The 62,564-nt window shown below is 36.0% G+C and overlaps 5 protein-coding genes across 14 annotated transcripts; 3 read left to right on the top strand and 2 right to left on the bottom strand.

The window, feature by feature from the left end:
• Positions 1-4,058: 4,058 nt before the first annotated feature.
• Positions 4,059-4,993, top strand: fshb (follicle stimulating hormone subunit beta). The gene is made up of 2 exons (XM_046840883.1): positions 4,059-4,226; positions 4,425-4,993. Exons 1-2 carry the CDS (start codon positions 4,059-4,061, stop codon positions 4,650-4,652), a joined length of 396 nt encoding a protein of 131 aa, XP_046696839.1. The 3' UTR covers positions 4,653-4,993.
• A 1,987-nt stretch (positions 4,994-6,980) lies between these two features.
• LOC124379725 (ADP-ribosylation factor-like 14 effector protein) lies at positions 6,981-9,907 on the bottom strand. Its single transcript, XM_046840255.1, has 5 exons — positions 9,684-9,907; positions 8,875-9,070; positions 8,171-8,299; positions 7,679-7,740; positions 6,981-7,538 (listed from the first exon to the last, which is right to left on the bottom strand). Exons 1-5 carry the CDS (start codon positions 9,752-9,754, stop codon positions 7,310-7,312), a joined length of 687 nt encoding a protein of 228 aa, XP_046696211.1. The 5' UTR covers positions 9,755-9,907; the 3' UTR covers positions 6,981-7,309.
• A 56-nt stretch (positions 9,908-9,963) lies between these two features.
• Positions 9,964-25,933, top strand: si:ch73-314g15.3 (uncharacterized protein LOC368688 homolog). Of its 7 annotated transcripts, XM_046840247.1 has the most exons (13): positions 9,964-10,355; positions 10,458-10,546; positions 12,792-12,910; positions 12,985-13,087; positions 14,094-14,191; positions 14,829-14,978; positions 15,211-15,378; positions 15,467-15,536; positions 15,622-15,700; positions 15,956-16,109; positions 16,645-16,749; positions 16,835-16,893; positions 16,956-17,547. In XM_046840247.1, the coding sequence occupies exons 1-12, from the start codon at positions 10,249-10,251 to the stop codon at positions 16,865-16,867; spliced, it is 1,275 nt and encodes a 424-aa protein (XP_046696203.1). In that variant the 5' UTR covers positions 9,964-10,248; the 3' UTR covers positions 16,868-16,893; positions 16,956-17,547. The 7 variants fall into 7 exon arrangements, 5 of the variants coding, with proteins under 5 accessions (XP_046696203.1, XP_046696205.1, XP_046696202.1 ...); XR_006924488.1 differs by lacking the exons at positions 16,645-16,749; positions 16,835-16,893; positions 16,956-17,547 and adding exons at positions 25,276-25,469; positions 25,721-25,933; XR_006924487.1 differs by lacking the exons at positions 16,645-16,749; positions 16,835-16,893; positions 16,956-17,547 and adding exons at positions 25,276-25,469; positions 25,717-25,933.
• On the bottom strand, positions 17,883-24,819 carry spi1b (Spi-1 proto-oncogene b). 4 transcript variants are annotated; one of them, XM_046840252.1, is made up of 6 exons: positions 24,508-24,819; positions 23,719-23,793; positions 23,525-23,609; positions 22,384-22,574; positions 20,028-20,196; positions 17,883-18,979 (listed from the first exon to the last, which is right to left on the bottom strand). In XM_046840252.1, the coding sequence occupies exons 1-6, from the start codon at positions 24,547-24,549 to the stop codon at positions 18,666-18,668; spliced, it is 876 nt and encodes a 291-aa protein (XP_046696208.1). In that variant the 5' UTR covers positions 24,550-24,819; the 3' UTR covers positions 17,883-18,665. The 4 variants fall into 4 exon arrangements, with proteins under 4 accessions (XP_046696208.1, XP_046696206.1, XP_046696210.1 ...); XM_046840250.1 differs by having other exon boundaries at positions 22,384-22,577; positions 24,508-24,818; XM_046840254.1 differs by lacking the exon at positions 23,719-23,793 and having other exon boundaries at positions 24,508-24,817.
• Positions 25,934-45,386: 19,453 nt separating the features above from the next.
• Positions 45,387-58,724, top strand: slc39a13 (solute carrier family 39 member 13). Its single transcript, XM_046840954.1, is given in 9 exon segments — positions 45,387-45,544; positions 46,873-47,366; positions 49,326-49,464; positions 53,642-53,767; positions 53,991-54,080; positions 56,015-56,065; positions 56,320-56,452; positions 57,101-57,200; positions 57,379-58,724. Coding segments are annotated over 9 exon segments (1,254 nt in total). The 5' UTR covers positions 45,387-45,499; the 3' UTR covers positions 57,455-58,724.
• The last annotated feature ends 3,840 nt before the right edge of the window (positions 58,725-62,564 follow it).

Here is a 62,564-nt window from a genome sequence, read left to right as displayed (position 1 = left end):
GTACTTTTTGGATCTTAAATCTTTTACTTGAAAACGTGGCTATTAAAAAAAAAATCAGTTTAAAATCACTGTCCTACTTGAAAACTGGAAAACTTTTAAGTCTTGAAAATTTGCACTCAGAAAGCAATCGATCTAAATAAGAGAGGAGAAATGTGAGAGAAGCAACAACGAGCTTCAGACCTCCTATCTTTCTAATTCTAACTGGAAGTTGAGGAGACTACTGGGATTTGATATAAGAACAGTACTTTTTGTGAAGGAAGCTACAGTAGCTGGAGTCAAATCACAAATCACAGTTATAGCACAATGCATGATTTCATGTGATTTATATATTGCTGGATTTGCCTTTCTAACTACGGTCCATTACAGGAAAACTGCTTTTCTGTTTTGCAAACTTTGTAGGGCCCAAAAAACCTGCACACAACATTTTATGGTTAAAAACATAAAATTAAGGTTATGTTTCATTGATTAACAAAGAATAGCACTTTTATGCAAGTGTTCAAATTTCATTTAAATTGTATTGTATTGCTTTTTTATGAACTTTTAAGAGCTTGCACACCATACCCTCTGTATGAAGCTGATGAAACAAACACCAACACCCCTACACCATTTTAGCTACAAATCAAGGTGTAATTTTGTGAGCATTTTATGCCCCTTTTACGGCTCAGGGGGGATTCAGTCATTTTAACAACCATTCATCTCGTATAAAATACTGCTTTGCTTTTGGCACTTTGTGCTTTGCCGCCAGTGTGCATTGAGACCTAGAGACTTTACAAGTCTAGAATATTACTCCTTCCAAAGTATCATTATAGAAAGTCAGAACCTTGTTTTTTGGTCTGGGTTAGAGGGTTTTCATCTAAGATGTTTGGCCCTAGTATGCCTGCAGTGGGCTGTAAGCAGTGTGCTTGTACACAGAGGGCAGTATTTCACTAGCTAAAATTACAGCTTAATGAAGGAGTCATTGGCAAGTGACAGATGGTCACATTACTATTCAGACAGAGGTTTAGGGAGTTCACTGCGTGGTTCTCAAACTCTAACAACGAGTGTTTGTCCACTTTTGAAATATTTACCTTTTGCCTTTTGGGTGTATTAACAGTCATGGATAAAATAAAAAATGCTACTCAGCTCAGGTACAATATTTTTGAAAACAGTAATATGGGAAATCATGATGCTTCAGTCTTATGCTGAAATAGTGTTCAGTCATAACCAATTATTCTAGCTCATATATAACTTATTATATCACAATATTCGTTCTAATTCGTTAGTTTACATTAAATATCTGATACTGTATTGCTGTCCAGTATTTTTCTCATCAGTCAGAAAAATCTGCCAGTTAAAACAATACTCCTCAATCATAGTTTCATCTCCTACCAAATTGACATGAGCTAATTGGAACATTCAGTTGAAGGACAGACGTCACTGGCACAGGTCATGGCCTTGCATTGTAGAGGCAAGTAACAAAGATTGATTTCTCCACTGCCAATGTCTTGCATGACTTTTAGAAGTCATGCAATGTAATTTGTGCAGGGCATCAAATTTTGGTCATCAAATCTTTTAATCAGTATAAATGAACTCTGTCAGTTAATAAAAAAAAATATGTACACATATTCTTCCAAACTTTTGTATTTACGAAATAACCCAAGGCATCAGTGAACCACTAACACATTTTAACAGCGGTTTAACTTGTATTCAGTCAACAATTTTCAGGAGGCAGGATTGTAACCACACATCTCCAGGTTCTTTATTTTAATCCTGAGCTCAGGTACTGTTTCACATGTTCTTTCCATGTTGGTTTCCTGTGGGTTTTCTGTTTTTTTCTCCTTTAAAAAAAAAGCCACAGACTCTACTTTGCTCTTCAGTGCGCTTGAAGGTGTAAATGAAACGGACTGGGCCTCATACTGCCTACACAGGTTTATACTTGTTTCACAATGGGATCAAACTGGGTAACGTGAACCATGCCAGAATAAAAGTATTAATGTAGATGGATAAATACAGTATGGAAATGGAAATTAAAATCTAGGAGTTGGCAACCATGGGATGTCTGCAATTGTTTGGAACCTCGTTTAGAACCCATTGCCATGAGTTATAATGGAGGAGTGGAGTGGTGCGCAACGTTTTTACGGCACAGCGTTCGCCGTAAAAACCCTTCTATAAGAATGGTGATAGTGTGAGTGCTGCGCAAAGGGAATTACGGCATTATTATCAGTGAGGATGTCAAGATAGAGTCCTGTCTACTAATTCTGAAGAAACCAGTTCAGCCTTAAAAAAAAAGAAGTCCCAGGTGGTGTTCGAACAGCCCACACACCATAGAATATTGAGGCTGTTCGAGCTGCCATCCATTTAACAACTCGCATTATCACTGTGTTGAGCTGTTTCTTTGAAATTACGCACCCATGTTGTAATCGCATGAGCAGACGGGTTACAATCATGACGTCCTAATTGGCAACAATGCCGTAATTTACCATCCTTGTAAATGGTTTTACAGCTAAGGCTCATTTCGCACCACTCCGCTGCATCTTACAAGTAATTGCAAGGAGTTGTAAACAAGGTCGCACTGGTTTCAAACAATAGCTGACGCCACAGGGACACCAAATCCTAGTTCAAAAATGTCCTTTTAAACAGGTTGTTAGTATAAATATAGGATTTAAGAGTTTATCATAAAATCAGTGCCTTTCAATGAACCAGTGGCCCACCTCGAGTGACTTCTCCCACCTTGCACCCAGACATCCATGAATTGTCTCTGTAACAACCATGATTTTGACAAGGACAAAGCAGTTACTAAAAATGAATGCATAAATAAATGAAAAATCAATGTGCAATTCTAAGTGTCAAACATCTTTGTCCCTGTCATCATCCTTCTTACTGTCCCTGTCAAATATTCAATCTTGGAAATCTGTTTTTCCATTGGGTGAATGATAGGGATTTTAAATGTGCTCCCCCTTATATGTAGTCCCAGTCAATTTATATATACTAGACACTAGTTAATGTTTGCCTAGCATTGTTGCTGTTACATCATTTTATACAGACATTTCTTTTCATATACAGACATACAAGTTGTCTCTCCAGATTCTCTTGAAGGGTAACGATAATTCCTGAGCTGACAGTAAATTGATCGTAGTGTTTACTATTCATTTTTTTTTTAAATTACTCCAATTTTTAATGCACTAGATAATGTTATTTGTATACTGTGTTTGTATCCCAGGCGTCTTTTGTGTTGGCTGAAGGTTGCAGGCAAATTGAGTTTTGAAATGCTGCATGAACCCTGTGCTATTAAATTGTGGAGCTGGAGTAAAGAATGATTAATGACCTTCACCATGGGAACTGGTTAAAAGGCTTGATTGACCGAAGGTCAATATTGATTCACACATTCATTGGTCTAGCAAATCTTGGGGTGGGGGAATCGCCCTGGAAATCTGTGGTAGGTCGAGCTAATTAAAATCTGTTATAAAAAACTATTCAACACATTTATACAAGACGTGGTCAGATATCATGCTATCTAACAGATATCATGCTATCTGACAGCTCCAACCAAGCAGGGAACATCCTACATTGAGCTGCTTATCTTGTTGTCTATATTCTCCAAATTGCAGAAAATGTTGGTGGATTCAGTAATGTTTTCCATTGTAAGGTTTGTGGGAGGTTTGACCTTGAAGCCCCAGACCCTTCAGCAGGATCCAATTCAGACTAAAACTCTGTCAGACTAAACATTAAATGTCAAGGCCATGGAGCTTTGGGGATTAGAGTCCACCTCTTCAAATGGCATCAGAAATAAAAATGGAAAAATGACCTGGAGAAGTCTGGGGCCTCTTTAGCCCCGAGGTGGGCGTTTTGGCTGACACTAGGGTATAAGTAAGATGGCTAATGGTGACGAATGACAGAAGATAGAAGAAATCTCTAACAGGTAAGGAGGCTCTCAGGTCATTAAAGTTTTTCCTGATATTTATCTTGCTTGTATTTTATTTGATCTTCCTAGATGTATACAGGTTAACATTCAAGGAAGAAGCTTATTGATTTAGATTTAGCTATCATTTACATATTTTGTGTCTGACTTGAAGCTGAGGATGCGCGGAGCCACCATGGTGTTGCTGTTGCCGATGCTAGTGTGGGCAGGGTCCGAATGTAAGGCTCGCTGTCAGCTTACCAACATCTCCATCACCGTGGAGAGCGATGAGTGCGGCAGCTGCATCACCATCAACACCACGGCCTGCTCTGGCCTCTGCCAAACCGAGGTACAGCACAGAAATCGTTACACATCACTGCGGAGTTACACCCAAAAATATTTGCAAATTATCTTCAAATAATAAGTAACTAAATTATTTTTATTTTATAGATGATATAATGTAGTGGCTTCATTTAAATAAAAAAAAAGCTCAAATGTAAAATGTTCTGTAACATGACACGTATGAAACAATCTACTACATTTTCAGGAGAGAGCGTACCGCAGCCCAATGGCACCATATTTCCAGAACACCTGCAACTTCAGGGATTGGACGTACGAGACTGTCCAGCTGCCAGGCTGTGCTCCGGGCTTAGAATCGTCCTTCACTTACCCTGTTGCTTTAAGCTGTGAGTGCAGTCAGTGTAACACCGAGATTTCAGACTGCGGTGCATTTAGCATGCAGCCAAGTAGCTGCCACACACAGGCCTACTATTGAACCAAGTCTTATTACCTCAGCCAACAGCTTGTAGCCCTTGTAGCGATCTGAACCAATTTCAGCATCTTAATATTATTTAGAAAATCTTGTGTAACAATAGTAATATAATGAATAATATAAATAACAATTGTCCTTTAATGATTTTTTTTCTTACCATTATTGTGCAGACACAAATCTACAAAACTTGCATGTATAATGGAGGGAAAAACCCCTGACACACAATGAAAATGTTATACTACAAATTAGATACAGGCCTTCTGTGTTTGTCTTTGTGACCCTGATTATTATGGACACAATATGCTATTGCTCAGCAACACCTGAGCATGTAAAGACTGCTTCATTAAAACAGCTCACATGCAGCATTAGCATTTTCTGTTTGTTTCTGTAACACAGCAGCTGCTTCCAGACTTCCAGACACACACACACACACACACACACACACAGTATTTTGTCCTGGATGTGAAATGCATGCACGAGTGCTTACCTCAGCCTTATAATTATTCTTTAGAGACCAATTATTAAATTTTTTCTATCTACACATACTCTGTATTTACTCCAAAGAGCAGAACCCATAATCCGAGCTTGTTGTGCTCTAATTCACGGCTAATCAACTAGATGTTGAATTAACCTGAAATTCACACTGTGTGTCTGTTTATGCATGAACAGCATCAATAATTAGAAACACAAAGTGGTACATACACAAATAAAAAATCCTTTAATTGACAAACAGTTTAGAAGTAAAATCAGAAAAAGAGAGATAATATATGTAAAACGAGGATGAGATTTCCATAAATGCACGCAACAGTTACTTAAAGACACTTTGGTGGATATCTAAAGGCAGCCATTAAAAAAGAGTTAACAATTCTTTTATAATGCATTTATAATTCTGTTTAATAGAAGATAATCTTAAGACAGACACAAGAAATATATTTTAGGTTTATTTTCAAATGTGTATTGTTTATTTTTTACCAAATTCCTCCTTCTAAGAGTAGTCATTTACATTTATGGCATTTGCCAGAGGCCCTTATCCAGAGCAGTTGAGGGTTAATGGCCTTGCTCAAGGGTCCATCAGTGGCAGCTTGGTCGAGTTAAAATTTGAACTCATGATCTTCCAATCAAATGCCAAACATCGTAACCACTGAACAAATGCCTACCCTAGTTGTGACTCCCTACCAAATAGCATGTTTTAAGTAATCAATATTTCCTTTCTGTTTTTCAGTCTAGATAGATTTCTATGTCCATAAACAAACCATTAAGTTCAGCAGTTATTAAAACCAAGTGTTTTAATAACATAATTCAAATAATCGACGCAATCAACCGACCAATGGTAATACCGTTAGTGAGACGAGAGAAATAATTAGGCAACCTAAGCAATAGTTTATAAACAGGTTTCCCACACTTTAATGAACACCAGATTTAAGGACTTTCAATGAATTTTTTTAAGCACCATTTATTTTATATCAAGCACCTATCAAATTTACACCCCCGCATATATAGTCATGAAAGACCACTTACAGTACTTAACATTAAAATGAAAAATTTCAGAGTAATAATGATGTTTTGAATGTGTATTTTTAAGTCAATGGGCTCCAACTGGTAATATTCAAAGAACAGGTGCAAAACGCTGCTCAGGAAAGTTTAAGGTACTTAAATGAATAAATATATAATGATACATGCATTTCTCTCGTAAAAGGCGGTTATAAAGTAAATGCTTAGCAGGATTTTAATGCATAAAAGACAGTGATATTATAAGAATAAATTCAGTTCACATTATATACAGGCACAGAAGAATGCTTCTTACAGAGCCAGCAAGCTTCACAGCTCAAATGTCCAGCCCCTGCCAACTACGAAATCAAGAAGTAAGTAACAGAAGACACTCGAACACTGCTAGCAAAGTATTTTTTAGAAATCCCAAAACAAATATTCTAGATAAGGGGACATAATTTTCGCTGCAAGTTTAGCTATCTGGCTAGCATTTCATTGTATTCAAACTCTTAAACATTTACTGACAAGATCAAAGCACTATTCTACTAAACAACATGTATATCACATTTATTACAAGCACTTTCAAGGACCAATATTTTCTTATGGCACTTTCCAGGCCTTGAATCCATGTCTGAAATTCAGGTACGTTCAAGAAGCGTGGGAACTCTGTATGAAGATGCGGCAAAATTATCAAGGGAGCTGGAAAAACATTCCTATTGAATTGATCCATATCAGATTCCTATCAGGTTTGGTTTTAAAAGATCTACACTGAAACCGAAATCTCTTGATTCTAAAGGGCAAGAAAGCAGAAAGTGAAAATGAGAATAACAAAGGGAAGCCTCCTTTTGAGGAATCATTTTAAAGAAATTTTATTTAGAAATTATACAAAATGTAACACTTTCCTGGAACTAAAATTGGAAAAAAAAATAGCATCACATTGTTAAATTTATATCTACAGAATATAACAGTTCTTTCATATTTTCAGAATGTTGTCTTACACACAGAAATCTCTCCAAATGTCCAAACTACGGATTCAAAAGCCAACAATGTTTTTTTTGCAATTTCAGCCCTTTTATATTCCAGTCACTACTTTATGCTGACTAGATGTACGCTGAGCATATTTAACTGCATTGAACCCCTTAACACACATCTCCATTTTCTCTTCTCGACGGTTAGCTTGCGAACTTGTTCCTGATGATCTCTCCCCCCTCCACTTCCACCTGCTCATACAGCCACTTCCTGTCGCAGCGGCACTCCACGCCACACTTGCGAGAGCCGCATTCAGGACAGGGGTAGAAGCAGCCCATGCAGTCCACATCCAAGCAGTCGCACAGGTCTCTGCCACAAGAGATCAGAAGACCTCGGCTATCGTACACTTTGCTCTTCGCTGTCATGACCTGCCTGATTTAGGGAAAGGACAGTTCAAAATAGTGGCTTTTTGGAAGTCTCATCATGCCCATATTATCACATGATTTTGGAAATCTTTATCTCATAATTTTTTTTTTTTTACAGAACTTCAGATCCCACAAGTATTTTGATACCTGTCACTGGAGGAGACCTTTGCCCCACCACGTCTCTTGTATGACTCATTTCCAGTTCTTCCCTGTAAACAAAAAACACATGGCGTGTCATTTTTTTGTCACAATAACTTGAAGTGATGTATTTCAAACACCATGTCCATTCGTTGAATAATAGGCTGTGTTCCAAATCATATACTACTGCACCCTGTGGTGACAATGAGGTCATTACATTGTCAGTTTATATACACAAGCTTATGTGCTTTTATAACAGCAGCTTTGAATGTCAGTGGTTTCTCCTAGCTTTAGGGTTTCAGGACTTTCTGGGTTATTCTGGGTTTAATAAAGCTCCTAAAGGTTTAGATGATTACAAACTTTTACAAAATATTGCAAAATATTAAATTCAAAAAAATGTCAACAGATCTTTCCCCTGTCCAAATAGCCGTGTAAAGAGAACTACAGGACTAAACATGTAAACATGCTCCAGTTTTAGTAGAACGGTGTTGTAGTAGAAACCTTTTGGCCAGAGTCTCTTGGGGTTTGTCTTTTCTCCTTTGGGAACTGCTGTTTGCCTCCATCAGAAATTGAACCGGAACGAGATTCCTCTTTCGTCCCTAATCCTCCACGGGTTTTCCGTAATTCGATCTGGAAGGAATTTAAGTGCCTTATTAAGTAATGTATTTACAGCTTATAGCATAATCCTTAAGCCTGACCCTTTACTTTAGATGATCTAATATGTACTGCTTTAATGCTGGATCAGAAAATTGACCCTACTATAACTGACCAAAGTAAAACGGGTCTAAAAGGATTATATGCACTCTAAACTGTTACACTATGCACATATGTATAAAGAGAGAGTCATATCATGAGACTGAAGACATTTATATGATGCTAAAAATGTAGTGGTTTGGTACCAAAAAATGATTGTTGATTGATTGCTGATTGTTTTTCCATATGTATTCAAAAATATATTTGGTAAGCATATTCATCTGAATTCCTAAATCTAGGAAATACTTCAATTGTATTTGTCATCTGCACAGTTTGAACGATCAACAGCTCTTTTAATAAACCCCTCACTCCCCCTACCTTGACTTTGGTGCCACCCAAAATGATTCACTCTCTTTCTATGTAAGAATGTGCTTTTGACCCTTTCATAGCAACTCTATGCCACTATGTTTTACTGTAGTCCACATAGACATACAATGTCAAGTACTAAGTACCTTTGGGCCATCTGCAGTGTGTGAGAAAATTGTAGGGACAGCATCTTCCCTCAGGAACTGTTTGCCGTTGTAATCTCGAAAGCAGTCGGGCAGGAAGTGCTCAGAGCACAGACACGAGTTGGTGGTCAGGGCGAAGTTTTTTCGACCCAGGCTTCGAACCCACTGCTCTGCTAACTGAGGCTTACTGATGGGGAATCTGTAGAGAAGGAGTTTAGTTCAGACCCATAGCTGAATCATCATAAATACAAGTTTGAATATGGTAAGGAAACCTGGCAACCCTGAGGAAACTTCTCTTATTATAAATCCCTTAATATGCCACCTATATGGTAGGTTTACATGAGGGGTAGAAAAGTATGTCTACAGTGTAGATGTTAAAAAAAGTGTTTACTGGGTGAAATTATATTGTTATATATAAATAATGCACTATTATATTTCAATTAGAGTTTCAATTTCATTAATGCAATGTAAGTATTTGACACAGAGCTTATAATTGTCAACCAAATTTTAAACATAATATACATTGTTTTATTATTATCATCCGACAACATACACGAGGCTGAATCCCAAGACGCAGCCTGCTCCCTATATAGGCACACTTCTTAGGGTAAGACAGAATAGCGCGTGAACACTTTGTAGTGCGCTCCATACACAAAAAAGGGCTATTTGTGATTTAACCTGCACGGACTTCAGGTGTAGTTCGTCAGTTTGCACTACACATTTATACGCGCCTCATACACAATGTATTACATATATTAACAAATAAGGAGTTTGTTTACTTTTGTTATATATATCTCTGGGAGCAATTTTACCTGTAAAATCGTATTTCGGAGCCTTTTACGAACCGGTTTGAGCATCCGAGGGCTGAGCAAGCAATCGGCATGGTCTTAAAACGCCAGGGGTGATAAATACAAATGAGAAATCACCTAAATAAGCATAATTTAATAAGCATTCGGGTGTTTAGATCAATATAAACAAATTACAACGAGCCCGTGAATACTGCCGTCTGCAAACGGAACCATTGTAAACTGGCGCTTCTTACGTAAAAGCTGCATCGCCCTCTAGTGGCTGGGGGACATGTCACAAAGAAAGCAGACAACTGTGCTGTACTTAAGTTTTGGCAAACGCGTACTATACATTATTGCTATTATAAAGCTATTGTGACATAAATTAGAGGATCGTGTTATGTTTTAATAGAATATTAACACTTATGTAGCAAAACATTTATTTTGTAACTAGTGTCTAGGATAACCCGGAAGTAAATTGGGTCTACGCGATACTGCGTGGAAATGAATGGATTTTGCAAAGTCAAGGTTGCATTTTTTTGTACAAACTCTTGAACCACTTCAATTTTAAAGACAAGGACAGACATTTTCCATGGAGCATTTTGAGCAGGATTTAGTCGACGCTCTTAGAGATGTGGTGAAAGCCGGTAGCTGGCAGTGTGTCGGAAAAGCAGCCAGGTTCAAGTCACCGTGCACCAAGTAGGAACCGCGTTGATTAATACAACTATTAATAAATATATTAAACGACATTTTATTACACGATTATCACTTTGCATCTGACTACTTTGCAATACGTCTCAGGTTGTACTCTGAAGATGGAGAACATATCGTTGTTGTACGAACGGAAGACGGACGGTTTTGGGCGATGGACTCATCTTGTCCGCATGAAGGTGTGTTATTACAATACCAGGAAAAAAAAGAAGTTTTCTTTTTCCCCCTTTTTTAAAATCCTACCATAATGACGTTAACAACAGTTCACTCTTCCGGCTGCAGACACAATAAATATTATTTAGAGCACGTGCTCTTAAATCCTCCATTCTGATTGGTCAGAAGGTCCGGGTTCATTTCTATAACAGCGGTTCTGTTAATAGTTCCGGCTGTAAGGTTTTTGTATTAATGCGCTCCTGCTGTTCGGTTCGATTTCTGGTTTCTGCAGTATTCACGTGGAATTTTGTGTAGGATGCGCCATATAAGCTAGTCCTATTAATAATAATTTAACAAAAGTAAACGACTAATTATTGACATGATGACATTTTCTGTTACTAAATATTTTAGTAACAAACAATAAGTATAAAGTATGCAGGAGCTTTGTGATTTTTTAAGAAATAATTCTGTAGTGATTTCTTATAACATGCTGTTACAGTTTCTTCCTTCAGATTTTTTTAATATATTTTTATTATAGACTTGATATTCAATTTCTAGAGAGTGAAAAAAAATGTATATAAGGGAAAACTTGTCTTACTGTCCACAACATTAAGCGTAAATAGTTGAAAAAAACAATGTGCCATTTATCATTTACAATTAAAAATGGTAAATAATAGTAAAAAAAGAAATCTTTAGATAGATAGATAGATAGATAGATAGATAGATAGATAGATAGATAGATAGATAGATAGACAGACAGACAGACAGACAGACAGACAGACATCTATTGGAGGTGTTGTGACAATAAACCCGAACAGCTTTGTGAACAGAGAATCTGCTTCAGGTCAGGCCACAACACACCAACCTACAGTGAATATTTTCCTGGAACAATATGTTGTGTTTTATTTTGTTGCATTAAGGTCGTCCATCAAAAATACAAGTTTGACTACGATGTTAATACAATTTAAATACAAATTTATTCATCTGTAATTATGTAACCACCAGTTTGCAGAGAACACGAGAACAAGAACTGCTAAACTTTTCATAATTTTTATCATTTTTTATTTAATATTTTTTTTTTATTTAATTGAAAGTTGAATTCTGTATATATCTATGTTTGGACCAATACAAATCTTGAATCTTGAAAAAACATCAGTGTTCAGGTGAAACTAAACTGTCTCTGTCGCCATCTAGTGGTAACCTGCACTACAAACGTCTGAACAAAGAAAGCACTTGGAATTGAAACTTCAGGATTATGGAAAGTCTGACAGCCCTAACAGTTACATTAACTTTACTATCCATTCTTGATATTATATTTTACAACAAATGTGTTTCTGAATGAGCCAGGGTCAGTAAAAAAGTACAAGCTGTTGATATGTACAGTCTCAGCTCCAGAATCTTCAATTTTTGCTGATTCATTGCTGCTTCCAAGTAATTAATTTGACTAGAGTAACTCAGACTGCTTTCTGATCTTCTACAAGCTGTTTAGGCCAAAGGGCTTGGGCCAAATTTGGCATTAAGCTAGGGTCTAAATGTGACAGATGAATACTGGCATCACTGCATACTCAGATGCGGATGTCTGACTCAGACCCAGCGCCCTTGAGATGGTCACTTTCAGGCACACGAATCAGACCTCAACTGGACAGCAGTGTGGTTATTTTTGCATATTCACTCATGCATGTATAGAATGACGAACAGGGCAAATCTGGCCCAAGGCGGTAATGAACGGTCCGTGGTATTTTGAAACACTCTCAACCGAACTAGTGGCATGTTAGCCAAAGGTGGGCAAGAGAACTAGATGGCAGGGTATTTATATAAGGGTATTTATAAAATCTATGAGAAGAACAGATACAAAATAGATATAAATATATCATTTATAGAACTAAAGATATCTATCCCCAGAGCTTAAGTTTTTGATAAAACTTAATATCTAAACAAATTTCACAAGCTGTTTAAACTAATATATTTATGATTTGAACATGGAGTGCAAAATATAAACAGGGCAAACAGAAAAATGGGAAATGGAACCTGGTTATTCTTCAGTGTTCATGCACACCAGGTGTTTCCTTACCATCCTTGAAAGATAGGAAGGGTGAAGTACTAAAAAGGGCTTGATACTGAGAAAAGTATTAAAAAGGCTAAATACTTTTAAATAGTTTGTCCAAGAAGAGAGATTAGGGGAAATCTTACATACCTAGAAGCTGCTCAGGCTTTTGTGTATTGTCCTGATTTGTATTTCTTTAAAAATAAAGGTTTTCCTTTTATTGACAGGGGGTCCACTTGACCAAGGAGACATTGAGGACCTTGGAGATGGCAAACTGGCACTAATATGCCCATGGCACTATTTTGATTTTAGCCTGGAGACAGGTTTGTCCTCCACAGGACTACAGGTAGGTTACAGTAATGAAACTGTCAGGGATTTAGAACTGAACTGTTTCTGACATTATGCCACATTCTTTCACAGAATCAAGTATATGATGTCAGAGAAGTGGATGGAAAACTGTATATAAATACTCAAAGTAGTTTGTCTCTTTATCCAGTCTCTGGGGCAAAAAAGGCAAACCAAGGTGAGTGATCACAGTTTGGAAGATCAGGGATTCAGCACTCATATTCAAAATGTATTTGTCACATACACATTCATACAGAGTACGACATGTTGTGAAATGCAGGGGCATATTGACTGTATATGCAGCCATTATGTGGTAAATTATTGTTTTATCTTTTGTATCATTTACAGTTTCAGTATAAACTAGTGTGTTCTTTTCCACTTATGCTATGCATTTATGGTCACAATATTAGGCACATGGACCCTGTGAGTGTACAGTGTATTACAGCTGATATATATTATATACAATTAGCTTAAGATAGCACATCATTTTTGTTATTTGTCCAACAGTTTTTTCACTGTCAAGTAACGTAAAGTTAATTAGCAAATGTTTACAGTAGCAGTACAGTAAATCGCACTCTGTATGTAGCTTTACATTATCATGGTTACAATCGTTTATTTATTTCAAAGGTGATTAAACCGACTGTACCTGTGCGTTCAACAGTTGATCAAAATTGAGTATTCACACAGCCCATGACATAACTGTTCTTAAACCAGTGTTGATATTGAGGTGTGTAGAAATATAGAAACAGTGCCATGAACCTGAAACTCCACAGCTACACATCAGTGTCATGTCTGTGCTACATTTACATTTACATTTACATTTGCGGCATTTGGGAGACGCCCTTATCCAGAGCGACTTACAACTGAGCAGGGGAGGGTTTTAGGGCTTTGCTCAAGGGCCCAGTAGTGGCAGCTTGGTGGTGGTGGGATTTAAACCTGTGATCTTCTGATCCAAAGCCCAATGCCTTAACCACTGAGCTACCACCTCCTCGCTAAGAACGAGCCACCACCCAAATAAAATCTGCTCAGCACAGGTCCTATGATGATCCTGTATTTTTTCATTGATAGAGGGAATAAAATTACAAGTTCAATCTTAAACAAAAAGTGTTTAAATGTGTCAAATATGAGCTACGTAACTCAGTGTATTTCAAGGACATCCTGTTTTGTATGGAAACCTTCCCTAGACGCCACGTTGCCCACAGAACCAAAGTTAGAATCATCAGAAAACACGCTGTGCTTCTGGGCAACGAAAATCCTCTGCACTCCAGACCCACAAGAAAAGGTTAGCGTTCCTTCTTTCAGACAAACTCAGAAATAATAAGCAAATGTTATGCATGACTGTGAATGATTAGTGATCTTTGACTGTAGAGTCTTCTTGAATATGATTGGTTAGAAGGTGTTGATTCATTTTTAATAATCTCAGAATAGTAAAACAAGGCAAAGCACAGATTTATAATAATGCACTATGTAAGGAAATGTATATTTAGTGTTATGGGTGGAGTCTGCAGTGCCAGCATTTTGTAGCAGTCTGAGTTATTGCTGTTCACGTAAATTTGCAGTTTTCTTTGTAAGCTGACAAAGAATCTGGCTTATTAATGAAAGAAATGGAAGTAGCGAGAACATTTATTTAAAGCTCCTCTAATGTACTAAGAGATAACAAAAACCAACTTTTCTTCCCAGATGTTTCACAACATGTAACTATGACAGGATATGCTGTGGTATATGAAAAAACACTATTTTTTGTTCAGTATCTGCTTTTATACAAAATGTATCACTGTAACACCTAAAAAGGCGTGCCTTGTTGTATTTTCTTTTCTTACAATCTTTGTGTTTATTTGCATCATTGCTCAACAGTTCAGCTTTACCGTATGTCTCACAGACGACTTTTTTTATTCCTGCAATGCTTTTCTGTATCCCAGGTGGCTTTGACTAAGCAAGTGCAGAGTTGGTGGGACACTGGGGAAATAACAGAGATCGGTGAGTGTGCACCGCCGGCTCAGCCTAGCAGAATAGATAGCCTGACTGTGGTGGAGCCGGGCAAAATCAAACGTGGCAAAGGAGGAACGCAGGTACACACAATCTCATCAAGGAGAATCTCAGTTGAGTTTGTAATCAAAACCAGGAAGCTTTCCATAAATTATGAGATTATTTGTTACTTCACAGTAGCATTTTGTATTCAGTGACCTTTTTACCAAGTAGGTAAAATATAGCGTTGTAATTTTTGATGCCGATTAACTTCCTGCCTTCATTCCTTAAAAATCTAGATGATCGTTCATTTCCAGTTTACTTCCTTCTTTGTAGGCAAGCCGAATTGCTTTGCTTCATTCTCTGGCTAACATAGAGCAATGGGCCATTGACCTCTCATGGGATATCATTGCTCGATTCTCCACAGTCAAGCTGGGCTCTGGAGACTCGCTTCCACGAGCGTTCTTTAGCGACTTTGTCAAAGTAGCCGGCGATGAAGCCAAGGTTCGTCTCTTAACCTGATTTCACATCATCTGAAATATGGTCTGTTATCGGATTGTATTGTAATCTTTTTTTTTTTCTATTTCAACAGCATTATGAATTATTAGAGCAAAGGATCAAGGAACATGGCACCTCTTTTGGTTCTCTTCCAGTACATAATGGTGTGAATGTTGTTTGTCTTAAATCTCTTAATGGCATCATCAAAGATGGATTATAATTGAGGAAGCACATGTTTTGTCTTTACAGGTTTGTGGCAATCAGCAGCAGACACATCACATGATCTTCTGGCTAGGCTGGCTATAGTGCACATGGTCCATGAGGCTAGGTACTTTACAAAATTATTTTAGTTAAGTCATATATATATAAGTAAATAAATACTCATTTTAAAGAAGTGACCTGTAGCGTTTAGAGCCCTTTCCTGCTTGCAACAACTAGGTAATCCCCAAGCCATGTTCTGAATCCATGTTTTCTTAAAAAATATATAAATAGAAAGAAGAAGAAACTAACAAATGTAACCAAAATAATGAATTTATCAACTTAGTTTGTTTTTGGGTGGGTTTGTTGTGTTTGTTGTGTTTAGGGGTTTAGATGTGCACCCTCAGACACTGTCCCGCTTTGCAGCGCAGGGAGACACAAGCTCAGTAAAGATCCTGGAAGTGATTTATGCTGATGAGATAACGCATGTGGCTGCAGGTCTCCGATGGTTCACTTACATTTGCTCCAAGGAGGAACGGGTAGGAACAATTAATGCAGAAATAAGTGGCACCTTTATCTAATTCTTTTTCCCAATTTTGCACAGCTTTAGCAAATAACTACTAATAGCACTTACCAGTAACATTATAGCTGAGTAAAATACCTATCATCCCACATTTAGTTGGTTTCATTTACATTTTTGATTTTGAAGTTTGAGAATCTAGAACCTGCTGCAGAAAGAAATATTTAAATGAGACAAAAATGACATTCCATCCCTACACAGGATTGCCTTTGTGTTGTATTTATCCATCGTTGTATCTTTTATTTGAATTTATTTTTACGCCATCTCTCAGTCTGCACAGATATATATTCAATATATTGGCACGTTTGATTAATGTTTAAAAAGTATTTTTATTAACTATCACACAAGGTTTTCACCTCACAAGAACGTCTCTTTTCACAAGTATTTGTATTTCATACACATTTGTCCTAGTTGCTGTGGAAAGAGTGCTTATATGCTGCTTATATACTGTGTATATTTTGCCCATCTCTTTTGGCCATGCATCATTTCTCCAGGATTGTTTGGCAACATTCCACAACTTGGTTAAATTGCATTTCAAAGGGTATTTAAAGCCTCCGTTCAATACAGAGGGAAGGAAGACTGCGGGAATGACCGAGGAGGTATATATTGCATTGCAGTCACCCAAGTTTAATATCTGAGCCATTGTCTAATTTCACCATCACTGATTGTAATTTCCATTTTTAGTGGTATGTTCCACTTGTTAAACCCTCCAGCTGACTGAAGATCTCCTGCAGAATTTCAGCTATAAACTATGTATTTTCACTAGTATATAGTCAGCCTGCCAGTATTAATATCTCTTTTACAGTAAACACATGGTTGATAATTATAGCTTCTGTTTGCTGTTGTAAAATGGTTAATTATACAAAAAAAATGTATTGTTCTATGTACTGTATTAGGTTTATTATCTGAAATTTATTTGTAGTGCTAATTGTAAAGATATCATTGCAATAATCATTGCTTCTAAGAAAATCTAATGCATTTCTTGGTAATTTAAGAACAGTAAAATGTATGAAAAAATTATATGATGGGGTCTGAACGTCCAGCACAGTTCAATGAGACCAGCAGTAAAAATGTTTCTATTTTCTATTCTTTTCACAAACTAGATTATTGAGAACAACTTAAGATGTTTTGAGTCTTTGAAATGTTCAGATCAGAGTTCATAGTATTTTTATTTTAATGACATTGACATTTTTTTGCTGATAGTCTATTCAAATTTTCATTGTTTATTTAAATTTTTTGCAAAATTCCAAATTATTATTTATTTACAGGTTAAAATAAAAAAAATAAGAATTTTAATGTTGTGGTGTCAAACTTTTGGACCTATATAGTGCAAGTTTTGGAATTTGTTATAAGCAAGGCACCATATTTAATTTTGTATAATAAATACTATACACTCAGTGAAGTTTACTGTCTGTCCTTTAGTGAAATTCGTTTGGTTGATTTTTCCAAAACCTCATGACAAATCATCACGTAAATGTGGCTTATTTTGTGGACAGGGGGCGCTGGTGAGTCAAACACGCATGAGCAACAGCCTTTACTGTGAATGAACATGCATAACTTTTAGTTTGATGGCTAACGTCTATAGATTAGTTTTCATGTACTTGTTAGATTTTGGTCTGTACTCACAGGAACAAGAGGAGAGACTATAAAGCTCAATGTTTTTATAAAGATCTTATAAACCCACAGCCAGTGTATGGTTCTGGACTAAATGAACTTTAAGGTATCTCTCGAATAAGTTTAAATACATTTTCAAGCTTTATTACAAAATATGAATCTGTATACTCACAAAGTGGATTTACTGGGGAATAATAGACATTGTGAAACCAGTTCCCTCTGAACGAGTGTAAAGATTATGCGACCATTCTGATTTAGCGGTCTTACTATTTTTTTTTAAAGATTTATTCATATACAAAATTATTTAAATCTTAAAGCCCTTAAACAAGGGTTTTTTTTTTTAAAAAAGCACCCTTCATGGTATATACAGAGTCACCGTGCGTGTGTTAGCCAGACGAGACAGCCGTATTTTCCATACAGCGTGAGCCTGTGTCATTTGTTTTCACTTCTGCTTTTGTATTTTTGTAAATTCGCCACCCCCACACATACCCCACACCCCCCTAATGATCAGTGAAGATGTTAACAACAGCTTCTACACAAGAGCTGCTCTGTTTAATTTTCTAACTCGTTACACTTCATCTCTTAAATGTATCAGAGTTTTCTTTTTGTATATTTATTGTTTCTCTTCTGTTTAGAGAACAGAACGTTCGTGTTTTAATTGGACATGCAGCTGAAATGGTTGTGTTGGCTCTGGGCTGGAAGTCCATAGATGAAGTTCAGTGGAATTAATGCAAAGGTGAATAATATAAAATGGAATGTAAAGGGCAAGCAAATCGTCTAATGCTCCAAGTTCAACAAGTAGAGCTTTCTTTTCAACAGACACTCAAGTCTCTACTATCACTTTCTTTTTTATCTTTCTTTCTGTTTATCTGTCTGTCTTTCTGTCCATTGTTCTCCCTCTTCACATGTACATCTTCCTTTCCATGTGGCACTTTACCAGCACTTCACCACTGAACTGATATGTGAGCTTCTTCTTGATTTTTTTGACCTCTCCAGTCTTGCCATAGTTTCTCAGTGCCCTGGCCATTTTCTGGTAGGTCATCTTCTTGCGGTTGCCTTTCTGCACTCCCCAGCGGTGGGCCAAAACTTCTTTGTGTTTGGAGGAGAACTGGAAAGTTCCCTTTTCTTTGTCCACCCACCAGATGCTTTCCTTCATGTCCCCGTTTCGCAGAAGGTCCAGCAGGAACTGATACAGACGAATCTTCTTCTTGTTTCCTAGGCAAAGAAACGACACACAAAAACAAAGAAAAGTTGGCTTGTTTTCAAGGTGGGGGATGTTTGGTGATTAAAGATTGTGACATTTCGCAGAAATAGTTTTTTTGTTGGTCTGGCTCAAGTAAAATGTTGGGAAAGAAAAATTCTGTTTTTCTCTTTGACATTTATTTGCATCTAAGTCAGCACTTATTAAAAACTGTTATGGTCAGTGCAAGTTGGTTGGTTATTATGGCTTATAGAAATTTTTCTAACTTGTGAAATCTTTATAAAATATTCGATTCTTACACACCTTGTCTCTAAACACATGTGGATATGCCTCATAAATGTATCTGTAGTAGGAAGGGGTGTGCATTAGCCAGCGGGTGGCGTTTTGAGGGAGAAGTTGCTAACAAATTAATAACGTGTCACACCTGTTCCCTGTTTTTCTTGAACAATGATTAGAGCAAAGCAGAAAACAATGAGCGATATGGAAAGCTACTGAGTTATTTGTGCTATCAAGCTTGACATTAGGAAACTTGGGGTGTTACTGCTAGAAGTAACCCAAAGTACCATTCCAACATTCACAGTACAATACACAGCAATATGAAACACCGTTACCTCAGGACCAAGGTGGTACATAAGACCTAAGTCCCATAAGAACATAAGTTTGGGTTCTCACTGTGTCTGTATGGGTTTCTAACAGGTTTGTCCTGACCTTCCAAATGTGAATGTGTGTACATTGGGTTCTGTGATGGTCCATTTAGATTGCATCCATTATTTTTTGAAGAGGCTCTGGTTTTAGCAGCACCCAAATTTGGGATGAAGTGCTTGCTGATGATGACTGATTACTTTGCAATTTGATTTCGAGCATAAATCATAAACTCATTTGCGATTTTAACTCAAGTCTGCTATGTTTCTGAGAGACATAATGAATTCACCTAAAGACCAGATTATTTAGAAATGACCTTAACATCTTTAGGCATCCATAGATTGCTATGTTAAGTACAGCAAGAATCAAAACTTCCGGTGTGGTCTCTAGATGTAAGTTATATGAAAAAAGATTCCTCACCATGTTCTACTCCAGTGGTAGAGCTGATAAGTTCCCTCGTACACTCCTCATCAGACACCTCCAGTGGGGGACTGCGGCTGCCAGGGTCATCATCATCCGAACTGCGCAGTTGTGTTGAGGGCTGCACGCTATGGGGGTAATACACAGTTGGCCGGGGCAAACAAGGCACCTGAAAGGGTAAAGACAAGATATTACTTTGGTGATTACAATTATAAGAATAAAAAATATTTGCAGTTGTGATTGGTTTATTTAAAATGTATATCTTGAAAGACAGCATCTTTGGTCACAACTATACCATTGTTTAAAACTTTGCTGCTTCCCACAGTGATTTGTGACAGTATCTGACAAAAAGAAATAAAAAATGAAACCCACACCTTTATCAACAGGTGGCTGCGCAATGTTATATCGATATATCTCAAGAAGGCTAAATACTAAAAGAGGAAGTTTCACTCGTACCACTTTAAACTACTTATAAGGTATACGCATTTTATTCTTTTTATATAATACCACACCCTCCTGCCTGACCATGGTTTTACATTCATTTATAAGCGTCCACCGGCCAAAGTTTAACAAAGACAAAGAAATACGTTAATAACACAAATATTGCTAAATCTGTTTTGTTTCAAATCGTGTGAGCTGACCCAACCTCGAGAATGGTCATGTTGTCACGTGTCGTTTCATGCGACCCATTAAAAGGCAACTTCCACATGACTGAAAAAAGGTCATGTGTGTTGAATTGTACCCAAAGAGCTATATATTGTCTAATTAGGACAAAAAGAAAAAAAAAAAAACATCTAATGGGATCTAATGGGTTCAAACGAGGCCCTGTGCTTTTGAAGGTAGGGCTCCAGCTGCCAAACTAGCTTTAAATAACGTGCATTTTAAGTTAGCTTTGGCTTGAATTACAATCCACACTTATGATAAATAAGGTGGAAAATCATAATATTTAGACCAGGGAACCATTTGTCATCTCAAAAAAAAAAAAAAATAGAAAAAAAACAACCCACTTGAATATAATTGAGTTTATGTACATATGTTAACACAGGTCACAGTTGCACTTTATAGTCATATTCTCAAATATAACAGCAACACATCAGATAATACTAACAGAAGAAGGTTATTTTCAGACGAAGTGTTACAGTTTGTGCTGCCGCGTCTCAGTGGTCGATGTGTGTTACAAGAGGCAGTAAATCAACCTGCCATTCTTTTTCCTCCTGCAACTCCACAACCCTATAAGAGGGGAAAAGCCCTCTTTTCTATAGCCTGTACTGTGGTTAGTATATGATAATAGAAGCCCACCCAAATATAGAGGATCTAATCACAGTCACGCTCTAAACTGCTTCCCATTCTGAGCTAAATATCATTTTCAGCCTTTGTTTCACTGTGCGCTGCTCATTAGATTTTTTTTGTTTTGTTTAAACCTTCTACTAATTCCTTTTCCAACCTTAAAAAACTTCTACCAGTGTACAAAAAATAATTCTATATATTATAAATTATGGAAATTTTATATATATATATATATATATATATATATATATATATATATATATATATATATATATATATATATGTAGAAGCTTTGCAAATTGTTTATCACATGTGCTAATGACATTTACACACCACACCCAGATTTGTCTATTATTAGACTCTTTATTGTTTTTTAATCATTTCTCAATAATAACTTAAACAATATTCAATTAAAATTATATGAAATTCTATACATTGTGCATAAGGCACGCCTAATTGCATGGAATTAAGATTGTAAGTCCATATCACTCAACTCGTGTGTGTTGAACTTCTTACGTTCTGTGTGTTCATGTGCATGCACTTGCTTTTGTTGTCCGAGCACATCTGTGTGTGTCACAACTTGGTGTGGTGGTGTTTGTGTAAATGGGGAGGGGGGTGTGTAATGGCAGTTAGTGAACATTGTTGCTGTGGTGAAAGTGGTGAGGACAGGCCAGGATAAGGGTGAGTTGAGAAACAGCCTATGTGCAGATGTATTTGCTGTTCTCCATAACAGCAAAAACAACTGAACCAATTGACCAATTTAGTAACACTAAAATTTCAGCAAATCCTGCAGGTCTGTTAGACTGTAATCCATTGGAATCCAAACAGTTAAGAACATTCTAGTGCAAAAAAGTCCTTTATTTATTTATGTGAATTAGTAGAAAAATCATTCCGTCTAATGCTCTTTAACCAGCAATAAAAATATCTGACCCTTTCCCCTGTTAATCAGTTAATCTGTTAATATATATTTCAGGCATTTCTTTTGTGATAAAATTGTGGTTTCTGTCTTTTCTTTTCCTTTATTAACTGTAGTTTATCAGTAAATTAGCTGTGATTTGGTCACCCTCACCTGTGAATGCAGTGCCAGATGTTGTCCAGCCAGACTGGGTTCCATAAACTGGCTAGTCTCTACATCAGGAAAGCGGTGCACAGTGGAAGGATGGACCTGCTGCACACTCTGGAGCTCTGTGAAGTGGTTCTCTGTCAAATTGTCAAAGTCCCCAGGGTGGACATGGTGTGCATTGTATTCCCAAGTATGATCTACTGTAGACAAAAGAGGCAAATGCTGACAACTTGTACAAAGCATTAATGCTGCTGTCACTATTGAATATTTTAAAGATAATTTGTAGGGTTTTTTTTTTGTTGTTGCTAAAACCACTATGACTATATGCGTCATTCTGCTTCCTGTTAATGCCACGGTTTCCTTCAACAGTTTTTAATACAGTAAACACGTCAAAATACCCAGTGTTTTATTGTTCTAGTTTGGTATTTTCCATAATTGGAATGCTATCCTTCTTAGAATACTTTTTTGTTGCTTTTTGCACTTTTTTCAATTTATGGATTGATGGTAATATAGAATTGACAAATACAAACCTTTCATGAGTTCAGTAAAATGAATCTCGAGGGACAAAACTCAATGGAAATGTTTCAAATGGTTATAAAACACTTGTTTTGCACAGGTTCTTCTGTAATTAGCCTTTCTTTAACACTTTTACACAAATTGAGATACATCTGTGTGTATTAACATACTTTCTTTGTAAGAATATACATATTTGAAAGCATGATTATCTGTTTGTTAAATTTGTCTGATAAATTTGTGGGGCTAGTTTAGATTCTTCTTGGTGGCAGACCCTTGGGGATATTTGTCGTTCTACGTCTGTAGTTTTCTTGCCTGTCAAATTAATGCATCTGTTTCCTGCTTTGGTCGGGTCACTTGCCTGGTTCCACTCGCTAGCTCACCTAAAACACCCCCACGAATGAATTCCCAGCAGCTCTGGGTGTGATTGTGAACCGTTAGCTCAACCACGTTGGTGTCAAAATGGGCCTCTAAGGGTTACACATAGTTACCAAACTATTTTGGTAAAGTTTCGGTTAAAAAACAATTGCATCTCTTATACTTTTTCAAAAACGTGCATTTGTGGATATTCTGCCCAAGCATAATGCAATAAATCCATAATGATAAACTGATGTAAATACAAATAGCATCTCACCACTATGGCTTTCTCCATCGATGGAGATATACGGATAGTCCACTGGTTGTCGATAAATGTCAGATTCATAGATCAAATCTTCTGGCTGTAAGAGGAAATTAAGCTAAATTTATTATGAGTAAAATACAGGAATAAACCAAGAGGTTTATACAAAAAAAAAAAAAAAAATGAATACAGTATGAGAAAAGCCTCACATCTTTATTTACAAGTGCCCAGTAATCTTTAAATTCAGATGGTGCCTGTGACATCCAGCCAGTCCAGCTTTTTTTCTATTACACATAGAAATTATATTTTAGTATTGATAATGTTCATATTTGAAAGTAAATTAATCCTTTGGCTAGAATGTGGTTGTTAATTTTAGAGGTTTGTGCATAATTCAAATTTGGTCATAAGTATTTGAGGAAAAATCTATATTGGAAAGCTAACAACAATTTATGATTGAATCTCCAATCGGTAAAATAAAATGTAATAATAATTATATCATCATCACTGTATACTATAGCTACTGAAAGTATAATAGATTCTTTGTATAATGTATATCATTAATATGCACTAGATGGACTAATCTGGAAATGGACTCATAATTTGTAGCCTCATGAACAGAACTACACATGACTCACGCTCAGCCTTCAGATGAATGTCAACGTCCATATCTCAACATCAATCGTCAAAACTTATTTATTTTATTGTTGGCAAAGAAAACACAAAAATCCAAACTGGCAATATTATTCTAGAGAAATGTTTGTCATTATACTAGTTCAGAAACAGTTCATCACTAACAGAAAATATAACTTTACGATGACTGAAGTATTATCACATCAGCGATTATCAGGAACTTGCTTCATCACTGTGACTCCAAAGTCTTGGTTTTGCTTAGTTTTACATTAACATGGCATAACACACACACACACACACACACACACACACACACACACACACACTCACACAAATACAAACACACTCAGAAAACGAGGACTACTTACAGGTGGCATGATGTACCCCTCCATTCTGTATGAAGACAACATGGAGTCTTCTCCGCTTCACGTACTCTAGCTCGATGCGCTTTCTCAATTGCTTTCAAAACAGCCCCCGAGCCATTGCATAACACTAAATTTCCTCTTACTAAATAAAATTAAAGACTCTTTGCATACACCTTACACACTGGGGGCCACGCAGCTCCCGGGGCCCCTAAAAATAAAGCCAAGTAGATAAAGTTTTAGCCTTAGAGCGGCCGTAGTAAAAAATGACAGAGCTTTCTGTTGGTTACTTCTTTATTTTTGGTATGTGTGTGTGTGTCCTGTTGGTTCCTGATTTTAGAGTGATGTCAGGTGGGGATTATAACTACTCGGTTAGAACAGACACACTGTGTCACCTCCCCCAATAGCCAATCAGACAACTGAGCCGACGTTGTCCACCTCCAGGCCTTCCATTCTACAAATTTAACGTAGGATGAAGGAATAATTGGTGCCACTTTAGATGACTTATGGGGAGGGGGGGTGTCTTCTAATTTTCTATTTTGCAAGGTACAGTAACCCTACCCTAGAGTCGTATATTCTTCTGCAAATCCGGTTGTGTTTCATATTTCGGTTCAATGTTTTTATGCATGATTTCAGCTAGTAGATGCCAAATTAGTAGTTGAAGATTTGATATAGTTAACACTATAACAGTCTTTGTGTCTGTTTTTAAAATGAAATGACACAATTTGACAACCAGAATTAATTTGACTTATCAAAGCCTTTTTCTCTTTGCAGATATCAAACAGGGATAAGGTGGCGGGTGAGACGTTATCTCGCAACACTTTTAATCTCTTACTGCAGTTCCACAGAGACAAGCAGGGAGAATAGATAACATCGTCATGCGACAGTGCATAAAAAAACTTACAGTTTTAAACAATAGCAGTGATGCTGGCAGTTATTAGGCAACTGAGATCATGCTCAGAGAAGATGTAAGATTATAACACATCATATGCTGTATAATGATTTTTAGTTTTTGTTTTATTACAGTATAAATTATTATCTTGAGAGTAGGATCTTTTCAAGTCTGTATTTTATGCTGTCGATCCTAGCATTTTGTAACTAACATTCAAAATTAGGTTGAATATTACTATTGCTATAAAACATAAAAAAATAATTCATTTATATGTTATATGTCTATATCATCTTAAGTATCTGTGTCAATGTTTTCTGGTGAAGCAAGGTGTGAGGCAGGACTACACCTAGGATGGGATGTGGTTCCCTCTTAGGAAGCCATCGAGCCATGAGGAAACCCACATGGACATGAGGTGAATATAAAAACCCTGGAGCTGTGTGGCAGCAAGGCTACCCACTCAAAGAAATGTTCACCCATTAGCATTCACATTAAACAAAAATGTATTTATATAATTAATAAATCCTGTCAGGCTAAATCCTTCTCGGCAGCTGTCAAGTGTAACAATTACACATTAATTTATCACTGAGTTATAAGTATTATATACACATTCTCTTAGAAATCCTGTAAAACTACATTGTGTTAAATAATTGGCCTTCAATGACAATGCATTTAAAATGTTCCTGTCAGGTGACATCCTGTCAGGTCAGTTTATGTTGGCCAACTGGCTAGCATGTGGCGATTATGAATATTCATTAATATAAAAATAGATTTGCCAACATTTATGGATTGTTCAGGAAACTCCAATAACTTGTCTTGAATTGAATGAATGATTTTTCAGAGACTTTGCATTAGGTTGAAATACTAATAAAAATTAAACGAGAAGTTTGCACAAGGTAACACTTAAAGTATCATGTCCTTTAAAAAAGCATTTAAATACATTTAGAATTATAGACTTTAAATACTATTTTGTATTATTATGTAGCCTATGTAGACATGAATTAGAGCATTATAAAAAGCAAATAATAATAACAATAATAATAATGATTTATTATTATTTTAATTATAATAATAATTATAATAATAATAACAAAAAACTTACTGAAAAAAAATCTCTGGGAAATTAGCAATCCTGAGTAAATCCTGTCTTATAAATCTTGTTGTATTAATAATAAATAAAATGTATAAATTCTGTCAGAAATCCAATCAGGTTAATGCAGCCTAGCTAGCTGAATACTAAAAGCAGGGAAAAGTATTAACATTTATGTTTATAATTCATAATCCAGTCAGAAATACAGTCATGTTAGCACAGGCAACTTACTGACCAAGGCTAACAGTTAGGTATATCATAATTAAAAAATTGTCAGAACGTCTAACAAATTAGCACAGGCGATCTGACTACTGTATTAACATTTATATGTATCCTTTAAAACTATTATAACATTATTAATATTCAAAAACATGACTTAGCCATCACTTGGACTGTGATCTGTTGACAGACGGTACTTGAGCCATATCCTAAATAATAGTGTTGCACAATAAACACCGCATCATACTACAATACATCAGAGATTTTATATGCAATGCAAAATAAAAAAAATTGAATCATGTTGTTGCCCTTACGCTGAATTTGTTTGAGAATATCTTTGGATTCCAGTTTCTGTCATTGTTTCAGTGTTAAACCAGAGCAGAAGGTCATCCTAAATGTTTCCCAGAATTGGGGAAATTTCTAAAGACAAATTATTATGTTAAAACCTAATATAAGGACTTTGCACTTTTTGGGTTTTTAGTTGCATGACAAGCTGCTCTTTTTAATCATTGCATTAAAAGTTAAAATGAGGTGAATATTATAACAATAAATATAATTGATAACAGCATATATATAACGTTTATGATGTTTCATAATTTTAAATGTCATTATAAACTGTACTTTGTTGATTGTGATTCTGAAATTTCTCTGACTGTTGTCAATTTAAAAAAGAAAGTTAAGCTGATCCCATGCTAAATATGACGTAAGGTGTTTAGTGCATTATCGCAAAAAATTTGAAAAGAAGACAACCTCAAATGTGTCCTCTAGTAAAAAAAAAAAATGAATGAAAATTAACTACACTTGATTATTCATTTAATTTAAAATTTTGTTTTCAAAGAATGTGTTTGTACACAGAAAAGTGTAAAATGACTGCATAAACTACATTTAATGCATCATTTAGCAATGAGTTCCCATGAACATTTCAAAGGATGTAGTGTGATTTTGTTTTTTAGAAATGGTATGAACACAAACAATGCATTTATGCCTAACCTTTGTATATTATCATATGATTTCTTATGAACTGTTGCAAAGCCACAACAATTGTGTTGGTTTTTCATGTGATTTCATTTAGAAGAGATGGATTTTCTCTCAAATATTTGACCTTATCAAGGAATTCCCATTTGTCTTAAATGTTGGTTAGTTTTACAAGCATGTGACTTACACTTGTCCATGTAGTTATGTAGCCCTAATGATTTTAGAGTAAGTAAGTAAGTAAGAAAGAAAGAAAGAAAGAAAGAAAGAAAGAAAGAAAGAAAGAAAGAAAGAAAGAAAGAAAGAAAGAAACTTTTACGTGTCACATATACTTTACAGCACAGTTAAAAAAAATATTCGTATACATACAATATTAGTATAGTTAGATTAGTTCTCTCCTGGCCATTCTGAGCATTCTGGATTGTTTAAATGCCATATATCTATTAATTCTATTAATAAAAATATTAATTATATTAACCATTATATTAATTTATCTTCCGTAACCAGTTTATCCTGATCTGTTTTGTGGTTATTCTGGTCTGCATTGTGTTTTGCATCGCCGATCAACCTTTTGGAATGGGTTTGGAAAGCGAGAGGAAAACAAAGAACCCAGAGAAATTATATAAGCAGGACCTGAGTTTAGGAATCAAGCTAGCCAATGGATCTTTGATACTGCAATGTTATCCACTGCAATACCATGCTATCATGAACTGTAAGAAATAAAGGCTTGCTGCAGATTTGTAAATAATGAAACCATTAAACTGAAACAGGCAGATTAGGCTTCTGAAACTGAAGATTACAGGCAAACCAGACATTTTAAAACTAAAGTCACTTCTCCACTTTCAATCCAATTCCAGGAAGTATGAGACACTTCCCAATTAAAGAGTCTGACTATGTATACTCCATGAACCTAGGGGGAAAAAAAATCATAAATATACAGTATATATATATATATATATATATATATATATATATGTGTGTGTGTGTGTGTGTGTGTGTGTGTGTGTGTGTGTGTGTGTGTGTGTGTGTGTATATCTGTTCATATATTAGTTTGTGTGTGCGTGTGACTGTTAAAATGGGGTATCTGTCAGTTTTGCATACTAAAAGTATGTCTCAGCAGTTGAACCCGCATCATGAGCCAAGCAAAATATGATGAGTAGTACAAAAAGTGAATGCTAAGAAGCTTCAAATACCGGGAATGCAGATGATTTTTAAGCAAATTGGATTAAAAAAAAAATGAAGCTAATTTACCCAGTAAAGATTTACAAGAAAGTTTTGAAAAGTCTAAAAGTTTGCACCCCCATAGGGTTATAAATAAGGGGGAAGGGTGGAGAAGGGGGGAGTCAAATGTATCTCTATTTTAAGTTATCTATAAAGACTAGAACTTCAAAAAGTGGGCGTATGCTGCAGTTCATTGCAGAATTAACAAAGTAATATTCTATAAATACATTTTATCATGACACTCAGTCTCAGATATGAACCAGACATACCACAAAGAATATTGTAGCCAATGGGAGTCAGCAAGCACACTTCTGAAGTGAAATATTAAATTTTTATTTCCTTTTATTTTTGTTATTTGAGATAATGTAGAGACACTTGTGATGCACCTTAAATTGTTAAATATAGTCTTAATTCTTATGCATGGGGCATGCAAACCTTTGCACTGACCATCTATTTTAAGCATTACAAGCGTTCACATTCAACACTTTGGTATCTGTGTGGGGGAAAAACCTCTATAGATGTCTCGATAAGATCATATAGTATGATTGATATATATATATATATATATATATATATATATATATATATATATATATATATATATATATATAGAGAGAGAGAGAGAGAGAGAGAGAGAGAGTGGCACAAAAGTCCTCAAAGCAACATGATTTCTGTGTGATTAAATTTGTTCAATTCCCCTTGATTTTTGAGTGTTAGTAAATGATTAATTATCAGTGTTTCCTTTTAACTAAGAACGTTCATATATAAGCATTAATTATTATATTGCTTATTGTATTGCCTTTGTTCCACCACAAATCCAGCTGCTTTAGCCACTGGAGCCACAGCTGTACAGCTGCGTATTTTGACTGAACCTGATGACATGAATTTTCTGGTGTATTAATACACACTGTACATTTAACAGCCACCTCAGCATCTATTTTCCCCCTGTGTTATTTTAGGACAGTAATATAATTTACAGGTTTTACATATATATAGATGGTGTTCCAGAGACAGTGTAGATAAGTGATCATCTGGAAGGTGATAAGTGGTCATTTCTAGTCATTTCTTGCTATTAGTTTTGTGAGCTATGCTCTTTACTTTCTTTTTTTTTTTATACCCCTTTTCCATGACAAGTAGAGGTTTCATTAGCATATACTGGACGAGGCATTATTAGCCTAAGTTTAGCGCCAAGCTTCCTACACAGCCTTTCCTCATCAGCTTGCAGGCATGTTGTGTGGCTCTTGCTTCATGGTCCCTGTTAGCTAGTGCAGGAATGGCGCAATCGTGGGAAGGCTGCATGCATCTTGCTTAAATGTGTATAGTCCTGACCACTAGTTTCAGCACATTGCCTCTGGGTGCTTGTACTTATAAGAACTTACAGAAGCAAAAGCAAAACTAGCTTTAATTTAGCTACAGGCCTGAAATGATGACTTTAGCAGTAGACAAACTCACTATGGGTATTTGGATGAATGCTGAACATGGAATTCTATTTGATGGTGAATTAAGTGTATGAATTATTTAATGTCCAACATTTACTGTGCATAAGGAACAATTTTGATAATGTAGCCAATATTTAATATTTGTTATTATTGAATTTAATGGAAACAAACATTTAATTAAAAATTAGTAAGCACAGTAATAAATACTATCATTGAATTTTGTTAAATTAAAAACGACTGTGGATATACTGTATGTATTTTGGTGGTGCATGAAAGATTTTTTTGGAAGATGTCATATCAACATACAGTACTGTATGTCTGATGCAGTTTCAAACAAAATTAAACATGCCTGACCTATAGTATAGGCTAATATCTAGTCAACACAGTCCTTTGGTTTGCCAAATAAGACAAAGTTATTAACCAGGTTTCAGCAAAATTTCTAGCTAATTTTCAGCTATATCTGAAATAACTCACAAGACTTGAAACTGAAGCCTAAATAATCTGGCCACTGGAAAACATTTTTGTTCAGTCGCTGCATAGAAAATAAGGTTACGGTACAGTGGTGCACATGCATTTTGGAAACCTTCCATAATTCCTCTTTCTCTTTCCCAAGCTTTGTATAATACCATATAGTGTTTATCAAAGTAAATTATTCTTTACACTGTCTTCATTTCTTTACACTGCAGCAGAAATAAACAAGTTATTGTTGAAAGTTTTAACTGGTTATGAAAATGTGTTCTGTCAGTCGATTAGTTAAATAGGAAAATGTTGTACATATTCAAATAAAGCTCTTGAACTGATAGTGTTTGGGACACCTCACTTTAAATCATTCCACCCTCTTCTTATGCCTCTGCTCAAAAGACATGGAATTTAGATTTAAGGCTGAAAATAGAGGGCGGGAAGATCGTGTGAGGTGTAAACATTGTAACGGAATGAAAAGGGAAAGATAATGAATATGTAGGAAGTTCACTAGGAGGGAAGTAGCGTCATTTCAGTTACTTCATTATAATAAATCCAGGTAAACATCAATGCCACAAAGGCTTAAAAGTTAAACATACTATAAAGCTGGGTTTAATGTGTACGTGGAGAGAAAAAAACAAAAAACAAAGAGAAAGAATCGAGAGAACTTTCACTTCTCTGTTTGAATGAACAGCTAAATAAAGACTCAAAAACGTTTTTGTTTTCTTTTACAGCCAAAATGTCATGTCCTTTTACAGACATGGACATTGATTTATGTCTTTCACTGATACATTTAACTTCTGCTTTAGTAAACAGAACACATTTACTCTGATATGTTACAGGAATGCACATGGAAATCATGATTTCTTATCATGATTACCTATTCTGAGGTTCCGACCTATAAATCCGTGAGTAAAGAACTGTGGTACATTCATCTTCTATAAAAAGAGCAGGATATTCTGACTATTACTACTACTATTAAATGCCTTTTATGTCTGTTTTCAATGCAGCTATAATGCAGTGAACATAAACGCAGATCTGCAGAAATAATGCAGTCTCTTCTGTGTGTCAGGCAGAAAAGCAGAAGTTAGTGGGGGGTACTCTCTTTCAGGTTCACTTCTTGTTAGGCTGTATGTGAATGACTTGTGAGAGAGTTTGCATTGTAGCTTGGTCTGTGGAGCAATTGTGAAGTACGCAAACAAAATGTGTTAGCCTCTGAACATATCTTTTGTTTTGTGCATGGCCAGGCAGGTTATGTGTTGCTTAAAGAAAGTATTATGCTAGTGCTTAGCTTTTAATGCCTTCTGTACATAAAAAAACAATTTGATTCAATGTATTAGAAAGTACTGAATTTTTTTTTATCTTTACGGTTGTTCTTTATGCTACATCCAACTTGGCCTGCATGGGTGTATGACATCTGACATAAGATGTAATAGCAATATCAGCAGGAATTTTTGGCCTACAAGGCCTGATTATTGCAGCATAAACAAACCGGATGTATTTCTGAGAATAAATATTTGGCTAATCCTGAGCACAAGCTATTAGAGGATTATTACATTGCATTTAGAAACGTGATATACAATCTTTATACTAGTATTGTTCTGCCTATTCTAAATAACAGCACTGTTTATTATCTGTTTTAATATTAGCCATAAAGTATGTCCCTGTGAATATACATATTGACATTAAAATTAGCACATTAATATAAACTTTTGATTTACCGCTCTTATAGAAAACATGATCATATTTCTGAAAAAATTCTGACTCAATTGAAAATTTGTTTCGAAAATTCAACACCACTGTGAAATATATTCCCTTTATTTTTTGACTAGACCATTTGTAATGTAAAGCTATTAAACCCAGTGATACTGAGCAGGACAAAGCACCTAAAAAAACCCATAAAAGCATAACAAAGTCAAAGAGGTATTTGATCTTTTCCTGGCAAATCCCTCCTTCATAAACATCCTTTGATAACTTTACTAGTAAACTAATAAATGTATTAATTTGGACAATAAAACAAATGCTAATCTCCTGTCCATTTCCTGCTGTTTTATCTCCATGATGATGCATGGATTTTTTTACTGTATCTAATGTAACACTAAACCTGCAACCTATATCTTGTACATTGAATTTGCTTGTGAACCTTTTGCAATAAAATAAATAGTATTTCTTTGTGAATATCCCAGATTTGCAATCAACCTCATATTTCGGAAAGAAATATAGAGGACCACGAACTGTCATTGAATTCTCGCATGAGAACAGTCTTTTTGAATGTGCTCGGGAGAACCTACACTTTAAATATCCTCCACCACCAAGAAACTTGAGGTTTTAGAAGAAAGGCCTATCGTGGTGACACTTTTTTTTTTTCGTATGCGCCTTGTGTACTGTGGTGTAGACTCTAGCCTGAGGTGTTGATGCACTAGTCACACATATGCCTTCAACCTGACCACGTGAACTGCAGGTTCAGAATGCTTGCGATGTTGGAGTGTTTTTACCATTATTGTCAATGTATGTTTTCAAAGAACGCAATCCACAACGGTTTTAATTATATCCTAAAGTTTTTATAGCTTTTAAAAATCGCCCTTAACAAGCTGGAGTGGTCGAATAATTACACTTATAATAAATGTATGACTATCGTCTTACCGTGTGTTGCACAATTTATTATTTTTTTGTGTGCTGCCAGTCCGTTTCCTCTTAGCCGATTAGCTGTGTCATGCTTTCTCATCGCATAAAAGCGAAGAACTAATATAAAAATCAACTGCTGTTAAATGTTATAATGATTATAATTAAACTTTTCCTCAATGCGACTGTTCATCATTGTTTGTACACTTCACTGTTAAAGAGTGGAAATGAAATTTATACTGACAAACATAATTTGTCCATATACAGTAAATACTTACACATAGTCAGCCTGGTGATGACCAAGATCACATAGTTCAAGATGAAAACAGGAAACAGTGGTATATTGCAAAGGACATGTTGCACTCCTCCTGTTTAAGGATGAGGTATTCAGATTGCAGTTGCACCAGATTGATGTCCACATTCTGGTGTTGACACCAACTATTGTCATATGTCCACTTTACCAACTCAAGGGCTATTTAACCATTTTACACAGTTGTGTAAAAAAACAACTTGACTAGACTGAAAATAGCATAAGCTAGGAATGTTGATGGTTAATGTCATGTGGAAGTCTTTGTATACTATACAGACTCTGTGTTTGTAATATTTTTTCCCTTTTCTTTAGTTATTTTTCCTACAAGTCAAATAGTATCTGATATCTTTTCTTGGCACAAGGTTGTCAAAATATTGAAAAGTTGCAATGTGACTGGCTCTCCATAATTCCATGTATATGGAATTCCCTGTGTCAAACAAATATGTCATGTTTGTGTCAAACAAACATTAAAATACAATGACATTTTCAGACCAAGCCTGATATGTTCACACAATTGTGTCTTTATATGTTTTTTTGTAATTTTCTATTAGTTGTGAGTAAACCAGATAAGGTTCCATACCGGTTTGCCAGTGTAAATTGCTTTATATTTGTTAATTTATATATATTTTTTTATTATTATTGACAAATTGTACTCAAATTGATAAAAAAATCAAACAATATATATCCTAAGGAAGAGTCCACCCAACATAAACTTTACATACATTTCTACACTCTTTAAGTCTTCTATATAAACTTAGAAAAAACAGTTAGTGTGATTAACACAATAAAAATTTAATTAAAAAAGAAAGATTCCTCTATTTTTAGGAAATTTGTTATAACCATATTTCACACAGCTTTCTTTTAGATAAACCCTGGGTATTGTTCTTGTTTTTTCAAAATCCTAAATATTTAGACCTGGCAACATATTGAAATATAAATCCTTTAAAATTATATTTTTGCTATATTTTATTCTTAGGATGTCTTTTTGTCTCTTTTCCCTGAGAACGCAGGATTTTTTAGATCGTAAAGCATTTCTCAGATCTCGGATGAAAATAAAAGTGCACCTGTTAGGAATGTGATGGCTTTTTGTTTGGAGTCAGTGAATGGACTGGCCACAATAGGCTTAGTTTCCTGTCTGTTAGTGCACAGAGGTTTTGGTGGCCTCCTTCTCTTTCATAATGACACAGAGTTGGCCTTAAACCGAGTGTATGGGGGACATCCAGTCCTTCTCACTTCTTTTTCCTAATTCCTCATTTTCTCCAACCGTGACCATTGCCACAAAAGATCCATAACAGCAACTATTTCTGGGAAAGTGAATCCTATTTTAATATTTGATATCAAACTCTCACATACACAAGCTCTCTCTTACTCACACATTTTTGCAAAACTTTGCAAAACCAACATACAGTAAATGAGGAATTTGCAGTCTCCAGTGAAACATAACGATGATGAAGCCCCAGATTCCTTGCTGTGGTTGCTGTAATATATAAAAGATAAGAGAATCTCAGTATACTCTAAACAAAAACAATATCATTAGTTACTGTATTAATAAACATTGCTCGATTTTTCTATGCTATTTAATCAGTGTACAGTATAATCTCAGTACAATTCCTCTGTCAGTAAAAACTTATACAGCTTAGCAAACAAGCAGCTTTGTCATGGTTTTAGCAGGTGATGGGGAAAACGCAATTCTGTCATCCCCAATTGTTCTAAAAGCACCATAAATCTCCCTGAGTCCAGTAAAGCAAGACAAAACTCAAAGTGTAAATTTCCAACAACTATGCATGTTGCATTTTCAAGCTGCATTTTCTTTTGCGGTATTCTTTTTAGAAACTTATCTCTGTGGCTTGTGTTTTTACCATAAGCCACATCAAAGGTATTTCATCGTCCATGTGAGCATGCATGTGTAAAACTTCTTGTTGTGGAATGGGAGGTTGACCTAAGCATGGCTATGTGTGTTTTTATCTATAACAAAGCACACTTCCTGTAAGGCCCATTACTTCCTGTAATGGCCAGTATAAGTGGTCACATCTGCTCTAACAGACAACCAAACCAGAAAAAAATAATGTATTGTTTGAGTCTTTTTTCATACTTTCATTTCGGGACTAAAAGATGCAAGCCCAATTTAGAAAATCTAGTGGCGCTGTGTGAGGTGTTAATGAAAAAAGAATGCAATGATTTTCAAAACTCATCAACCCCTATTTTATTCCCAATAGAACATAAAACATATTAAATGTTTAAACTCAGGAAATGTACCATTTTAAGGAATGTAGGAAAATAAGGTCATTTTGAATTTGATGACCACAGCATTCTTTTTGTTAAGTTGGGATGGGGCAACAAAAGTCTAGAAAAGTGTCACCAAAAAGAAACAGCTGGAAAAACATTTTACCTACTAGGTTAATTGGTAACAGGTCAGTAGCATGACTGTGATATATGTGGCAAATTATTATTTTATTATTATTTCACAAGAATTTTTTTCTTAACATAATCAGAAATCAACATTGAATGCTTGTGATCTTTTGGCCCGCCGGAAGCACTGAGTATAATTATGTATGATTCTGTAATGGAAATCACTACATGGGCTCTGAAACACCTCCAGAAATCATTGTCTGTGAACATAGTAGTCCAGATTTTTCAACATTTTAAAACATTTGGTGCATCATGAAATAAAATAAAATATATGACAAAGAAGACCCAGGACTGCTGAGCAGCTAGAATCCTGTATCATACACAAATAGAACAAACTTCCTCTCCTAAAACATCAGCAACTGATTAGCAACTTGTTTCCTTGGTTCCCAGATGTACTGTATACAGAGTCTAGTTAAAAGGAGAAGGGATGCTACACAGTGGTAAACACATCCCTGTCCCAGCCTTTTCTGTTTCTGTGATTGTTGTTTTATCTTGTTTTATGTAGCATCAGGGTTCTGGAGGAACATTGTTTCATTTCACTGTGTACTGTGTCAGCTATATATGGTTAAAATGACAATAAAACGCTTCTTGACTTGACTTGATTTTAAAGATCAATATATGATACTCCAAACTGGTGAAACCCTCAAAGTGCTATTCATCCAGCTATGTAGCTCACAGTTCTCCAAACGTTCTAGCTCTATTTAAAATTTTACTGTTCCATAGTACTGTATGTCTTTTCCTCCTTCATTTATTCATTCATTCTTCTTCATTTAACACTTTATCTTTGTATTCATCTTGTGGAAATGTATTCATCCCAGAAACAGTTTTCTTCCTGTGCCAATGTGGGTTTTCTTTGGGGTTCTACCTGTTAAAATCTGAATTTGGTGAAGCCTCTCGGTTTGAATGTGTATAAATACTGTATACTGTATATGTGCATAGTGCCCTGCAATGAATTGTTGTCCTCTATTGCTGTATTCTAGCCTTATGTTCAGACTGGGATTCAGAACAACTTTAACCAAATGAAAAAATTATAGCTAGATAGTTTAGAGAACTGTGATGAACATAGCTGGATAAATAGCACTTTGAGGGTTTTGCCAGTTTGGAATGAATGAATGAATGAATGAATGAATGAATGAATGAATGAATGAATATAGTCACAATAACCTATAGTCATTATTGTCAAAATAGCTGGCAACAAAAGTGAGTACACCCTAAGTAAACATGTCAAAACTGTGTACAAATTGTCAATATATTTTGTGTGAGCACAATTGTTATCCAGCACTGCATTACTCTTTCTGTGCATTTAATTCACCAGAGCTGCATTGGTTGTTGCTGGGATCCTCTTCCACTCTTCACAGAACTGCTGGATATTAGACACATGGTGCTGCTCCACATTCTGCTTGAGGATGCCTCACAGGTGTTTAAAAAAGTTCAGGTCTGAAGGCATACTTGGCCACTCCATCAGCTTCACCTTCAGCTTCCTTAGCAAGGCAGTTGTCATCTTGGCGGTGTGTTTTTTTGAGTCGTTATTATGTTGTAAAACTGCCGTTCAGCCCAGTTTCTGAAGGGAGAACATCATGTTCTTCTTTAGAATGTCACAGTACATATTGGAATTCATGTTTCCACTCAATGAACCGCAGCTCACCAGTACCAGCAGCACTCATGCAGACCAAGACCACCATAATGCTTGACTGTAGCCAAGACAAAATTTTCTTGGTACTCATCACACATGCTGGACATCATCTGAGCCATTTATCTTAGTCTCATCAGATCACGGGACATGGTTCCAGTAATTCAAGCTCCTGGACAGGTTGTCTTTAAGCAAACTGTTTACAGGTTTCTTGAGAGCCAGCTTTAGAAGAGCCTTCCTTCGGGGACGACGGCCATGTAAACCGATTTGTTGCAGTGTATTGCGTATAGTCTGAGCACTGACAAGCGGACCTTCCGCTTCTGCAACCTCTTAAGCAATGAATGCATCTGTTTTTTCAAGCCAGCTTCTGCACCTGACACACAGCATGAGGACTCAAATTCTTTGATGGTCGCCCATGACCTTGTCACCGGGTCACCACTGTTCCTTCCTTGGACCATTTTGATAGATACTGACCACTGCAGACCCGAAACAACAAGAGCTGCAGTTTTGAAGATGCTCTGGCCCAGTCGTCTAGCCATCACAATTTGGCCGTTGTCACACTCGCACAAATCCTTACCCTCATCTATTTTTCCTGTTTCTAACACATCAGCTATGATGTCATCAGCTTCAATTTTCACTTGCTGCCTAATATAGCCCACCTACTAACAGGTGCAATCATGAAGAGATTATCAGTGTTATTCAATCACAGGTCATAATGTTATGCCTGGTTGGTGTATATCTGTAATATGTGTATATATGTAATCCACTTGACAAATGCCAGAGTTGGTCCAGGCCTGGAGTAGGCCCAAAAATTTCTAGACCCAGATTTGATTTATGATGAAGCTGCTCTAACAAATTTCTTGAAAACCTATATATGTAAATCCTCTTTGCATAAACTCCTTTTCAAACTGTTTTGGACAATTAAGTGATTTTCTTTTTTTTTAATCACACTTGGGTCAAAGATGGCAGATGTTGATCAAATTGATGCAGTGGTTTAAAAGCGGGTAAAACATTTACTTGTATACAGGTTAATTTAATGTTCATGTCCCATGTGAAGATATGTGTGGCAGTGCAATCTTAATAAAAATATGAATAGTACATCCATTTCAGGTTCATGCTATTAGTAATCAGATTTCGGTCATGTAACCAATGTCACCTCCCACATAAACAGGCTAATATTAAATATAGATAATCTACAGTGTAATGCCAATGTATATCTTTCCTTAAAGTAAAGGAAAAATATTTCCATGTTTTACAAACTTAAAGCTAAAATTTGGTAAAAGGATTAAAGTTTTGACTGTTTAAAGAGGCTTAGACTTTAGGACAAGCTAAGATGGGTGCTTCTGAAAATACTCCTGAGGAATGAGTAAAGACTCATGTCCTACACTACATGCTGTGTATATGTTGACTGACAACCACAGCACACACACATTCATACACTGGCATGTATTCACATCCCACGATGGTACTGTTAGCTTTGCGGTTCTATTGCTCCAAAAAAGGTTCCTCTTTCTATATGTGCATTGCATAAGTCATGCCAGTATGACTCAAAAACTGTTTTGTTCATCTGTAGCATGGAAGATATTAACCCTATCCTTTACTTTTTCTATAACCAAGGAATAATGAGGACAAAGGTAGGCTACTGATTCAGGATTAAAATGAACAGTTTCCACTGTAAGTTACTGTGTGAGACTGCACTGAGCTGAGCTTGTCAAGAATTCCTACACAGTTCCAATGTTATATATACACATATACACAGCTTAAACAGAAACACTCTACATGAATCCCTATTCATGCAATTATCCAATCTGCCAGTCATGTGGCCCACAATACATAACATCATTCAGACACAGGTCATAAGCTTCAATTAATGTCTACTTTAAATTGAGAGAGAGTCCAAATGTATATCATTAACACTGACATGAAAGCTACATTAAATCAAATAACAACTCTTTACAACCATTGTAAGCAGAAAAGCATATCAAAACATACATGTTGACTCTTCAGTCTGATTAACTACAACAGCAATCCGCATCTACAAGTGCTCATCTGCAGTGATGAGTAAATACTAGAAAAGCATCACCTGGCAAGGAATCCCATGCATCTATTAATAAAATGGTTATAACCATTTTGCTATGTTTTTTTGCTTCTTTAATCAAGATTCCACAAGGTTGCATCTGTTTGTACTTCTGTAGGAAGCCTGAAAGATTGCATATAATCCTACAGCACAGCTTCACTGCAGATTCTAAATAGATAAGATAAGATAACATTTGCAGGAAGCAAGGAGCTGCTAATTATCCAAAGAACCCTTGTAGAATCTAGGGCTGGGTTGAATTAGTGATTGTACAAGTCAACACATATTTTGCAATGTATACACAAAATTGTTTGCAAATTCTCAATACACAACTATCCTGTTTATGTCACTTATGTCATCTATGGGTCACTAGCACTACAGGTTTCTTTCAAGATTTTCTTAATCTGGCAAATCAATTTTTGAAATCTAGCATCACGTAGTAGAAATATTTCTATTTATTGGTTTATGTTTTTCACACAAGTGAGACATCTTGTGGCCAAGTCAAACGGGAGGAATATACATGAGCCATTTTACCATAAAAGCTTCTTCTCAGTAAACTTTCAGCATTTTCTTTGGTTTAGACTTTATTGCTCAAGCTACAAAGAAGTGTTTTCTTTTAAAATAGATATCGAGTGTACCTACCATTACCAATGTGATTGATATATTTTACTTAATTGCTTGCTCTTTTATTTATTTATTTATTTATTTATTTATTTATTTATATTTGGGTCCATTTTGATGTGTATTTCTGTTACTCCTATTTCCAATGGATTTAAAGAAATATTTAAACACCAGATGAAAGAGTAAACTTGATCCAATGAGTGATGGGTTCAAGATAAATCTAAGCTCAATATATAGTGTCTCATATGAGAAAAACAATAATAACTGAATCTTTTTTGGTAAACAGACAGTAAAACAATAATAGCATGCACACAATCATTCAGTAATTGAAATTTTAAAGCCTTTCTTTCATTTCAACATGATATTTCAATTAATAAATTATTATTTTATTTTAATTGAAACCAGAAGCTCAGTGCTTTATCATATGTGATCTAAATAGCTCAATTTCTCTTTTCCCTTCCAAATTAATTTTTATTTGCATGAACTTTTTCATGACAGCTTGTAGACGTTTAATAATGAATAAAAGAAAAGACCATAAATACTTTTGGGAGGTTGGGGGAGGGTGCGGATAAAGACTCTAGTCTACATGCATACAAGAATATTGTAAACTATTAATTTAAGTAGATAACTACTTGATGGCTCGCTGCTCTCACTTACTAATCCTATCCACCTCCTGCTTCACCATCTCCACACCATCCAACCCTCTCTCTCTATCATTTTCCTTGTTCATCAGCTGCTCAAAATAGTCCTTCCATCTTCTCAAAACACTCTCCTCACATTTCCATCTCCATCCTTAATTGCTCTAACTTGCAGCACATCCTTCCCAGCTCAGTACCACCTAAGTGATTACATCTCATTAATTACACAGGCCTACATAGAGCTTTTTTGTTTCGTGACTGTGGCTTTTGCACCCCCTCTTGGAAGGAATGGAAACTGTTCGAGACATACTGCATGGTTCAGTAATACTTATACAAAAATATATATTCATTACACTTACGCACTTATGAAATATACCAGTGGTGGGCCGTGCATTTGGTACCTGGGCCTTCAGTGGGGACTTACCCGACTTAATCCACCTCTTAATACCACCACTATTACGTCGCAATTATAGAAACCATCAATACTATACAAAAACGCAATATAACAACGCGTGGCATTACATAGAGAGGGGCATTTCACATATGGAGGGTAAATACTATTTTACTAAAGCAAAAAAAACAATTAAGACAACTCCAAACCTCTACACTACCACTGCAACTGTGCCACCTACATCATCTGGAGCAGTTCAGAATCAATATTTGTCTAATAACATGACAAAAACATAAACAATTTACAAACCCGATTCCAAAAAATTTGGGACACTGTAGAAATTGTGAATAAAAACAGAATGCAATGATGTGGAAGTTTCAAATTTCAATATTCTTTTCAGAATACAACATAGATGACATATCAAATGTTTAAACTGAGAAAATCTATAAAGGGAAAAATAAGTTGATTTTAAATTTCATGGCATCAACAAATCTCAAAAAAGTTGGGACAAGGCCATGTTTACCACTGTGTGGCATCCCCTCTTCTTTTTAAAACAGTCTGCAAATGTCTGGGGACTGAGGAGACAAGTTGCTCAAGTTTAGGAATAGGAATGTTGTCCCATTCTTGTCTAAAACAGGCTTCTATTTGCTCAGCTGTCTTAAGTCTTCTTTGTCGCATTTTCCTCTTAATGATGCGCCAAATGTTTTCTATGGGCAAAAGATCTGGACTGCAGGCTGGACATTTCAGTACCCGGATCCTTCTTCTACGCAGACATGATGTTGTAATTGATGCAGTATGTGGTCTGGCATTGTCATATTGGAAAATGCAAGGTCTTCCCTGAAAGAGACGACGTCTGGATGGGAGCATATGTTGTTCTAGAACTTAGATATACCTTTCAGCATTGATGGTGCCTTTCCAGATGTGTAAGCTGCTCATGCCACACACACTCATGCAACCCCACCATCAGAGATGCAGGCTTCTGAACTGAGCGCTGATGACAACTTGGGTTGTCCTTCTCCTCTTTAGTCTGGATGACATGGCGTCCCAGTTTTCCAAAAAGCACTTTAAACTTTGATTCGTCTGACCACAGAACAGTTTTCCACTTTGCCACAGTCCATTTTAAATGAGCCTTGGCCCAGAGAAAATGCCTGCGCTTCTGGATCATGTTTAGATATGGCTTCTTTTTTGACCTATAGAGTTTGCTAATTGACCTAATAAGTTGCAAATTGGTCCTCCAGCTGTTCCTTATATGTACATTTAACTTTTCCAGCCTCTTATTGCTACCTGTCCCAACTTTTTTGGAATGTGTAGCTCTCATGAAATCCAAAATGAGCCAATATTTGGCATGATATTTCAAAATGTCTCACTTTCAACATTGATATTTTATCTATATTCTATTGTGAATAAAATATACATTTATAAGATTTGTAAATTATTGCATTCCTTTTTTATTCACAATTTGTACAGTGTCCCAACTTTTTTGGAATCGGGTTTGTAAATAAAATACAACCTACTCACCAGAGATGCATACTCATAATTTGCACCGCTCCTCAGAGGCTGTAAGCATGTGTTACCACTAGTAGGCACTGGTCTGGAAGCGGCAAACAAAATATTTCCCGGGATGAGACAAGCTAGCTAGCTTTGGGGTTGGCCGACCTCTCCTCACGATGTCTAGCTTTTCTTAAATTTATTTGTAAGTATGTCTGAGACCAAATCAATTTCCCTTCCGATACTTTTTGGGTACTGATTAATGTGAAGGGCTACCAGTTTGATACAGACAGTTTTCAGTTTGATCTGAAATAACAAATTTGCTTAATTTACCTTTTATTATATGTTATTAATAAAAATTAATGATAAACATCTATGTGAGGACACTGATCATGTTAATGATTTCTCATAATAATTATCAACAATGATTTGACAAAGTAGGAAACAGCTATTTTTAGAAAAGGCCCGCAGGCTACTCATGTGGCACCATGTTGGTGACCCCCACCAAGGTACAACAGCCAGCACTGCTGATTCTGAAGGCCCTGGGAAGATTAGATTGACATGGCAGCACATAGAGGCTGAAATCTGACTGGACAAAAAATCTAACATCCACATACACGAAGCAGTGCAGTTAAGAGAAATGCTACAAAATGAAGAGAATAAACTGGGAAAAAATTAATAAAATTTCATGAAACAAATATTAGAATTTGGGTTGTAAATGTAGGTCAGTGCTTCTGATAGTGTTTAGGCCAGCAGAGAAGGCTTGCTGACCCTGACAACTCATCACTGGAAATATATATATACATTTATTAATTCCTTTACAAAAGAACATATTGAAATTGCTTAACAGCTTTATGCATAACATTAACTTCATAACTCACTTTGTCAGAAGATAAAATTTGTGAAATAGAGTGCATGGATTCATACCAAAGATTTTCAAAGATGTTTAAATTTAATTAGATATATTCAGAAATCTATAATTATGTATTCGAGTTTCTCCATGTGCACACAATCTTTATTCTGTTCTGATATCCAAAAAGACTTACATACATATTCTGCAACTACTCAAAAACAATATTTTAGGTCACATTGTTTTTCAGTTTACCAAACCTGAGCACAAAATGTTTTAACGCAGCTCTCTGGATTACAGTGCATTAAATTAATTATCTAAAGGATTCTAGCTAATTTAAAGCGAGCAATGAAAATAGCTTAATATATACATCAGTGATATACAGTATATTAATCTGAAATCTGAAATAATCTGAAGGATTTTGAATTAACAGAATGTACATTTAAATTAGAGAATTTTATTGTGAGCGTTTTTCATTTATAATTTAAATTTATAAATTATATCAACAAATTAAATCAGTACAATGTTATTTTACTTACAATAATAATAAAGCATATTATCCTGTTAGATCAGAAGTTATCCAAAAGCAATCTGAATAATTCTGAAGCAATTTCAAAAGTAACTCATCAGTTCTCTAAATTACATCTGTAATTAGTAGCAGATGACATTTAATAATTACATGAATTTCATTTTGGGATGAATAAGTTATGTGCCTATTTCTTTTTATATTTACTACTATAACAACAAATTATGCGGTTTACAATTACAATTATGTTCTCGGGCCCAGTCATTATACTTACTGGATCTCCTTTTTGAGATAATGCTTGTTAATAAGTTCTGTTTGAGTATCTGTGAGGCCTGCATTGTGCACAATGAGAAGCATTGCCACCTCAACTTGGAATTCATCCTGGTTCTCTGCTTTCTTCCCACCTCCCCAAAGCATGTTGACTGGTGTATATAAGATACTCTATACCAGTGGTCCCAAACCTGGAATAAGTTGTACATATATTTACATATTTATCTTTATACCTATTTGCACAATGATTTTTTTTCCCACTTCTTGTAGATGTTAAACTGCATTCCATTGCTGTACATATGTCCTATATACTAACAATAAAGATCCATCCTATCCTATCCCATTGTATTCCTGCCTCATACACAGTGTTCCTGTGATAGACATCAGATGCAGGGATGGAATCCTGATCCTGTCCAGGATAAATGATTAAACGCAGGTTCTACCTGGCCTGAAAAAAGTTTCATAGCCTGTTGTACTATAAAGATACACTTTTATATGGTATTGTGAGTATAAGCAGTTACTTTAATACACACAGTGAGAGTGGAAGCATTTTTTTTTTTCTCAGTAGACATGACCTACAATTATGATTCAGCACAGCTGGAAAAACAGTTCTGTAGACACATGCTAATGATGGATCCAGATGTTTGGTGTCCCTTATGCCTACAAGGCTTTTGTATCCAATAGGGTTTCCACCCTGGAGCCGGAAATACCGCCATCATTTCTAAGCGCCGCCCATTTTGTAGTCTTACAGAGATTTTCCGGTTTGTCGTACGTGACTTCCGGTCGGTGAGACGTGGCTTGGGGTAGGATAATCAACAAAACAGTTAGCTCAGACTCCCACACTCCTTCCTCACTTCTAGCTTTGACTCAACCGTGCTGGATGGCAGGGGCAAGCCGGAGCAAGCGTTTCAGCAATCTCAGCAGGGTAAGAGAAGGAAAAACATCACTGAAATATCGATGCGTGTTTCTGAAAGTAAGCATTTTTATAGACTTATAACCCTAAAGAGTGTTGGAGTCCATTAAATTAAATTCTGTTTACTGAAATTTGTCATTTTTAAAATAAAATCAACCTCCCCATTGTTTTGAACGCTACCAAACAAATGTGTAGATCTGCTCATTTTATGTCGCCTGCAGGGATTTAATGTCTCCCAAAACATTTCAGTCTTTAAACTATAGCTGTAGTTTGGCACTAATCCTGAAACTGTGCAGCAGTGCTTTTTTGTGTAGCTTATGTTGCATCTAAAGTTAGTATGAAGTCATGCTTGAATCACATTTCATGATTTAAACATTGACTAAACATTGATCTCCCTGACTTCATATTCAATCATTGCGCCATCCACTGCTCTGCACAGGACCGCTTTATCCCAACACTTTTATATTCAAATAAGTATTTTCGTTGTTTGTACAGTTTTTTTTTTGTTTGTTTTTTTTTTAATTTGTAACATAATTAGGTTATAAGTAATTCATATTGATGTCTTTTCATTTGAAATGGACCCCAGAAATGTTCAGCCATGTGCAGGCCAAAGTTAATCAATCTAAACTTCGTGTAGCCCTGGGATGAAGTGCGCATGCTCACATTGTAAAACACCCCACCACTACGTTATGGCGCTTTTTCCATTGCTTGGATTGTTATATTGTGGTTGGGCTTTCAGATATGGTAACAGTGAAAAAATCATATTTTGAAAAAATAGTCACTATGCACAATATAAAAACATGGGGAAAAGGTTTTGGTGCATTTAATGTCTCTGCACTAGGTGTTTGCCAACCATTTTTTTTCTTTTCTTTTTTTTTTTTTCAATTAGATCAGATTCTGATCCTTTTCTGATTTCATCACTGTTCACAATTTTGCAAACTTGTAATGCAGACATCAAAGGTTCAGTGGAGGCGTTACATTTTCCCGTGTCTCATGTCTGTACATTTGTGTCCTATTACACAATTTAACAAATTTACCATGTAAATTATGCTAGTGGATCAGTTTATCCTAATGCAAATAACCATTAGGCTTTTCAAGCTAATTTTGTCTCTTACAACAACACCTATTATCATTATATCATGTATTTTAAGGTTTTTCAATTGAAATTGGGTGTCCGGTCATTTATGATTGCAAATTTGCTCATTTGTGCATTAGAAGAGTTTTTGAAGATTAATAAAGGCATGCATGTTTTCATTTCAATTTCAAACATTTCTTGTTGAATCCATTTTAATCCCAACTAACCCCCCTTTTTTCTGTTATATCAATTTTTGTGTGTGAAGATTCATTTCTGCATTGCAGCACCCTGCATGTTGATCAGAAGCACTCTGGAGAAGTCTGGCCTCATGAGCACCAGTCCTGGGAGGCCCATTTGGGCTCTGGCTGCTCTTCTGGTTGGTGCCGCCTTGCTGACCGCCACCTCTACGTCTTCTTCCAGTGGGAAGAAAGTAGCTCAGACAGCACTGGCTCATGCGACAGCGGCTGCTACGGGTCCAGGTTCCTGGTTTGCTGAGGAGATGCTTGGCTTCCACAGCCTCACCAAGCTGTTGTCCAGAGAGGGTGCAGATGTTTGGTTTTGCTCCCTTGTGGGCTCCATTGCTGTGGGGCTGAGTGGAATCTTCCCACTTTTGGTGATCCCTATTGAGGCAGGTGCAGCACTGAAAACTGAGGGTAAGACACACCTGCTTATTGTTCTCTCTTCCAGTGAGGGATTTTCAGATATACTGAAATACGTCCACACAGACATGTTGTTTTAGACATGCACGTGCAGGCAGCGGTTTCTGTTTGCGTCATCACAACAAACTGTTTCGGCCGTGTTTTTTCGGTGATCAAAGTCTTTCGATCGGTGGCCGTATATTCGGTGCATCCCTAGTTAACACTTATTTAAACTAAACCATTTTCACATTATGAGGATTGTACAGTTTTTAGCGTACGTGCTGATGTTTCGCCTACATCCGTGACAGTGTTTTTTCTTGTAATGTGCTCGTGCGTGACTGTGGTACTTCCATACCACACAAGATCCGCTTTGTATAACTTCCAGGTATGGTTTTATTTGCGTTTCAGTTGCGTTTATTATAAAATGCTTTCAAGCCTTGGATAGTTGACCCTGTACTGTCCACCATTTTCCCAAGTGTCTATGTTATCTTATCTCACACTAAACAGCGAATTTCTTTATCGATTAGTTGTTGCAGCCATAGTTAGAATGTTTAGACATTGTGATTGATTGGTTAGATAAATGTGCAGTTGTTAATTAAGGAGATGGGTATATATTTTATGTTAAAGTTTGACCAATGACAGTCTGTTATTCTCTGCACTAATGTAGCCTTTCTATCGCACCACATTTTATTGACCCAGATCATGGCATTTAAAATAAGCCACAGAACTGCATGTTAAAAGTTTGTCCGGAAAAGGTCTTAAAAGCTCTGGAATGTTTTTTTTTTACGAGAACATGGCGTAATCCTTAAAAGCTACTGGATGAGGCCCGATATTTCCAAGATAATTTTTTAACTGACATTATAGAAATGGACAAAGGTTTGCATCCCCTATGGTTGTAGAATGGCAATATTTTTTTTTTTTTAGGCTTTTCAGACAGTTCAGGAACAAGCTTTTCAAATGGGTAGATGTATCTTACTGATTCCCAAGAGAAAATTGGGTGTATTTCCAGCAATGGTACCATGTAGCACCGGGTATAACAGGCAGTATATAGTAACAATTAACACTGTCAAAGACAACTCAGTAATTACCGTAATTTCCAAAACTATTAAGCGCACCCAAATATATGACGCACCCACTGAATTTTACAAAGATTTTTATTTTGAACATAAATAAACCACATCTGTCTATAAGCCTACACTGAAACTAATTAACTTTACACAGACTTTAACGAAAGAGTGTCTGTTACACGGCTTGTATCTAAACAGTAGCCTACCAAGAAAGTCATTTGTTTAATGTCTTCCTCCTTCTCTTCACAACAATTTCTCTCGAGAGTTTATCTTTTGGCATCGTCGTGCGTTTAAAAATCACCACCGGTGAAGCTTTTCTCCCGATGCCGTGCAGCTCAGAACACAGGTGAAGTAAGTTTTTTTTTTTTTTTTTTTTTTTTTTCCCATGCCCGGTTGTTTTCAGTGTGACGAATGATTCACATTTCCTGTAGACAGTCCGAGTGAGCGGCAGGTCAAACGTCAGAGGAACCTCATCCATATTTATGAAGTGGTGCGGCCTGATTCAGTGGGAGCGCATCTGATTTAATATGAAGAGTTTCATTGGTTCACCTGAACCCGTTCTGCAATTTCATTGGTCTAATATTATGGGGTTCAGTTTTTTGGCTTGAAGCTTTTGAAACCGGAAAAACCCAGAAAAATCCATAAATTAGCCACTTCGTTGTTTAAGCCGCGGGGTTCAAAGCGTGGGGAAAAGTAGCGGCTTATAATCCGGAAAATACGGTAGGTCTAAAAATATACTGTCATATAATAAGGGGCAAAAAAAGGTGCAGATGGACAAGATGAGAACAAGAACAAAATGGGTGTTTTATGGTGAATATCCATAAAATGTTTATTCTCCTCAACATATTTAGTATACATTTCTTTGGTTTGTGTCCTTGGTCATTGAGTTGGTCCATGCTCTATTGTGTGAGTTGCTCTATTGTAAAAATTGTATCATGGTATTAGCCTCACCTTCTAGCTGCACATGTATCTTAATACCTTTATTGTTTTTCTTTGGGTTGACTAGATCGGAGTGTGCAATTCTACCGTAACCAAGGCTTATGGGTGGTTACGGGACTGTTGTCCTTCCTGCTGCTGGAGAAGATGTTTCCAGATGAGGACAGTGCTTCTGATAGTGCCTCAGACAGCAGTGCAGCAAACCGTGAAAACATTGTAAGTCTTCTATGTGCAATAATAATACACTGTTCCATATTATTCAACAGCTGCTGAATTCTGATTGGTCAGGTGTTGATGTCTACAGCAGACTCAACTCATTGACTCATGTACAGGTTTGAATTTATCATCATATCTTTATTATACAATTTTTCAGTATGTTTTTTTTTTATTTTATTTTTTTTAGTCTTCTCCAATGAGAAGTTTGTTTAACAATTATGGAAGAAGTCTCCATAATTAGTTTTTTTCAGTAATTAAATCAATTTGAAGTGTGAACATCTGGTTTCTTTACAAGCTCATTTTTTTTAATTCATTGCTTTGATAGAGAAACAGATTATATTGTTTTAACTTCTATAATGTAAATGATAATTTGAATATAACCGTTATTACTTTAATTAATAATTAATGTTAAATGCATTTATAAGTGTTGTTGATCTTTATTTAATAAATTCATATTTAAATAATTATTTAAAAAATATGGTTAAAACTAGAGGTCAGCCTATTCATATTCATATTTTGCAGATTAATCGGCACTAAGAGCCGATTGCGGGAAATATCGGCAAAAATCCATACTGATTGTTTTTCCGAGTTGCATAAATTGCTGGAGTGGTTGAGAATGTCTGCTGTCATTACAACAGCGGCCTCTAGAGGCGAATCATTGATGCCACGGGAGACTAAGAACGGAGAGCACTATATTATATGTATTAATTATATAATTAATTTGAGGTCTTTATTTACATTTTTTTGTGGTTTAAAAATGAGAATCAAATGACCTAGAGTTTGTTGGTGTTTTATTTTAGGAATGTTGCACCAGCACCACATGAAATTATGATTTTCAAATCTTTTTATATATATATATATATAATATATAATATAACAATTTTCAGTACAGTGCATTCGGAAAGTATTCAAATCACTTCACTTTTTCCACATTTTGTTATGTTACAGCCCTATTCCAAAATTGATTAAATTCATAATTTTTTTTTTTTTCATTCTACAAACAATACCCCATAATGACAACGTAAAAGAAGAGTGCACCTTTTGCAAGCTGGTACCTTTTTTTTTTTTTTTTTTTTTTTTTGGGTCAGATTCTCCCATTCTTCTTTGCAGAACCTCTCGAGTTCCATTAGGATGGATGGGGAGCGTCAGTGCACAGCCATTTTCAGATCTCGCCAGAGATGTTCAATCGGGTAATCAGGAAAATAAAGTAATCCATTTTTGAAAAAGGCTATAATATGAGATGTAGATAAAGTAAACGCTTTCCAGATGCACTGTATATTATTGCTTTTCTGCCCTGCCTGATTTTGTTGTTTAGTCTTATTTTTAATATATGCTCATACCGGCATCGTCTCATTGAAGTTTTGGTTTTGTGCAACATATTTCTGAACCTCACGATGGCACCATATCAGTAAAGACCAATGCTTAGTGTCTATAAACATTTTCACTGTGTTCACAGGACTGCTTTAGTAGGAGCATATGTTAAAGCAATGTGTGGCATATTCACTTCAGTGGGTCTTGTGCTGAAGAGTTGTTGTTTTTTTAGGAATATTGAATAATGGGTGAATAATTTACCCATTGAAAAAATTCAGTCTGAGGATTTGCATCTTTCGTTCTGAATGTGATTTCTTTATTAAAATTTATGCTTATCCTTTGCTTCTCACTCCTCTGTTGTCATCCTAGTTTAGATTTTTTTTATGCCATGTCTGTCTAACCAGATGTAACACACAGCCTTTTTCCCCCAAGTGTCTGGAAACCTAGACTAAACAAATTCCAGACTGCCTTGTTTATATTTTTGCATGTTATTTACTTTCTTTTCCAGAACAGACAGACAAAATATTATGTTTACTCTATATACTATAAGGGACTATTTCTACTTTGCACTCTTTTCCCTTTATCATTACAAAATGGTCATTGCTCAACCAGTCTATTTCTAGCCAAGTTTTGAGACCCAAAAGGTAATGCCACTCAATGACTTTATAAGTAATGTTCTGCACAGTCATATTTTTGTTCTCTGACATGTAAAGTATTTGATTTGAGAATCCTGACGGAACTGGAAGTTGATTTTAGTTTGCGTTGGATATTACAATTGAAAATTTTGCACCTTTGGGACAGCCTGGAAATTACTGACATAACCGGCATCCACATACGCTGTAGCCTACGTGTAAATAGGACTAAAAGTCCACTGTTTGCGTTAGTGCTGACTGGCTCTAGTTTTAGTTTTATAATAACAAAACATAAGCCTCAAATATTTCATAACTTAATTTTGGTGTGAATAAAACACAAACTGCAGATGCTGTTCTGTAAAAGCACCTTCTAAGTAAAAAAAAGTCATGCTTGCGAAACTGTTGTGAAATAGACTCTGAAGTATCAGGATAAATATCCTCTAAATATCTCTGCAAACCCATGCATAAACACCTTGCACATGTATACACAATTATACAGCGAAATAATTGCATTTCGTTTTTAATACTGCTGTCTAAATGCCATGAAGACACTAAAGCAATTTGTGTTAACCTTTCCATTCCTCTGATGTCACTTGGATTGAAACCTGAAAAAAGAAAGCAGGTTGCGCTGGATAATTAACCCAACAAGTGATTATTTGAAGTATTTGTGTTGCATTCCCATGTCTCAATGTGTGTATCGGTTTATGTATAATTTCCATATCTAGACAAATGTCCATTGTGTTTAGAGGTTCTTGAGTCCTTTTTTTAGTGGTTTACTTTCAGGGCATTGCATCAGTCCCAGGTCAATACCTACCCTGTTTTCTAGCTCCTACAGCGCAGTGAAGAAAATGAATACTGGAAGACTCGTCTTTTTTATGCTCCACACTGTCTCATAGTTTTAAAGACAATTAGACTGGATTATTTACTTCCTTTCCAAGCAGCCACGAATTAGTGTTATGCTCCCATGCTCTGTAATATTTGTTCCTAAATGCTAATGCTTTGCTTCACTCCCTCTTTAAATTAAATACCTTTTTTTTTTTCCTTCTTCTTGGCCGCATTTTTATATTGGATTTGCATTGATGGTCAGGGCAGAATGAGGATGCAAGGCTTTATCACATGCAGGAAGAAAAATGGTTTCAGAATTTCGCTGAAACTGTAGTTTGCTGGTTCCTCTGGCATAAGGGAATCCATATCTAGCATTCAATCTAGCATTCATTTCTTTGTTACTTTTGCTTTTGCTGTTTGAGAAGTGGAGGTCATGTGGTGCTGTGTGCCCAGGCAAGACCAGCGAGATAGATTGACAACCAAGGCTGTGAAGCTGGTTATAAATAGAGTCCAACAGGAAGCAGCTGCAGCCAGTGCTGTACCCAGCAGCCGCAAGCACGTCTGAAGTCAGTAGAGCAGCTCAGCCACCACAGGCAAGAGAGCACAAAACCCCTCCATAGAGGAAACATCTCATTTTGCCATTCCGCTGAGTCAAAAAATCCAATGGCCTCTGAAATTCTCAGACCAAGCACGTCAGTGTTTACAGGCAAATCTCAGTTGCTTGGTTTGAGACTGACTCATTCAGACTTATAACTTCTCCTTTTTTTTTTTTTTTAAATGGGGTGGGAAAAAACAGTTCATGGCATCAACCTTCAGGGGAAACTTCTTCCAATTAACCTTGTAATTCTAAAATGGCACTTTGGAATTTAAACTGTCTTTTTTTTTTTTTTTTTTTTTTTTCCATGCAAAAACTAGGATTCTGTTCATTTTCCTAAAGAACTTTAGGAACGAGCATTGGAAAATCACAGATTTCAGTAGTGTATAATCTCACACAGAGGGAAGCAGATGTTATTTTGGCTAATAAAAGGCTTTAAATGTGGAAAAAACCTTCCTTTGCTTCTCATGGTTTAAAATCTCAGCAACTCTGCCAGGACTGTCTCACTTCTTTACAGTTGTGAGAAAGTTTGTAATTGTGATTTTTATCCAACAGTTATTTAACATCTGCAGGGTTCTACATTTTAATTCCAGGGGAACAAGATTGCTATAGTTTTGCTGCATAAACTGCCTATTTAATTTCCAACTAAATTCGGTAGTTGTGAATAGGAAAGGAAATAAGTCAACTTTAAAATCTGAGACTTAATTGTAATTTTGGATTTTGTTGCATTTAACCATTTGAGCTCAACAGACATTTTTATTAAATTCCATGTGATTCTCAGCAGTGTCTTTCTTTTCCTTCTCCTCTTTTATAGACCTCTTCTGCAGATCACAAGTGTGACTGTTTTACTTCAGAAATAAACGGCATCTGCTCTAACAACAATTCCGACTCCAAGCCAACCACTGACATCGGCTCACAGCCTCGACAAGAGAAGATAAAGGTCAGCTGGGACATTTCTGAAGTGGTTTTAAGCATTTTCACACAAGATTTGTAGCAGACTAAAATGCACAAAAAAATGCTTTTAAAAAATATTTACATTTTGTGTCCACTAGGTAATGGATGTTTATTTATTGCTATACATTAAATGCAAATGTAAAAAAAAAAAAAAGTTCTCTGCTAATGAATGTGCACATGATTTCATTATTTAATTTTATTTTCTCCAGACGAGTGGCTATCTGAACCTTCTGGCCAACTGCATTGACAACTTCACCCACGGCCTGGCAGTAGCAGGAAGCTTCCTAGTCAGCAGGAAGGTAGGAGAGCTGAGAGATTAGTGTCACGCTGAAGCTCATTTGGCCTCATTATTACCTACTGTGAGCCGATTTAACACATTAGGTCCACTGTAATTAATAAGCTGTCTTCCAGTTTTTTGTCAAGATTCCATTAATGCTAATTCCGGCTACATGTGAAACCATTTAAATGTCATTAATATTGATTTGCTTGTTCCAGCACTTATTGCATCTTGACATGCTTCATAATATGGACAATCAATAAGATGCTATATTTCACAAACAGGACCATGGACGTTTGGCGTTCCAAAACTAATAGATTTGATAGATTGAGAATTAACAGGAAGTCATATGTGATTTAATCTATGACTCATCACATAGTGACTGAGCACTTCCCTTGTTTCCCAGTTTAACTTGGCCACTTCCATATGGCCCATGTCTTTTCTGGCTGACTGCCAGTTTGGAAGTGCAAAAGGCCAGATCCTGCTTCTTCCAAAAAACACGAAGCCTCACTGCTAAAGCTGCATTCTTTTGAACAGTTTTCCACATGTCTAGTTTTCCTTATCCTGCTAAGAGCTACATTCTCTCCTACACACAAATAGAAGTCTGAGAAATGGATTCTATATTTGGTAATGCATTGTGTGGATAAAGATTAGAGCATAGGAGATTACGATAATAGGGTGCTGTGCACTTCGTGTCGGTTGTGTAGTATTAATAGGATAGCTGCATGTAGGAAAGGGCCAGGTGGATAACCATAAGGCTCACAGCTTGTCTGCTGTGGGAGTATGAGTGTGTGACATCCAGTTTATTTCCTCTCTAATACACAATCTTATTTTGTGTACTGAATAGGCAAGAGTGATCTTAATGAAAATGTATAGGTTTATATTTTCAATTTTAGGGCTTTGAGTTGATGTGGTCATCTCCAGAACTTTAAATAATGAAGAATGTTTCTTCATAATGATGCTAAGAAGAATAGGAATGGTTAATGCAACCAAAGAGATTTATAATCTCGTTTGTGTGTAATTATTTTGATAATTGGTTAATCGGACGATTTATTATTCGATTAATTGAATTAAAAATAATAATTAAATAAGCTGATTTGCTAATTATAACTATATAGAACAATAATTCAGGGTATTTATGTATAATAGTTGTGTATAAAACATTGTTTTCAATCATTTGAACGTAGTAAAGCCACAGTAAATGACGTTTGAAAAGAGATGTTATTGTTGTAGCAGACAAATGCTATAAGAGAGAATGGAACGGAGAAACACAGCAAGCTCACAGGCTTGATTTAAAAAAATAAAATAAAAAAGATTTAAGAAAAGGAAAAAAAAATGTGCATTGGTGTACAAATGCAAAAGAATAAGCTAAAAACCACAACAGTGACTAAAACTGTCACGTCAGAACAGATCCAGTGCGACTGTCCCGACTTGAGCAAACAGATTACACATGAACACTTCATTAAAACTACATCATTTTCACATGATGGGGATTATACAGTTTTTGCTTACCTTGCTGATGTTTCGCCTTCATCCATGACATCCAAAAGTGTCTTCTTTTTTTCTTGCTGCCGGTTGATCGCCATTTTCAAGCGGCCGTGCTATCTTGCTGTCATGCTAAACCGAAACTTTAGCAGCCCAACTAATCGATAACGGCATTTGTTGACAACGAAATTCATTATCGATTATTATTGCTGAAATGTGTATCATGATCACTTTAAAACCAGGCTTTTGCTAAAAACTTTTTGAGGTTATGAGAACTGTACAGCATCCCATATATATATATATATATAATATAAACAACTGATTGCACGTGTCATTCATATTTATACCGCTATACCTGTTATTTAGACTGCAGACTAACCAGTGGATGATGATTCAGTGCATGTCTCCATTCATGTATTTTATTGTGTTCCACACCTGACTTTTTTTTTTTTTTTTTTTTTTCCCTGATAGGTTGGCTTTCTGACAACCTTTGCAATCCTGCTGCATGAGATCCCCCATGAGGTGAGTCACTCTCTTTATCTTTGATCTTAAGTGCACTTGAAATTCAGCGCCTGGTGCTCAGAGGTGTAGCAGTACCCACGCCATCATTCTTTGTTGGAGTACACTTCATTAAATAAATCAATAATAATTGAATGTTTATTCACTGGTCATTGTTTAAAAATTGCAGACTAGCTTTTAAGGCAGAGACTTTATCGTGATGTCTGACAGACGTAGTGTTGGTTTTAATACCTGAAGCTTTTTACCTGTGCATAAAGGTGGGAGATTTTGCAATACTGCTACGTGCTGGGTTTGATCGCTGGAGTGCAGCACGCATGCAGTTATCCACGGCACTGGGTGGAGTTCTGGGGGCGTGTTTTGCTCTTTCTGCTCAATCGCAGCAAGGCGCAGGTGAGACATGACAGTGTACATATAACGCACACAAGATAATAGTAAAGAAAGGAATGATGTTATCTGTGTAAAACTGCTTTGAGATGGCCAGTGTTAAGTGCTATACAAATAATTAATTTAATTGAATGTTGGCCAAATATCTCTTATAAGCCAAAATATTGCTACAAATGCTGCATTGGTTCACATAAATACGTTTATAAATTACAACCAATATTTTTCGATCTAAAAAAATACAACCAACCAATTTGGCAAAATGTTTAAATACTACTTATGTAAACAACTGTGAGTCTGTGCGTAATATAAAGCAGCTATGTTAGTGTTCATGAATAAATGAAACCGTCAGTGCTACATGGAACCAAGTGTCTTCGCACTGTAGGCATCAATTAATAATGACCTTTCTTCATCCTGCTAGCGTAATCGCTGACTAATTGCTCCCACCTGCAGGGAAAAAAAGCCTGCTTTTGAGACTTAATTGTTGTTTCCCATTGGCTCCCTTGACCTTACACGCCTCTTTATGTTGAGCTGTTAGAATTCTTCCGTCAGTATGCATCCAGACTCCATTATGTGATTGGCTCCGATTTAGGTTTTCTTAACAGTGGGGAAATTGCAGTGGTCTTATGTGTATTATTTATTTCTCCTCTACTCAAGAAAATGCCACAGCCTGGATCTTGCCCTTCAGCTCTGGTGGCTTTCTCTACATTGCATTGGTCAATGTGGTGCCTGATCTTCTACAGGAGACAAACTTCAGGTATTAAAATTATTTTAATTATGACTTTTTTTTTTCAGCTTTTTTTCCTTTTTTTTTATATGGAAAAAAATGCATATGCATCATGTAAATTGTTAAAAGATGTTTAAGAATGTAGGCCTGAAGATGATATGGGACCAGAGATGACCTGTATTTGACCCTTTTGCTTTGATCTCCTCAGACATTCTTTACTACAGATCCTGTTGATCTTTTGTGGCGTCGGAGTCATGGCACTGCTTTCTGCCATAGCGGAATAGATACAGGATGATGTTTCTCTCACTTAAAGACTATCTAAATGAAAGACTGCCATCTACCAGGATGGAGAACTGATGGACAATACACTCCACTATTTAAGAAAAAAAAATAAAATATAAAATTTAAAAAACAGGTTTGAGACTGACCCAAAGGGGTGTTTGTACTATCAGGTTTGTGAGTGTTTGATATATTTACATTTTCTGTTTTGTTGTTTCTTTTTTGTCTTGGACCTATACACAAGCACTTTGAATTAGTAATGTAGCTGACAGACAACAGCAAAAATGATGGGAAAGTAGGGTACAAAAAGACCAAATTATTGGCTTGTTACAATGATTGGGGGGAAAAGATATATATAATGAAGATATCAGTGGCTGATGGCTCATTGTATATAAGAGTCAAATATTTAGCTGAACAATGCATGGCTTGTAGAATATGGGTGTTTTTCTTAACAGTATGGCCATAAAACTATGCATTTTAATTTAAAAAAATAAGAGTATACTATATTTAGCTCCAAAATGCCCAAACTGGTTGCTTGAGTACTTGGCAGACAGTTTAGATTTTTCTGCTGTCCTATCAATTCTCGGAAAAACATGCCTGAATTTAATGAGCAGCTTTGGGCATTCTTGTTAGGATGTATGGTTAAGCATCCAGCCCACACACTCACTTGGACTCCACAGGCATAATGTATTCATGAACTCCCCATAGACTGCCATAACACTAACAACCCCCCCTCCCCCCAGTATTAAAAAACTTTATATTGTGCATATTTACGCATGATGCTTTAACTTTTATTTAGTGTTATTTTCACTAACTTTGTTTCAATTCACAACTTGGGTTTAACTCAAGATGCAACAATGCAAGTTTTATGTAGCTGCTTTTTGTTTCCGCTTTAGTGCTGCATCACCGGTTTATGCCTTTCTTGTGGACTTTTGTATTTATTTTATTTTTTTTGAGGTATTGACTGAAGCCGACAGCATAAATGAAGTTTCTTCAATGGGTTTAATCACATTACTCACAGACCTCGTGGCCTTCTTTAAGCTTCAAAGCATATTGTAAAATTTTCCCAAATATAAAAAACAACAAAAATAAATCCCTGCACACTGTAAAACAGAACTAGTCGTTGGATCAAAGTATGGTTGCATAAATGTATATATTTTTTAAAGAAATATATTTATTATATATGAATTGTCATGTTTGAGAAGGAACAAAGTTTTACTTCTGATGTTTTTAACACTCCCAACACTGTTATTGAAATAAAATGTATGAAATGTCTGTAGTTTTGAGGGTTACTTTTTTATTTATTTTTTTGTTACTATACTTGGTGTTTGCACATTTGTCATCTAACATTTGTCTTAATATAAGGTATTATTTTGAGTTACTACATACATTTACTTGTGTTAATCTGGGATTGAGGTGGTGGGGAAGCCCATTCATTTATCTATTTTCATGAACTGCTTTATGTCAGGGTCACCAGAGATCTGCGCCTACCTCAGTCACACTTGGTTTTTGGCAGGAAACACACTAGATGGGATGCCAGTATATTTCAGGGCACCATGCACAGATGCACACATTTCTACTTTGGGGCAATTCACAGTAACCAATCCACCAGTGTGTTTTGGGGGGGTTGGATAAAGCTGAAAATCCCAGAAAAAAAAAAACATCCAGACATCAGAAAAATGTGGAAGGTGTGAGTCTGCAAAGTAAATACTGTAACAGTACAATACTGTTATACTTAGTGACAAAACCTCTCCCTCTTTTCCTGTGTGTGGGACAGAATCAGTCAATGATTTCTCCTGGGTATGTGGTAATGTTCCATATTCTTCTCTTCCACTAGGCTGGATAGGTCTTTGCAAGGTAGCTAGACTTACAGACAATGTATTTAGCCACTACTGCTGATCTAGTACACTGCAAGGCCAAGGAATACAGGTTCCTACCACCATTTACGAAACACCTGAACATATGAATAACTCCTTGTCTAACGAACTTCTTTGCTATTCCAATTTAGTTCTTCGCCACTTTCCTAATTTTTTGCCATAGAAAACGTTCTTCCCCTAATGAAACAAATGGAATAGACATGGGGTTTGCTTTGGGGATGGATTAGCTGGCTAACGCCCCATATACTTTGATCGAAGTATTCTGTTGCTTTTGTGGGCTCTGCATTTGTGCCTTTCCATTCTGTGTAATAATGATAATAATCCTGCATGTTTTCCTGATCCCTTGAAACCTGATGCTTATTATGCTGATTAATTATTTTTAAAGAATGCTATTCTTTTAGAATAAAAGTGGGCATTGTTGGGTAATATTCCAAAACACATTCAGTTATTCTATGCTACTTGCGTATTGCCAGTATGACCTTCTGCACTTACATTTACATTTGCGGCATTTAGCAGACGCCCTTATCCAGAGCGACGTACAAAAGTGCTTTGAGTCTCTAGTAATGAATAAATCAACACTGGTACGCAAGATTACAAACTTAATATAAATATAGCCATTGAATTCTACAAGCTTGGAAGTGCTAATTTAAATATATTTCAGGAAGAGGTAGGTCTTCAGTCTTCACTTAAAGACAGTCAGGTACTCTGCTGTACGACCATCTAGGGGAAGTTCATTCCACCACCTCGGTGCCAGAACAGAGAAGAGCCTTAAGTATACTTACCTCTCATTCTGAGAGAAGGAGGTACCAGTCAAGCAGTGCTGGAAGATCTCAGACAGTGTGGTGCAGTGCGGGATGTGATAAGGTCACTGAGTTAAGATGGTGCTGGTCCATTTTTGGCCTTTTAGGCAAGCATCAGTGTTTTGAATCTGATACGTGCAGCTACTGGAAGCCAGTGAAGGGAGTGCAGCAGTGGGGTGGTGTGGGAGAACTTGGGCTGATTGAACACAAGCCGTGCACCTGAGGCAATCTTAACCAATTTAACCTCTGAGAATGTTTGTAGTAAACAGATTTAATCATTTTTCAAATTGTATTTGTTTTATTTCCATTGCATATTTAAAAAAAAAAGTTTTAAAGTATTGGCCAAAAGTATAAATAAACAAATGTTACAAAATATAAATTGGAAAAGAAAGATAACCAGAGACCAGAAAATATTTAAAACATAGTGAGTAGTACATATAATGAACATCTGACCACCTGACAATTGTATGTGTTTGTTGGACATGATGTTGGACATCCTTGGTGCTTGGTATTAAATAAACTCCATGCTTTAAGGCTGGGTTTTTTTTTTTTGGCAGATTTTTCTTGTGGGATTGTGGGGGACTCGTGATCTTACAGCTCAGAGAGCAATATTACATTTAAAGAACAACATCAGTTTGAGGTTCAAGTGTACACAAAATTTTTGTCAATTTGCAAATCACAAAGATCTCTCAAGTTGTATAACAAATTTGATTGCATTCTTCATGACTTTAAAGCTGTGAAGCTGGGTATAATACAACAATTTATTTTACATTTACAGCAGTTGGTGATTATGCAGTGTTATTAACAAACACTTCTTTTTCTCTACCAAAAAACCCAAGCAAGTAAACCCAACTGGAATAAACCCCTATAAGATATTACCTGTTAGAGCAGATTAACAGCTCCAAGAATCTTGCCTGTGTCTGTACACCTTGGCCTCACATGTTCACACACTACCAGCTTGCAGTAATGATTGCTGCATAGGTGAGGTGCTGTGGCATTTCTCTCCTCGCACAGCCTGGATCTGAACTGTCATATGGGAAGCGAGAGGGTGGTATTGATTGTGCGCTCACACTTGTCCAATTTCGACACAGTCTGTTTGGCATAGAGATGGTTGCCATAACGACTCCCCGGCTGGTTGCCTTCTTTTGTCAGCTGCCCAGAAGTGACTTGCTGCGTTTAGAGGAAACTGCCTGTAACTTATAAAGATGGGCTGCAGTCTAACAAAGCAGCCTAATTGCAGTCATTCAGAGCCGGCAGCAGAGTTAACTGCAATCGTCGTTGTCCAAAATGATCGGTTTCTTTCCACGTTATCATCTCCCACATTGATCATTCTACACTGCCTGCTATCTGCTAGTGAAGTCTTTATATGAAATGTATCCTCTGTTCATCTCAATGCTTTTATTTTATATTTGCGTTGTGGGTAATATTAATTTTTGATCTAGGTGTAAGTTTTCTTTTTGATTTTAAGTTTTCTATTTGGATTTGCACCAAAATTTCAAGCAAATAAAAAAAAAAAAAAAAAAAGTTGGTATGACTGTATTTCATTCAATATTATGTAAAAATGTAAAATGAAAGACAGTCAAGGCAGGAACCTATGAATTGCTTTATAATTAGAAGACTTGGGGACAATTATGTATAAAATGAGACGATATAACAACAACATGCAAAAAGGAAATGCTTGGGACTTTGTTTCAGAAAACAAATATAAGTAATGAATAAAACTTTTTTATTCTTTATTATTATTATTTTTCCTCTTATATCACAGGAATTGCCAGCAATTACTTATTAGTAATTATAGGATTTTTAAAATGTATATATCAATGTATATAAAATGTATATATCAAATTATCTTCAGTGTTTCAGACTGTTCATTACATTGCACATAAAAATGTTACTTTTATCTGTCTCTTTTATTTAATAATATAAATAAATAAATAAAAACCTGCAGCTTGTCATGTAGAACATATGCCATACAAACCCTGTGAAATGTTTTGCATAAATGTGATTTCCAATGCAGCCTGAACAAATAGCAGATCTGCAAAAAAAACAAAAAAAACATCTTTTGACCTATTATATTTGAAAATTCATGAGAGCTGTGGTATAAAATGATATAAATCAGCTACAATGATCTGGGTCAAAATATGACTCATAATGATTTATGAGAAGGATCATAAGTGCAGTTACTGTTTTTCCTTTTTTATTAAGTGCTAATAAGCACCAAGCAGAGGTATGAGCCTCTTAGCAGTTTGCAGAGTGAAACAGTGCGAGGGAGGGTCTATTAGATGACTGACAGATGACCATGTACTGCACATGCACAAGGCTGTATTGTAAATAAAAATCAACTATTGCACCTATAACTAGATTTAAATGTTTAAAAAATGTTAGCGCGGTCACCTCAAAATACACAAAGGCACAATAACAAGGATAGTACTAAGATG

This window comes from Silurus meridionalis, chromosome 26, assembly GCF_014805685.1.
Source record: "Silurus meridionalis isolate SWU-2019-XX chromosome 26, ASM1480568v1, whole genome shotgun sequence".
Classification (NCBI taxonomy): domain Eukaryota; kingdom Metazoa; phylum Chordata; class Actinopteri; order Siluriformes; family Siluridae; genus Silurus; species Silurus meridionalis.
Note: the sequence above shows the minus strand (reverse complement) of the source record. Positions and strands in the feature narration are given on the sequence as shown.

Excerpts from the sequence above, each read along its gene's own strand:
- fshb (XM_046840883.1), top strand. The coding sequence starts at position 4,059 with ATGCGCGGAGCCACCATGGTGTTGCTGTTGCCGATGCTAGTGTGGGCA. Across the intron at positions 4,227-4,424 it reads CTGGCCTCTGCCAAACCGAG|GAGAGAGCGTACCGCAGCCC; the intron begins GTACAGCACAGA and ends CTACATTTTCAG.
- LOC124379725 (XM_046840255.1), bottom strand. The coding sequence starts at position 9,754 with ATGCCGATTGCTTGCTCAGCCCTCGGATGCTCAAACCGGTTCGTAAAA. Across the intron at positions 9,071-9,683 it reads TCCGAAATACGATTTTACAG|ATTCCCCATCAGTAAGCCTC; the intron begins GTAAAATTGCTC and ends CCTTCTCTACAG. Across the intron at positions 7,741-8,170 it reads CAAGAGACTCTGGCCAAAAG|GGAAGAACTGGAAATGAGTC; the intron begins GTTTCTACTACA and ends TTTTGTTTACAG.
- si:ch73-314g15.3 (XM_046840245.1), top strand. The coding sequence starts at position 10,249 with ATGGAGCATTTTGAGCAGGATTTAGTCGACGCTCTTAGAGATGTGGTG. Across the intron at positions 12,911-12,984 it reads TGTCCTCCACAGGACTACAG|AATCAAGTATATGATGTCAG; the intron begins GTAGGTTACAGT and ends ATTCTTTCACAG. Across the intron at positions 15,701-15,955 it reads CACATGGTCCATGAGGCTAG|GGGTTTAGATGTGCACCCTC; the intron begins GTACTTTACAAA and ends TGTTGTGTTTAG.
- spi1b (XM_046840250.1), bottom strand. The coding sequence starts at position 24,549 with ATGTTGTCTTCATACAGAATGGAGGGGTACATCATGCCACCT. Across the intron at positions 23,610-23,718 it reads GGGCACTTGTAAATAAAGAT|CCAGAAGATTTGATCTATGA; the intron begins GTGAGGCTTTTC and ends TTCCTCTTACAG. Across the intron at positions 22,578-23,524 it reads CGATGGAGAAAGCCATAGTG|TAGATCATACTTGGGAATAC; the intron begins GTGAGATGCTAT and ends TTTTGTCTACAG.